Below are 72,089 nucleotides of genomic sequence, written 5' to 3' on the forward strand. Positions count from 1 at the left end.
TGACACAGGCTATAAATTTTTGAAAAAAATTCAATATGTGTGCTGTATAGCACCATTTTCAATTATGAAAATCTTTGTGGTAGTTATTTTTTTAAAATTACAACTAGTTTTGACTTTTGAAGCAAGGATTTCAAAAGATCATTGGTTTTGCAGAGCATATCCCTGTTTCTGAATTCGTCATAACATTTTGTGTTTCATAAGCTCTAATTAAAACATCACCAGAATGCATGTGGCGAAAACAACAGACCAAAGTATGCAAAAAAAGTAAGCCAAAATGTTCTTACCTACTGTTATCCCCAAATTTTATAACATTGTTATCATTAGAAGTCCTCTGAGTTGAAGCTACCATATCAATCAATGATTCATCTATTTCTTTGCCATCTAAAATTATTTTACCCTGGAACATCATTTCAACAATTTTTTAAAAAAATCAGTATGATATAGTAATAATGATATGAACTATGAAGGTGTGGCGGTGCAGTAGCACATCCATTTCATTCTTGCGGCGTCATCCATCCTATCTGAGCCACGCCATCCATTCCATTTCATTAATATTTCATACTATCTAAGCCGCGCAGCGCCGCCGCCGCTTTAACATTTTTCCTTGAAGTTTGTCATTAAAAAATCTTTTGTCTTTTTTTAAAATTGTTAATGGGTATAGTATACTATATCAAGGTGAGCCTTCACAAAGTGCTCAAAAATAGGGTAAAACTAGATATACAAGAAAACATAAAAATTTCTAGTATAATCATCTACCTGTGAGAACCTATTATTAGCTTCTAGTTATTTAATTTTTAAGATTATAATATGTTAATTTAAGCTGTTGGTTTTCCAAATTAAAAACAAAAAACAAATAAAATAAAAATAACATATAAACAGTCTGTAATAAAAATATATTAAAATATTCTGCAAAAATACCTTGAAGAACCAGTGTCTTGAATGTTCACTATTACTTTGAGCAAGATCAAATAATTCTACACTTGTTGGATCCCTTCTTAGCTTATTTACAAACAAATCCATATAAAACTGCATATCCCAGGTGTCAAAAGCCAAACCTGAAATGCAATTAAATAATAATTATTTTAAGTATACCATTTCACTAACTGCTCATGAAGTAGAGGGCAGGTCGTGAGAGTGACAATTGGCGTAAAAACCGGCCAAGTGCGAGTAAGAGAGAGGGTTCCGTGTAAAAATACAGTCGTATTTTATCGACATTTTGCACGATAAATCAAAAACGTATAAAAACGTAAAACACAAAAATAAATAAAAATCTGTTTAAGGATGAATGTATATAGGTATCTTATTTTGAAAATTTAAAATACTAATTATTTGTTCATGAACACATTTTAATTTTTTTTGTGATGTAGCCACAAGCTCACAGTCTAAAATTCAAAAGTTCAAAATTCAAATAATTTATTCAAAATAGGTAATAAATTACTCTTTTTGATAGTCGGTTGTTGGATTTTCAGATTTATTCCTTTACTTGTGCTATAAGACCTATCTACCTACCAAATTTTACGGCTCTAGGTCAACAGGAAGTAAGTACCCGAAAGGTTTTCTTGACAGACAGACTATGGACAGTGATCCTATAAGGGTTCCTTTTTGAGGTATTGAACCCTAAAAATCAAGGCTCTTAATGATACTCTTAATGTTTTTTTTTTGTATTACAAAAAAGGGCAATACGCGCAATTTATAACTTAAGACCACGCGATTCCCTTCGAGAGAAATTTAAGGAAATAGATATCCTTACTGTAGCCTCTCAATATATTTATAATAACATAATTTTTGTAAGACAAAATATTCTTAGTTACAAGAAAATTGGTGATCTACACAATAGGCTAACTAGAAACAGAGACAAACTTGCAGCTCCTGCCTTCCCCCTCAGGAAAGTCCAAAAGTCATTTGTGGGTATGGGTATTACCTTTTATAATAACATCCCGCAAACTATTTTGGACTTACCTTTGCACAAGTTTAAAAAATCTATTAAAAATATGCTCCTGAAAAAAGCATATTACACAATTGAAGATTATCTAAATGATAAAAGAGCGTGGATTTGACCTGCAGCTCGTTCCAGCAACGCACAAGACTGCAAATACTATTTTATACATGGCATAATCTTGTACCTATATCAAATATTTGAAAAGAGCAACCGCCGAGTTTCTTGCTGGTTCTTCTCGGCAGGAAAGGCATTCCGAACCAGTGGTAGATGCATCCGACTATTCGTAAGCACTTGTAAAAGTTTATACGAATAAAAAAGATTTTCATTTTCATTTTCATTTTCATACCATTTCACTAAACAAATCTAATGAAATGACAACAGATTATAAGATTACACTGAACTGATTGTTTATTATAATATGAGGGTGTAGTTTTATGTAACGAGCTTCGTCGGAAGACTCACTTCTGGTTACATGCTTTACAACGACCCTCTAGGGGTAGTACAGGAAAACTTTCAATGAGCTATTACAAAAATGATGTGATTATTTGTTAGTATCTTTATTTCCCCCCTTTGCATGGTGAAAAGATTCTTTGATGAAAAGACAGCATTAGTCCTGTACATAACTTACCTAATTTATTATTGACTCTTTCCATAGCTGCCATGCCTTCTTTTAGTAATGGTACTACAAACCAGGGTTCCAAATCCTTAGGTAAGCCCTCATTGAAGCTCTTTCGTGGCAAATTCTCTGTGGTATAGATACACTGTGTCATCCTATCATGCAATGGTGCAGCCAGGTCTTCAAACATCCTTTTGCTAACACTCTTAGCTTGGTTAAATGTGATGAGGTACCTTGTGGAGACTTCAAGGCGCACCACATCGCGGAGCCCAACACTTTCACAGATTTGGACTGAATTACTTGAATCAGCTGTCGAGAAATTGAATCTGAAAATACAAATTGTGCATACCAAATTACCATAAGGTGTGTGAAATCTGCCAATCTGCATTTTTCTAGCATATGGACTATACCCTTTATATTCTGAGAGGAGACTCGTGCTCAGCAGTGGACCGATAATCGGTTAATGCGTGTGTCAAAGCCAAGTTCGAATAAGACAAAAATTCTAATAAGCAAATACTAATTTAACATTGACAACTAGTTTCAAAATTCATTCATCTTACAGTGAGCTGCCATGGCATATAACTAATTCATCGCTCTGTTTTGCACCTTAACGACATAGGTACTTAATGAAAAGCAACTTACCTTGGACCAATCTCTATTATGATTTGATCGTCACTTATAAATTTGTACATAGATTCATTCCTCAAAGCATGAGGTTGTAGTGGTGAGCTAAGGAGCCACTGCAATATCTTTATCTGATTAATGTTAAGATAATCACAACCTTCAGCTAGCTCGACATGGTAGCATACTTCTGTTGACAACTCTTGCACATCAGAATCAACAAGTTTCAACTTAGCCAGTATTTCATTAGTCCTGTGCGCACTGAATGCCTCACGAGTAAAAAATCTTAAAATGCACATGGTTAAGACCTATTCCAGTTCTAGACTGACAACAGAATGTCCATTTCATTAGTATTGTTTCACAAATTGATATCCCGCATCAAGGTTATAGGTCGAGCCATATCTTAACTTGTTGACTAAAAATAAGTGATGCCCTAATAACAATATCTTACGCAACAATAATAATAGGCAAGATAAATAAACTTATTAAACATAACCACAATCTTGCATAGTAGTCGGCACAGAGTACTTTGTAATATATGTAGTCGGTCTCTACGTCACAGAGTACATTATTGCTCTACGTACTACGCACCGACCTAGTAGTACTTCCAACTTCTTTGGTCTCTACTCTCTCCGGACGGCGGACATTTTTTGCGGTCTCAGAATAAGGACTATTAGAAGTAGCCCTATTGTGACACTTACTGTTAGAGCGAGATAGCTAAATGCATTTAAGCTCTTATTAGAACGTGACAAAATGATTATGTTTTGTCCTTATCACCGTGGCCACTTTTTTTGTTTGCCAAAATGTATTTGTACGTGAGTATTTGGCAAACAACGTGAAGTGTAGAAGGAATGACATTTCACAAGTAAGAAACCGTGTCATATCAGGAAGACAGCATCAAGACCGGGAGCCGCAGCAGAAACAGCTGAAAACGGCAAGCGGCGCAAGTATGCCTCTCTTATAGAGAGTTACATTTTTGTGCCGTTTGCCGTGGAGACCCTGGGGCCATGGAGTCTTAGTGCTAAAAATTTTTTACGAGACATTTCACCGCGATTAATAGCCTCATCTGGTGACAGAAGGGCTGGCTCATTTTTTGCGCAACGGATCAGCCTGGCTGTCCAGCGCGGAAATGCAGCCAGTATTCTTGGCACCATTCCACGCGGTCATGATTTATATAGTAATTAGATAAGGCTAGCTTTAAGTTTTATTGTAATATTAAAAGTAAGAAAATCTGCTTGAGCGAGAGGGACTGAGGGGGCCACGCTAGTTGCAAATCTGGACATATCTGTGGTGGGCCCCTATATTTTCTCTCGCTCAAGCATTAAGCTATCTCGCTCTAAGAGTAGGCTTCTGCTACAGGTATTTATTCTGAGGTAAATCTATTTGATTTGTGGAGTTGTCCTCCCTCTATGGATAGAAGGCTCAAAAGGGTAGAACCGAACCCAGAGCCGTAAAACCAGTTAAAAAAATCTATGGATAGAAAATAGAAATTGTCGTTTTGTGTTTTGAACAAAGTTTATAAAACTACAAAGGACTTGCGTTTTTGGCGGGAAACGCGAAGTGCGCTTTTTAATTGAAAATTGTTAAAAATATAGTTTTTGAGTGTAAATAGTACATTATTTTGTAAATAGTTTTCGTTAAACTGTGGTACAATGCCGTCAGATAGTGACGGCTGTGATTTGGAACCAGCAGCGGGCAAAAAGAGGAAGAAAATGCAAAAGGAGAAACCCTCTGAAAGTGATGGTGCAAAATACAAACCATTTATAAAACCAGGGTATCGCCGGGCGTACGGCGATACTAGTACCAATTCAGAATTCCCTGTATACGTAGAAAGCACAGAAGATATCAAACTAGGAAACAAAAACCCCCTAGTGGTATCCAAATATTTTAAACAAGTAAAAGGTGTAAGTGAAAGTAGGCGCATAAACGCTACTAAAATTATGCTTGTCTTCAAACAAGCGACAGCGGCTAATGACTTTTTGAAGCACGAGTGCCTTTCAGTTTATAAACTTCGAGCGTTCATCCCGGCGTCCTCTGTGGAAAGGGTAGGGGTGGTTAGGTTTATTCCAAAAGAATCTAGCAATCAGGAACTTTTCAATAAACTCTCCTCGGAAAGTGAAGTAATAGGTGTAAAGAGATTTTTGAAAAAAGTGGGAGAGGAGCTAATTCCTCTCTCCACTATCAGTGTAATTTTCAGCGGTACTAGTCTACCGCAGTATATTTATTTGGACAACTGGAGATACAAAGTTTTCACTTATGTTCCTCCTTTGATGCAATGTTTTAAATGTATGAAATTTAACCATTATGGGAAAATTTGTAAAAATCAGCAAATATGCTCACGGTGCGCTGGTGAGCACCATTACAAGGACTGCACGACGGATACACTGAAGTGCAGCAATTGTGGGGGTGCGCATCTTGCAATATCAAAAACGTGTCCTGTAAAGGCAGCGAGAATGGAGAGGAACAAAAAAGAAACCTACTCAAAAGTAGTTCAAATAAGTAGTGCGAGTTTCCCTCCACTCCCAAAGCCTCAGAGCCCTCAGACATATGAAAAAAAACCAAACTACATACTCACAGCCTAAGCAAACTACACAGACAAAGACAGAAATTTCACACAATGATATTGTAAATAACTCTAAGCTTTTAGGAGCCATAGTAAACACTTTGGTTACAATAGGGAACTCTAATAATATTAAGACTACTAATCAAATCAAAGAAACATTTTTAGAACATTTAAGTAAAATATAATGGATTCTCACCTAACTATTGTGCAGCATAATATCCAAAGTATTAACAATAAGAAACCCTTGGTTAAAACATTTTTGGAACAACATAATATTGATATTTTGCTATTAAATGAGACCTGGCAAAAAAATACAAGTAATCCTATTAGATTTTCAGGATATAATTTTGTAGGAAAAAATGCAAATAATGAACATGGTGGAGTAGGCATTTTATTAAAAAATACATTAAAATATAAAATATTGCCAACACAATTTTATCAAGATGTCCAGTCCATAGCAATTTCTCTAGAAACTAATATAGGTTCCGTGTCGATTCTATGTGTTTATTGTCCACCTAAAAATAAAAATAACAATTATTGTAGAATTAATAAACTTAAAAATATTATTGCTAGCTTACCAAAACCTTGTATAGTCTCAGGAGATTTTAACGCGCATCATATTGCTTTTGGGTGCAATTGTACAAATTCAAGAGGCAAAACATTGTTTGAAATTTTTGATGAACATGACCTATGCCTGTTAAACACAGGTGTATCTACTACAGTACAAAGACCTAATGCAAATAGCTCTGCTATTGATGTGACAGGGGTGAGTCCCGTATTAGCACCTCTATGTGAATGGTCAGTAGGTGACGATCCTTTGGGTAGTTACCACTATCCAACTTTTACAAAATTAAGCCTAGTTCCATCTAAATATTCTGTCAATGACAAAGTAGAGAAATTTCTATTTCATAAAGCAGATTGGACCAAATATTATGCAAAATCAGAGGAGTACTTTAAAGGTATATCTTTTGATGAAATAGATCCTTCACAGTCGTATGATAAGTTCTGTGAAGTTTTAAATACTCTTAGAAAAGAATTCGTTCCTTATGTAAAAATTGAAGGTCCTAGACTTTTTAAAACTCCTGCTCCTTGGTGGGATGAAAACTGTGAAGTTGCTGTTAAAAATTCGAGAGAAGCTTTACAGTTATATAAAAGAAATGGGTTGATGGAAAATTACATTAATTATAAACAATTGGATGCACAAAAAAAATTAATAATTAAGGATGCTAAGAAAAATAGTTGGTACAAGTTATGTTCAACATTCAATAGATATACTCCTATTACTCGAGTATGGAATTATATGAAAATGTTTAAACGTATTAAAAACCCACCACAGCATAAAAATGATGTATGGATTCCCGATTTTATTTCAAAATTTAAACATGATAACAATAACACAACGTTAAATACCTCTGTTTTCGAATTTAATAATGATTCTGACAAGCATATGTTACTTTTAAAGCCTTTCACTTTTGCAGAATTTAATATAGCACTTAAATCAAGAAAAAACTCTACACCCGGCTTAGATAACATTCCATATATAATGATTAAAAAATTGCATAAATTAGGTCAATTAGCTTTACTTGATATATTTAATAGGCTATGGGATAATCAATGTGTTCCAGAGAGTTGGAAGATCCAATGTATAGTACCGATTTTAAAACCTGATAAATCTTCATCTGATTGTAATTCATACAGACCAATATCACTAACATCATGCATAGGAAAATTATTTGAACAAATGCTGAAACTGAGATTAGATTATTTTACAGAAAAAAATAAATTATTACCAACATTCCAATACGGTTTCCGAAAAGGAAGAAGTGCTAATGAGAGTTTGACATCATTTGTATCGGATTTAAGAAGCTGTAAGTTATCAAAAGATGCTGCAGTATGTGTATTTTTGGATATAGAAGGTGCTTATGACAATGTTGATTTAAACCAGATTATTACTTCTCTTCATGAAATTGGCATTCCTGGAAAAATGTTAAAATGGCTATCAAATTTTTTAAATAACAGAAAGTTTTATGTTAAGTATAATAATATACTTCATGGACCTAACTCAACAAGTAAAGGCCTTATGCAAGGTGCATCATTATCTCCAATTTTATACAATTTATATACCTCTCAAATTGAGAAATATGTAACAACAAAGGATGTAAAAATTTTACAATTTGCAGATGACTTGTTATTATATAGTGTAAATAAAAATGTAGAAATAGCTGTAAATAATGTTAATTCAGCATTGACTCAGGTGCAAAATTATTACCAAAACACTTTAAAATTAAGTATTAATACCTCTAAAAGTTCATGCATGGTATTTGGTGGACCAGTAGATGTAAACATTAAATATAATAACTTAGATGTTCCAATTGTAAGAAATAAGAAGTTCTTAGGAGTAATTTTTGATACAAAACTAAAATTCGATGCTCACATTAACTACATTTGTAAAAATGCATTAAAAAGCATTAATCTTATTAGATGTTTAGCTGGTACATTTTGGGGTTCAGATCCCAAAGTTTTGACTTTGTTGTACAATAGTATGGTTAGAAGTCATTTTGATTATAGTTGTCTTGCGTATATGCAAACTAATCCATCGTTGTTGAAAAAATTGGATGTCATTCAAAATATAGGTTTGAGAATAATAAGTGGAGCAATGCGGTCTACACCTATTAATTCAATGGAAGTAGAAACATGTATCCCTCCTTTGCCGGTGAGACGTGTTTATTTGGCTGAAAAGTTTTGTTTGAAGCAACTATTCGCTAACTCTAACTTGGTAAACAAATTATTACTTCCACAGGATTTATTAAAAGTTACTGAAGCATCAATTGAAACTCTACAACCTACAGCGGAAGCACTTCTTTCCGGTAAAGGACCTACTATGTCAATGATTATGACTTATATGCATAGTATTGCTAGTAAGATAAATGTGAATGACGTTTGGCCTATGTATGATTGCCACTATGATGTAATAAACCTCGAAAATAGAATACACATCACTGATATTAAATCCAATTTAGACTTCCTATTGTTCATTGAAGAAAATTGTAAAAATCATTATAGGATATATTCGGATGGTTCTAAAAATGAGAACTTTGTAAGTTCTGCTTTTTATGATTCACAGTTAAAAAAATGTAGATCATATAAATTAAACTCTGACTGCAGTGTGTTTACTGCTGAATGCGTTGCCCTGTTCAAGGCATTGGAATATATCAAAGAAGAATTAATGTTTAAAATGAATAACTATGTTTTAATAACAGACTCGAAAAGTGTTCTTTTAGCTATAAATAATTTTAATTTTAGTAATTATAAATTAGTTTATATTATTTTCCAAATTAAAAATGTACTACTTAATTTAAAACAAAGGGGAATTAATATAGAATTTGTTTGGGTACCCTCCCACAGAGGTATAACAGGAAATGAAGTGGTTGATTCTGCTACTAGAAAAAGTAATTTTTATGAAGATTGTTCAAGTAGCATCAAGGTGCCATTTACGGATTTATGCAATACAATTAAAATAAGACAAAAGAAATTGTGGAGTGAAGTGTGGGATGTGACTAATAAAAATAAAGGAAAATGGTATGCGGAAATTCAAAAGGAAATACCAATACAACCATGGTATTTCAAAACGAAGTGTGAATCTAGAAAATTTACATCATTAATGAATAGACTGAGATTTGGTCACTGTCTGGTGCCAACACACCTGAATAAAATAAAAATACTAAACAGTAAAAAATGCAACTATTGTGATTATGAGGAGGCTGATGTTAATCATATGATACTCAAATGTCCAGCTTTTGGCATACAAAGACTTATATTAGCCAGTGATCTAAACACTATAAATATGGAACAAAAACAAAAAATTGATTTTCCCCGCCATGTAAAGGACTTGTTGTGTAAAACGTCATATTTTAAGTCTATTTTTAATTATATAAGTAATACTATAAATAAAGTGTAAAAACGTTAGACTAATTAGTTATAAGCAATTTTGTATTTTTAGAATAATATTTAGTTATAAGCAATTTTGTATTTTAGAATTTGTAAATTTTTGAAAGGCCTTAAAGGAGTGTTATCCAGGGCCGTAAAATAAATTAAAAAAAAAAAAAAAAAAAAAAAAACTACAAAAAAATTTTAGGTTAAAAAGTCGATGATAAAAAGGATAGAAGTTAACTTAGGTACTGATTAGTGATTACCGACAAGTATTTTTATTTTCCAGGCCTGTGGCAACTGTGAAAATCTTGTGAAAAAGGAGACTCAAGTGAACGTTCAGGAATAGCCTGTAATCCTGTAAGCCAATATCAATGGCAGACGAAGAACGACTTCAACGAATTAAAGTTATGTAAAATGATATACTTCATTGTGATCTTCCACCCCATTTGAGATTTACCTTTTGATTTCTATAAAAATTGAAATTTTTATTTCAAAACAACTACCTAATTTGGATTTTTTTATATATATTGCAGCTGGAGCATTTTTTGCTACAATCGCTGGTATATCTGCTTTTGTAGGATTTGGAACGACTTTGGCAGCAGCCAAAAAAAACTGATCCAAAATATTTCAATAAAGGTGAATATAATTGCAATCATGTCTAGCATTTATGCCATTCTCATAATAGTTAAACCACACAGATCTTCCTTATGTACCTACAACCCACCTATAGAACGCGACTGGTCGCGAAGGCTAGGGAACACCCCGCACAGCCCCGAACGTAGCGAACACAACAGTCGGAAACATTTGAGTGCAGAAACCAGTCCAGAGTGAAGAAGAAGCCCCATGCTAACTCAGTGCGGTTGTGCGGGGCCTCCCCCCTGCCTCAAACCCCGATTGCCATTTCAACATATATACCATTTAAGTTATGCTGCACAAAACCATAAACACGTCATGCACATTTGTATATTTTAGATACTAGTAATCATCATCATCACGATCAACCTTCGCTGGCTCACTAGTGAGCACGGGTCTCCTCTCAGAATGAGAAGGTTTAGCCATAGTCTACCACGCTGGCCAAGTATAGATTGGCAAACTTCACACACCTTTGAGACCATTATGGAGAACTCTCAAGTGTGCAGATTTCCTTAGATGTTTTCCTTCACTGTAAAAGCAAGTGATATTTAATTACTTTTAATATCATTTAAGATCTAGTAGGTTATAATATTATAAAATATTTTAATTATTGTGATATATAGGTATAAGTAATATTTGACTTATTACTAACTAGATGATGACAGCGACTCTGTCTGCGTGGATTTAGGTTTCTAAAAAACCAGTTGGAACTCTGATTTTCCAGGATAAAAGTAGCATATGTCCTTTCCCAGGGTGTAAGCTATTCTGTACCAAATTTCATTAAAATCGGTTGAACGGATGGGCCGTGAAAAGCTAGCAGACAGACAGACATATTTTCACATTTATAATATTAGTATGGACTAGAACTATATGATGTCTGCAACTTTGTCCTATTTTGCTGAGAAAAAGCCCAAAATTTGTTAAAACCAGTACGGGCAGGCTTTTAAAAATCCTGTGAGAATTTCTGTACCAAATTTTGACAGACACTTTTGCATTTAAATATCATAGTAATTATTAAAAGTTGCTTACATTATTATCCTTACCTACTGTTTAGTCCCTAGCCGCTAGCTGCTTGACTGCCATGCATGTAATGGTACTAACTAGAAATACAGGGCACCATAATAGTAGTACTGGCCCTGTAATATTAATCAGGTTTCAAGTTTACTTTTGTTCAAGTGTAGCTTTAGTTTTAAGTTTACATAATTAATTATCACTATTAATTACATCATTATCTTACAAATTCCACAATTGACAATCAAACAATAATATATAATCAAATTATAATGATTTGACTTTGATCTCATTAAGGAATACATGGCAGTGTTGAATTAGCGGATGCAGGTGCTCTGCTGGCACTAAGAGCACTGGGTTGGGGGACACTGTATGCAATTGGTGGTACAACATGTTTATGCTATGGCGTATGGAAATTATCAGGTGCTAAAGATGTTAGTATAATAATACTTATTATATATTGTGCTATATTTTTAACTTATTGAGTTACTTAATTTCTTATCATCATCTCAACTTGTCGCAAGTCGTCTCCTCTCAGAATGAGAAGAGTTTATGCCAAAGTCCATCATGCCTAGTCAAGAGTGAATAGACATTGGGGTATGAGGCGGGGCGACGCTCGCACGTCACCCGCACAGAGCGCGTGGCTGTACGAGGCGTTCCCTCCCCAATTGCCATTTCAAACTGCCATGTACTATAGGCAAAGCACGCTCCATTCTCTTAGGCTGCATCATCACTTGCCAGCAAATCTGATTGCAGTCAAGCATCAAGTCTTAATAAATTTAAAAAAAAAAAGATTCCGACGAATTGAGAACCTCCTCCTTTTTTTGAAGTCGGTTAAAAAAGGTGCTGATTGGCAGACTTAACACACCTTTGAGCACATTATGCAGAACTTTCAGGCATACAGGTTTCTTCACTATGTTTTTCTTCACCGTTAAAGCAGTAATATTTAATTAGGTACTTAAAAGGGACATAAATCTAAAAAGTTAGAGGTTATATGCCCAAGATCGAATCCTGGACACTCCCAAATAGGCAGAAATCTTAACAACTGGACTATCACCAGCACCACCATTACCTATTATATTCTAGTCAACGATTAACATGCTATTTTCTGTTTAGCTAAAAGACTTCAGAATCAAAATGGGAAACCTTCTTCCAGTTTTACAAAAAAATAATCCTCCACAATCTAGAACAGAATTCAGCGGAATGAATGATTTAATGAAATATTTGTCAGAAGAATATGGAAACAAAAAAATGCAAGATGTAACAGATGAATAAATATTTGAGGTATAGTCTGTACAAAATTACTCTTCACGCGCCATTTTAACTCTATGGGTCAACTGTCATGTCAAAAGTATGGTTACGGTTCACCTTAAAAATAAGGAAACAAGGAAGAAACCGAAGAAATTTGACACAAAAGTTGAAATGGCGCGTGAAGAGTTAAATTTTACTCATTATAGAATTGTTTTCAGCTTATTTATTAAATTGTTTCATTAATTAAATCTTGTTTGACAATAACCTCTTCTTTATATGCTGGACCAGTATTACAACTAGCTTTGCAAGTGTAAATGGCTAGTACACCCCAATCTATGCTATTCAATTCAATACCAACATTTATAAAGTTCAATAGTTGTGGCATTATCTGAAAAAAAAAAAATAACAGCAATGATATCATAAGGAAATACAGATCAATTTTTGTAATCAACTATACTAATAGGAGATAACAGCAGACGGATAAAACAATATCTGTCTGCTGGTTTAACAGCTCAACAGCTGGATTGATCTTAACGAATTTTGTACATAGATAGCTTGTATCCTGGAGGATGAACATAGGTTTTTCCCCCATAAATCATAATTTTCACAGGATAAAACCTAAATTCATGCAGACAAAGTCACGAGGATCATCTAGTTACACCATAAATGTTTCATTTTTTATTTTTTTTGTTTATTTTTCATTAGTTTCAAACTTACTTGAAATTCAAATTGTCTGTCTCCATTACAGTACTGACATTTGGGTATAGGTATTAAGTTTCCTGAATTTTTTGTAATCCACAGAGGTTCACCTCCTCTATCATATCTTAACACCTGGTTTGGATGTCTCGCTATTCTTTTACGGAACTTATTGTAAACCTTATCTTCTGGTAATGGTTTTACATATTGTTCTAATTCAGTTTCAGGAATGTTGCTCAATGTACCAGCTTTTTTTTCTTGCATCATTTTTCTAAGTTTCTCTATTTCTTGATTTGAGTCTTCAGCAGTGACTTCCTCCTACGAAAATAATATGCAATGAAATCGATTTACAAAATATGAAACAAAAAATTTCAGATTATTTAATAGGGTTAGCTTAGAGATATTATAAATACTATGAGTAAGTAGATTTACAACGGTTACACATTCATCCGATCTGAGTCTGTAAAAATATATTACAAAGTTGTCATAGAACTATTTGTATGGTAGCTTATGAGATGACATATGACGTAGATATTTTTTATATCCGTACTTTCACAGATTTAGATCGGATGAGTGTGTGATCGCTCTTACTAGGTAATTAACATGGCAGAGTTTAATACTATCTATTCTTATAATATTAGTTATAATAAATGTATCTATTATATTATTATTACAGTAATGATCTTATTTTTACCAGACTGGCAAAGCCCAAAGGAAGTTTATGTGTTTGACCTGTATTTTGTATCTATGATATTGAGTTATATAAAAAAGTCATGCAATTGGAACATACCTCATCTTCTTCGTCTACTATTAATTCCCACTCTTTAAATAATAATGATTTTCCTGCTTCAGTCACTATAAAATTACTCGACCATGGCTTGCATAACTGAAAAATAAATCTTTTTCAAGTACAATTATATTCAATTTAGAGAATCAATTTTATATATTAAATAACAAAAAGAAAAAAGTAAATATACCTTTTGCAGGTCAGAGCAAATGCTTTTGTGTCCCTTTTGCCAATCAAGAACTTGGTGTTGGCGACTACAGTAATAAACTTTTTTGCATTTTGAACAGTGAGATGGTGCTCTTATTCCACAAACGTTGCACAACTTTGCCCATTTTTCCATTGGAAAATCCTAAGAGTTATAATAATATTATATTACAAACTTATTTAAAGTCATAATCATCATCTGTACCATTTAGCCCGCCTAGCCAATTTAAATGGTTATACAGCCATTAGTTGGTCGCCAGAGGGGGGTGGGTCATCCAATTCTGCGCTTTCAGGTGTAGGCCCCACATTTAAAGATAGTGAAGTAACACAATTATGTAATTAAGTAAGTCTTGAAATGGGCACAGAGTAATGTGGTTATTCAAGAGGTAGATCAAGCGATTCCTAAAATTAAGTTCATGCAAATCATTAAACATCAAGCCTACTCATTATTTAAAAAAATTAAAATATTCATAATTACACAATAGTAAATATTTATTACAGTTACATGCAAATGTCTGCCTTGCTATTTATAAAAATAAAGCTACAAGATAATAATATTTGCTTTTATCACTATCATAAAGACATCATTCAAGTGAGATATCAGCATCAAGTGATGTTGATGATGAGCAAAATGTGGGATTTTCGGCAAATCACCGTTTGGGTGACCGGGTGATCACCGTTTATACCAATCATCAAGTTTGGGGTGAAATTATAAAAAAAATCTGCTTATTACCTCCTTTTCATTTTCTCCGCATGGTTCAAAAGAGAAATAATCATTCATGCGTGGTAGCTGACAACGTAGTACCACAAAATTTTCTGCAGAATTTGTTTCACAGCAAGAGCCTTTTTTGCAAATAAATATGAAGATTGTTCGATGAAAACAATCATTAATCTCTTCAAATGGAGCATACACCTGTAACAATGTAGGTACATATTATTTTTATTGTAAGAGTAGTCTATACGAATACAGGATCTATTTCATATTTAGTATTCATAAAACTTTGAGCTCACTGTTGTATTTTAGTATTGATTTGAGCACCTATTTGAAAAGTAAATCACACAGACAAGTAAAATAATATTAGGTAATGGTTCCTGCATCTTTTAAATGCAAAGTAAATTGTACTGTATGGCACAACAAAAAGCCACTAAATAAATTACTAACAATACCTAATTATGGTTCTTGGTTAGTAGGTACCGCTTTATTGTCACTGATCTTCATTATGGGTTATTCCCGTTGAGTCACACCCCCGTGTGTTTAATAAAACTCTTTCAATAGTATCGATATTAATATATAATTCTGCACACTTATTATGAACAATAAATACAATTATGAACAACATGTATTGTAGTACTTAGGAGACACTTTTACTAACCTTTCGGTTTGGATGCTCGAACAGGATTAACTTAAAAACTAAAGAGCTGTCCGGACCGAATATCATGTTTTACATTCATTCAACTGAACTAAAAAGAGTATGTGATTGAGCTGAACTGAAACTGAATTGACCAATGAGATTCCACTTAAAATTCCATCCAATGCGATCCTTCTAAAATTCAAGGCCGTTTTAAAAAGGTACGTGATTTGACTCAAACAATAAATTATTTAAGTCAAATCTTGCACCCTTAATTTTTAAACCGTAACAACATGTTGGACTGACCAATGAGATCCTCTCAAGATTCCATCCAATGAGATTCCTTCTAAACTTCAATGTTATTATTAAGAAAGTACGTGATTTGACTCAAACCATAAATTATTTAAGCCAAATCACACACCATCAGTTTTAAAATCATCACAGAATATTAGTATTATTTGGAAATCATGACATGTGTAACACTGTGACACAAGGTGCCAAAAATTTCAAAACATTCAACAAAGAATTTTTTGAACTTGTTGGCACCTTGTGTCACACCTACATAAATACATATTATTACGCGTGTATCAAGTATTAACTGATTGTGCACTTTTCCGGGATGTTATTTATTTATAAATCCAAGATGACGGACATGAATTTTTTTACAGAAAATTTACATGGTTTCAGGGTTTTCGAGGGTGCTGAATTTGGTGATGACATTTAGTACAAAAAATTCCCGTTGAGTAACACTTGTTACACAACGGGAATTTGTTTTGAAATTTTTGGCACCTTGTGTCACAGTGTTACACACGGGGGTGTGACTCAACGGGAATAACTCTTCATTATCTACTACAACTAAGTGTATCACAATACATACCTGACATAATAAAATCAAAGGTTCCTTACACTTTTTGCAGTTTAATTTAGCAGAATCAGGTAAGTTTTTAAGGTCTAACCATGCTGGCTTTCCTCCCACTTTACTTGGAAAAAATCTAGGATGTAACAGCCAGTTACTCTTTTCTTCAAGAAAACCGATATCTACACATTTATTACTCATTTTACTTCACAACGCTCTGTTTATGTGTATAAAAAATTATGAGAAAAGAGAATATATTAGAAGTTAGATTAAAACAATTTTTATCACTTTTAGGTTAATTTTTTTTTATTTATTTAACGGCCCTGGATATCAGTTAGATTAATTCTTGGTCTCGACCAAAGAGTCACTACACTACATGGTCACTAGGTACGTTTTAGTCTCAACCACAGATCACTAAAGTATGCTTTCGACTTAGTAACTCGTAGATAGAGTAATAAAGGTAGATGCAGGAACGTTTGCTTTCTCATTCACACTAAAAAGAGAGCACAGATAGAGTTACTAATGTGATAAACAGAGACGCAGCTAACCTATTTTTTGTCCCTTATCGTGTAACTGGTTTTTTTCAAGAATACATACAAGAAGTTGCAAAACAAACTCATTTAATACAAATATTGTTGTTGTTGTAATATGTTACGACTTTAAGCTTAAAGCGACCAAATGTAATACGCATAGCTACGCGGAATCATTCACTGTAAAAGCAGCTTCGCTGTGGAATGCACTTCCGGTCGAAATAAGACGCTCCAAATCGCTGGCGATCTTTAAAAACCGTGTTAAGAAACACTATCTGTCACTGTAGATTTTCTGCGATAAGAATATGTACAGTTAGCTATGTATTATTGTTTAATTACATTACATTGATTTTATATATTATTTATATATATGCATATATTATATTATATTATATTATACTATATAACATTATATTGTATAGTATGTACCTATTAGAGTGTATGTTTATGTATGCCTATATATATATTTATAACTACATTGCGACTCCCCGTCTTACAGTTCTATAAGTTCTTAAGTATGGGTTGCCTGGAAGAGATCACTTTAGTGATAAGGTCGCCCTTTGTTTTTTAAGTGTATCCTGTATTCTTACTCTCTGTAATTTTAGTAACAATAAAGTTGTTTTAAATTAAATTAAAATTGTTGATCGTTTAATACAAATATTAACTACTAAACAATGGTAATAATTGTCGTGTTATTCATCGTAACGTCGTGCTATCGTTATCTCATACGCGGTTACACAGTACTTACATCTACATAGTAACTATATAGTAGTATATAGTATAGTGATCTGTGTTTGTGACATAACGTTTGCAATTTGCATCATTTGCATTGATCATTACTGGTCTGTGGCAGTGATTTGCATGACGTACTTGTGTCAACTGTCAACATTTGGCAAGGCAAAGTTTTATTTGGTTTTATTTAAATAGGTAGTTTTAAAGTTATTTTACCCTAAATGAAGACGGTAAACAATAAAAATATGAAAACGAAAACTAATATAATAGAACTCTTTGAAGATGCGAAAACCAATCAATCTTATGTTAAAGTTTGTGCGCCCATGGTCAGATATAGTAAAGTGCAGTTTAGAACTTTAGTAAAAAAGTGAGTGCTTTTATGCTTTTAAATCGTAATGATACTTTTTAGGGTTCCGTACCGAAGGGTGTCTACGGGTTTTTTACAGTTTACAGCCTCTGATGTCCGTCTGTCAGCGGCCTGTATCTTGTGAACCGATAAAGGCTTCCGAGATGGTCAAGCATGTAGTTTTGTTTTGCTTGATCAAACTGCTTGACGGTCACATCAAGCAACTTGATGCGCCCGTTAAGCAGCTTGATCAAGCAAATGGCACTTCTCACATCTCAAACACTGTCTGAAGCCCATACTAGGTAGAAAGTTGAAATTTTCACAGAATGTGTATTTCTATTGAAAATTGTTATTTCTTGTGTCGAAATACAGAACCCTTCCTGTGCAAGTCTGACTCACGTTTCGATTCTGACCGATTTTTTGCTGTAGTTATTGTCAACCACTAGAACCTATAGATAATATTTCTTTTGCTTTCAGCTTTGGAGTGGATTTGTGCTTTACACCGATGATACTTGCAGATTCATTTTGTCAAAATGCTAAAGCAAGGTCAAATGAGTTTGTAACAACTATGTATGACTCACCATTGGTTGTGCAGTTTGCAGCTAATAGTGTTGATGATTTCTTAGATGCATCCAAGTTAGTATATCCATATGTCGACGGAGTGGATTTAAACTGTGGATGTCCTCAAAGATGGGCCATGAAGGATGGATATGGATGTGCCTTACTATCTAAGCCTGAGCTAGTACATAATTTATTAAGAACTGTGAGAAACAATTTTCCTCAAAATTTTACAGTTTCTGTGAAAGTAAGAATATTGCAGGAAGTAAAAAAAACAATAACTATGTGCCAGCAGCTTGAAAAATGTGGCATCGATTTTATGACTGTACATGGACGTACACCAGTACAGAAAAGTGGGGAGGCTATAGATGTGGAAACCTTAAAAGAAATATGCGACAAAATTACTCTTCCAATAATTGCTAATGGTGGCATCAAAACTTTAGATGATGCAGATCAATTACAAGAAACATTGAAATGTGGGGGCATAATGGCTGCGAGTGGCATTTTGAATAACCCAGCCCTTTTCAAGGGAAATAATAAAACTCCACTCAGTTGTATTAAACAGTGGATTGACTTGAAGAATAAAAATGAAGATAAAATAACATTCCAATGCTATCACCACCATTTAGTTTTTATGCTTGATAAGATATTGACAAAAAAACAAAAGCAGAAGTTTAATCATTTAAGTACATTTCAAAGTGTTGATCAATTTTTAAATATGCATGTTATAAATGATTACAATTATGTGCCACCAGCTAGTCCAATAATTGATGATTTTGTAACATGTCAATTTGATAAAGAAGTCACTGATAAGCACTCAAGTAAATGTAGAGGATGTAGTAAAAGTATACATTATTGCACTTGTTGTAATCATGATTATGACAATAATAATGGAAGTTTTTTCACATACTATGTTGAAAACACTGATGTTCTAGATTATATGGACAGCAATATGTTTGATGAATGTATTTGACATAAAATAATTCGATTTTTGATTTTCAACTCGATAAAAAATGCAACCATTATAGGATCACATTTCTGCCTGTGGGTATGTCTGTTTGTTGAAATTTTGTTGCATTTAGCAAGACTTTTTCAAAAATGGCTGAAATTTGTACTGGATAAGTAGATACTAAGGTTAAGTCATCGTCATCATATCTTATAGGGCACTTCCTGTTGAACCATGATCTTGAAATATGGCATGGAGAGTGAGTGTCAGGATGGCTGAACTATGAGAAAATTTGGAAGTCTAAGCCATGCCAAGATTTAGTACCTCGATAAATAACCCTAAACACTGAAGTTGTCTATCTGGCCCTCACAATCTCCAGATGCAACCCCGATGAAAACGTTTAGGCGTTGATGAAGCGTTGAAGGGCACATAGTTCTTACAACCAATAGACGTTGGGGTCCCAAGGTGCTAGAATGGCGACCTCACACCGGAAGACGCAGCGTTGGAAGACCCCCCACTAGGTGGACCGACGACATCAGACGAGTCGCAGGGAGCCGCTGGATCCAGGCGGCGCAAGACTGTGGCGTGTGGAAGTCCCTACAAGAGACCTATGTCCAGCAGTGGACGTCTATTGGTTGATGATGATGATGATGCCTCGAAGATGCCAGGCTTGCCAGGTTATGGATAAGGGAGGCGACTGGACGCCTTAATAATAAAGCATCCAAATACATATTATCAACAATTGGGTTAGGTTAGAGTAGATGTAATTATTCATTTTGAAACATTATGATTTCAGTTATAATGTAGTACTCTTGAAATAAAATTTTGAATGTAATGTGTGCTATAAAATTGTTGCTAAATAAAATAGATTTTTTCTGCACAATAAGTTAGGTTAGGTTACGTATTAATTATTTTAATATAATGTGTTTATTGTTATTACCTAATTACTGAAATATTTAATAGTTTAAGTAATATTATTATTACGTTTATCGTACCTTACGGTATGCTTTCAAAGTACGGGTGAGCGAGCCTGACTCGCACTTGGCTGGTTGTATTTTTATTCAATAAACTGTAAAATCACTTTTGTCTTTATTAATTATGACTAGCTGATGCCCGTGGATTTTCATTTTTGAAAATCCCGCGGAAACTCTTTGATTTTCCGGGATAAAAAGTAGCCTATGTGTTAATCCAGGGTATAATCTATCCATTCCAAATTTCAACCAAATCCGTCCAGTAGTTTTTGCGTGATTGAGTAATAAACATCTGTGTATTCTGTGAACCGCATTAAGATTTTACAAAAAAAATTGAAAAAAAAACAATAAATTTTGGGGTTCCCCATACTTAGAATTGAAACGCAAAAATATTTTTTTTCATCAAATAGTTTGCGCCTGTAACTTCTAAAATAAGAGAGTAATAAAACTAAAAAAAATATATGATGTACATTACCATACAAACTTCCACCGACAATTGATTTGAACGAGATCTAGTAGGTCAGTAGTTTTTGATTTATCGTTGCAAAATGTCGATAAAATACGATTGTACTACGGAACCCTCAGTGCGCGAGTCTGATTCGCACTTGGCCGGTTTTTTTAAACTCCCTGGTGTACTAGGTAGGTAGGTACTTATGACTTCTTTCGCGCAAGTCCCAACAACAAATATTAGTTAACGCACAACAGACTGAAACGTTTCAGCTAAAATGTCACGATCGCAATCACCTCTGATTGGTTGACGCTCGCTCACTATTGGCTACAATGCATTGTTGCAACAAGAATAGCACAAATTCAGCCAACCACAATAATTGAGATTGTAATAATGATTGATGCAGGTTTTACGAAATCGCCCTACAGATTATTTAATTTAATTAACTAATTGTTGACTGACAGATAGATTGATAAAATCCTACACATATACCTATCCCTTAACTATACCTAACAATATAATAATGCGTTCAGGATTTTGTTGCGGCAACCTCGGTTCTGTAGTGCATCAGCTATGTTTGCTGAGGCGCGGACTTCGATGCCATCTGGCGCAAGAAAACAGCATCACTATTGTCCAGAGTCCGAGGAAGCAGCAACGGGATCCTGCGCATGATAGCGGACAAAATGGATAGTCCTCTGATGGGGAAACTCGTGCAGAGGACTAAATCCCTTTTAGTTATTAAGTACTAACATAGTGATTAAGTATTTTGTTACTAACTCCTTAGTGTTTAAGTATTAACATAGTTATTAAGTATTTATTGTTACTAACACATAATGGATCAATTGTTGTCCGATTTAATAAATAAATTGAAATTGAAATTAACTGCGGCGAGAGTTAAAAAAAAATGTACTGAATGGCTTTTAACTCTTTCTTACCTACAATGCTTTACGATGAATCAGAGCAACTTATAAAGTTTTGCAAGCAGTAGCTTTTGTAAAGCCAGCTGTTATGGCTGGGGCTAAGACTGGCAAGACGTGATCAGATAGTTGATCAGATGTCGTTCTGGATTTTAGTGTGTCAGGTTAAAACTAGGTGTAATGTAACAAAGGCTTTCAGTTAGAACGAGTTTTTTCTAGTTAAAATTACAACTTTTAACAAAGGCCTTGTGTTGTTTTGCCAAAAGTGTTGAATGACCTAAGTACTTATGTAGCTTAATCAGTGCCGTTATTATAAATGCGAAAGTGTGTTTGTTTGTTGGTTTGTTGTTATATTGGTTTGTTGGTTTGTCCTTTAATCACGTCGCACGGCGCACCGGTGTGCAACGGATTGACGTGATTTGCACGGGTATAGATAAAGACTTGGACAGTGACATAGGCTACCTACTTTTTATCCCGGAAACTCAAAGAGTTTCCACGGGACTTTTAAAAACCTAAATCCACACGTACGAAGTCGCGGGCATCAGTTAGTACCTAAATAAATTAGCTTAGGTCTGCTTACCTGGTAGCTTTAGTGTTGCGGTATAGAATGACGCGTAAAAACCAATTAGCGGTAATTAATTACCTATGAAATTAAAAACTACCAGGGTTGCAACCTTAGATAGGTTGGTCCATACCACGTCCATACCATAATTGAAAACCTCAGACACGGTTTAACATTGTTAGATACCTATGTGACAGCCCTAGGAAAAATAATAGCGCAGCGTTCTACTTCTGCGAGCTCGAACCCTGTCCTTTAAACTAAATACACCTGCGCTGACGTCACCGGCCTGGATTTCAGAAGACAGCTAAGTAGTCTTCCCATAGTATCCCGTGGTCCCTCCTGTAGTCCTTGGAAGTTACCATGGGTACGCATGTTCAACGGTGTTCGATGCGTGTACAACGCGTGTAGTAATTTGTAGTTAAAAAATAATACATGAGTTCGGTGCGCGCGTTGATGTCTTTTGGTAGAAGCCTTTTTGACCGGTTCGCAAGACGCGGCCGGTCTGTTCAAATTCAATCATTCAAAAATAAAAATATTTCTTTACAACTACAACAACTACGTCATGAACGGTAAAGGAAAAGATGTTTAATTGCTTTAAACGCATATACTTAACCTCAAAAAGTAGCGTGCCTGAGATCAAACCGTGGACTCCCCGATCAGGAGGTCGAAGTCTTGTAGGTACTGAAAAGTAGGTAGGGGCTTATGTTTTAAAAATCGAAATCAAAATCAAATGCCGTGGTTCTGGGCTAATAAAACTACGATTGTAATTTTTACTCCTGTTTTTTAATAATTTTGGTGTTGTAAAATAATTGTTGATCAACGTGTACAAAATTACAGGCATTTACAGTGAGTATTGTATTTTCTGGCGTATTAAATATTATAGTAGGTCTTACCTTGTTACAGATTTTTGTGATAAGTTATATAAATGACTTTGCATTTTTTATAAATATTGTAGCAGAAATTATGAAATACACAGGTATATTGCTTACATTGTCATACCTACCGCAATGTTCTTAGGTAAGGTATTGTGCTAAAAGAATGTAAGAACGATCTATCTTTCTTAGAATTTAGGTACAACTTTTTACAAAATTTGTTACAAAGTTTACTTTTGGATAATGACTGCTGAAGTTATTTATAATAAACATTTTAATAAACCGATAAAGGGTATTCAGAGCGTTATTTATATACATTAACTGAAATTGAAGACAAATGTTATCCAAATATTTTTTGTTTAAATTTTTTATTGCTCATACTTTTCGTTTCTACAGAAGAATACTTATACAAGGAACAAGGAAGTCTTAAAAACAATAGTATGTACCTATTGGCCAGATATTGGTGGATGTTTAAAAGTACTTATGTATATTAGATTATGCTTTCAATTTGTATATTTTAGTGCGAAGTTTGTGCGTTTTTTACTCGTATAAATATTCTTCCGCTTACATAGAAATATATTTTTAAACGTCTACTTTAACTGAAGAAATATAGGGTACAAAAATACATAAGTTTCTATAAAATCCAAGTAAAACATGAACAATACAAGGAATGGTGTGAAGATATTAACAAGATCATGCAATAGCAAATACTTTTTATTAATATTTTACTTAGATTGTTACATAATTTACATACCTACCTATTTTAACATATTTATAGGAAGTGCCGTTTTCGTACTAAAAGATTTCGACGTACTAATTTAAAATAGGTATAAGAATACTAAAAATATAAAAGATTTCTTCTAATGTAGGTACCTACCTAAAAAAGGTGTCAGACAAAATACCTAGGTATAGGTACTTCCTTATGGACTGCAACATTACTGAAAGATTGCTATTCGTTCTATTTTTGCATTCTTAAATAATTATGATGGTAGGTACCTAGCACCTAAAATCTTATCGATGTACCTATAGTACGCGACAGGTCGAGATGGCAATCGCGATATGAGGTGAGGTTACGCCCAGCACACCCACACTATCCTGCACCGGGTTAGCACGGGGGCTGTGTGGATGTGCTGGGCACCCTCACCCGATTGCCATCTCGACCTGTCGTGTACTATACTTTCCCATGTTACAACTTTACCTGCTGCCTGCTTTGTAATATACAAACTTTGTATACCAACCTATCCATACCTACCTAAGTAAGCCAAATTCAATTGCAATTTCGTCCATAGGTTATTTTATGACCAAATTACGACTTAAAGCTGCACTTCTGAATTGAATGATGGAACAATGCAATTAATATAAATGAAGATAAAATTCAACCATGATGAAACTGTCTCCCAAATAAGTATATAATATAATATGTATAGGTATAATCATAATATTATAATGTTGTTTCATCAAGATTTACTTTTATTAGAAATCGTACCTATTATGAAAACTCATCAAAATATAAGTTTATAACAAAATTAAATTATTCTCATCCTGATGTATTTTATTATTATTTTACCAATGTTTTTGTACTATTTTATATACTTAGGTAAGGTGGTCATAATTTAAATTACACAACAGAAAAATAACATAGATAAGTAGGTAAACATATGCCAAAATGAATAAATCGTGACGTCGAAATCATTATATTTTAGCTTGATTAAATAATATATTTTGTCTATATATAATAATAATAATTTATATATAGAAAGACAAAATTATTTAACGGCATTCGTTACAAGAAATTTCAGCTCTGCAAGTAAATGCTTGGTATAAAATATAGATACGGGTAATAAATTTATAAGTGATTGTTTGTAAAAATCTTATCTTATGAACATAGAAATATACAAAAAGCTATCGCTCGGTTCTACATCACGTATAAGTTGTACACTATATCATAGTTTTTGATAAAACAGATGATGTACCTGTCTGCTACTTACACGTTAATGTGAACCAGTACAGGACCTATAGTTACATTCGCCAATCGTCTCTTTACACATTTATCTCAGCCTTTTCGAGTAGGAGAATCATAATTATGATAATTATCGAAATTTGGAATATAAAATAGTAACTAGTAAACTCGGTGAATAATAATTACATGTAGTAATGTCGGTCAGTTCGTAGTGACTGACTCGAGCGACTACGTCTCTACGATGTGAAGCACCATTTGTTCTAGCGTAGGGATAATGTACAAAGTTCATCCAATCTAATCTACGTAACGTTAGAATTAAGTTGATGCATATACGCGCGTAATCTCCAATAATTCATTAGGAACAACGTTTTAAAAATACTATGCGATTTTTTTATTAAGTAGGTTAACTTAAAAAGTAATAAAATATTTTTCGCGCTTTTGGCACTTACCACTAATATGAGACAATTTTAATTCCTAAAATTTGTCTTGTGTTATCAAGAAATTACGCAAAATTTGTAGCGCATTGTCGTCATCACGTTTAAGTAATTCTTTGTTCAGTTATACATGATGTAACAATGGATATAAATTCAAATATTATGTATAACAAACAGCTGTCAAGATGTTCTTTGGTGAAATTTAAGCAATTCGTACACACGATGCAGTTAAATAGGAAAAGTACTGAAAATTAAGTAGTACCTACCTGCCTGTTTAAATACCACTTTACAATGATACTGATATTTTTCCTACATAACTATAATGTACCTATTTACACGATATTTACATATAAATGTATAAATAATTAAAAATCTATGTGAAAACATCATTATTTACAATAGAATTAAAAAAACAATCGAGTTGAGCATTAGCGCAAAAGGGAGGATGCCAATCCTAACAATAATTACAACAATGCTTATTAAAATATAGATTCTTATTTACCTAACCGGATGCATTCTGTGTAAGTACTTAGTACTTGTAAACGCATAAAACTCGTTATTTTAAACAACTACAACTTAACGTTCGTATCGTAATCTCATAGCCACTGAATAAGAAAATTTTAAAGAGTTTGTCTCACGATTGTCTTAACACATTTAATAAAATACTTTTATTTGATCACAAGACTGGAATCACAAAATGCGGCGGGAAATTGCGTCCGACAAGTGTGCACTGCGACGACGGCGGCGATGCGGCCCGCCAGCCTCAGGTGCACTCGATGATGAGGGGTTGGTTGGACTCTATGACGCTGGGCCGCGTCTCGCCGCCCGGCGAGCTGTAGTGTGCCTGCTCGTGGTCGGCGGCCGGAGGCAGCAGGCTGCGGTACTGCGGGCATCCCGGGCTAGGCGAAAGCTGCCCGTGCCCGGTCACTAGATGCGGAGTGGTGGTGTGCGCGTGCCCTCCCATCAGAGCTTCGCCGTGCGGCATCGCCACTCGCGCCCCACCGGCTCCCACCAGCCCTCCCTGCGATGCTGAGTGCAGCTCGTACGCCTCGTGCCCCTCTCTTTCGTGGCAGTCTTTGTCGAGAGTACCTGCAAAGTGCACGCGAAAATGAAATCGGTCGCGTTCAGCGAGAGCGCAAGTGAAAGTCGCGGTTCACCTACGGGGAGAAAGTGCATCGCGTTCAATCTCTCTTCAGTGTATATCATTTTTTCGTATAGTTATTAAATACAGTCGTTATTATTCAAATAATAAGTATGTAATACAGTGTAAAGATTATTTAGGTGTAAGGTTATTGAAAATAATATTTAAAAACCTATATTTTCGTATGGAGTACGGAAAATTTAAACTTTCACTTACCGATACATTCAGTATGAGCGGCGTTAGTAATTGCTAAAACTTCTTCGATGTTGTTCGGTTTGCAGCTAGTCGTTTTCCAGTGAGTGCGTAGTCCAGATGCGCTGATATACTTTTTGTCACAGCCTTGACAAACGTATGGCCGATCGTTCGTATGAAGCCTCTTGTGCAGTTTTAGATGAACAAATTGTGTGAATTTTTGCATACATAGATCACAGGCGTAAGGCTTCTGGCCGGAATGTAGTCGTAGATGTGTTTTCAAGTTGGATGTTGAGGAAAACCTTTTCTTGCAGATATCACATTGGTGCGGTTTTTCGCCCGTATGTACTAGATGATGTTTTTGTAGATGAGCTAGTTGTGTAAATGATTTATTGCAAACATTGCATTTGAACGGTCGCTCTCCTGAATGTGTTCTTAAATGAACCTTTAGATTTGAAAGCTGACCGAAGGTTTTACAGCACACATTACATTCATAATGCATTTTTCCGTCTTTTTTCTTTAGCGGGTACGGTAAACTTCTGTAACCGCGAGAGGATTGTGAATTAGGACTCATCGGTCCGACCATGAGACTACATGTGCCATCTGGACTCATACTGTGCTGTGGTACAAGTTGTCCGTTAACATTAGCATTTTGAATTAAACTCAACTGAGAGCAATTTTTAAGAGTTATTACACTGGTTGAAGATGGGAAATGGTGATTACTTTGTCCATTTTGAATTCTTTCATATTGATGAGAAGATGACACTGTTGGCGAATATGTACTCGGTGGAGATCCTAGTTGTGTAATTATTGTAGAATTAGGCGGTGAATATAGACTATACGAATAATTTGGATAGTGGCTTTCATACCGCGTCTCTCTTATTTCCCTTATTTCTCTTATTTCACGTATTTCTGTCGTATGTGGAATAGTATGCGGAGGCGATGAAGAATATACTGATACTGAATTAGGTGCTGGCAACTGTTGTGGTAAGGGCAGCAATGATGGCAATGGTGTCAGGTTTGAACTTGAATCAGGACTGCAAGCGTTACCGTACCTTTGGCTTTTCTTGTAAGAATATGCCATTTCTGTCGGCGATGATGGTGGCGGAGTTGCGTTTGGCTGTCTCCGGTTTGAGTCATTGTTATTGGTGTCGATTCTATTTCCTGTGAGAATGGTTTCTAGTATTCGCGTATCGGGGGGTGTGTAACGCATGAAAGCTGGTTGTGGTGTTGGTGATATAGTTCCATCTTCGTAGTATGGTTTATTTAGAGGAACGACTGTGTTTTGTGACGATTCTAAAACTATTACAGTGGAAGTGGCTGGATCGCGTCGAGGTGGGGACAAATTGTGTGGTGATGTATCAATAACTTCTTCTGCGATTATTAATTCCTTTTCACTTTCGCAATCCATATCCTTATGATTTTGATATTGATAGGCTCTGGGCATTTTTATTTTAACTTTTCTGTACTCATTGCGATGCATATCTTGATCTATTTTTTGAACTATGACAGTTTCCTTGGGCTCATTAGTTTTATTAGAGCAATCTAATACATAATTTTCTATATCTGAATCACTTGAGTCTTCCGGCGGCGTGAATTCATCGTGATAACCATTGCTGTGATAACCCTCGTCTGATCTCACGGAACCATCATTTGGCGTTAGTTGATGTTCATAATGGTTTGGTACACAATGAGTAAAAGTAGGAGATTTACTACCGCCTTTATCTTGATTATTTGTTGCCATAGGAGAAGGCCCGCGAACATCCCTCAAATGTAGATTTTGTGCAGGAGATCTGTTACTGTGCATTCTTGGGTTTTCAAGTTGATGTATTACTACATGCGACGTACTCTCTTTATGTTGAATTATTAAAGTTTGATTGTCTCTATGCTGTAACTTTACTGGTGAAGGTGGTTGCATTAAATTGCTTAGGGACAATGATGTGTGCTCGTTTATAATTGGACTATCGGATTTGGGATGAATGATATTTGAAGAAATGTCCGTTCGCACAATTGCTCTCTCATTTTTATTTATATTTCTGGAGTCATCGCGTGGTAGTAGATTGGGATTTTCATGAAGAGTTTTATCATTAGAATCCCGTTTTCTCCGCCTTGTTGGAATTTCTCCGTCAAGAATCTCTTTAGCATTTGTAAGACTAAGGACATACTTCATGTGGTTAAAGGCGATTTCCGGATGTACTGGTGCTGGTGGCAAGCCGTAAGCTTTTTTAATAGTCTCTTCTTTACCTGCAATCGATGACACTGTTATAATTATTTTGGATGTATGGAATCATTAAAATTTTAAAGATTTATAAAACTAGAAACAAGTTTTTTTACTTACATATAGAGTATGTAGCTCTTTCAGGATCGATATCATAGCCAAGCCTTGTTGCAAAGTCTTTGCAGTACCACACCATGAGTTCTTCGTTAGGCATGATATCCCTAAAAATATTTAATTTCAAATAAATAAATCATTTAAAACCTGCCAGAATTTGAAAGTTCGACAAAAAATCGCATAGTGTGTTGTGCATACCGAATAGTGTAGAAGTATATGTGTTCCTGGTGTTGACACGCGACAAGGTTCATCACGGAGAGGGAGTAAGCTGAAGCGACGTATCGCATCCAGTTTGCTACGCTCGTATCAGATCCATCAAGGTAATAATAATCGCTATCTTTAAATATCTGCAATCAATAATAGGAAACTATTAACAACTCATAAGTAGATATTCATATTGTTACCATTCTTAACTCAAACAAGGAACTGTTGGATGTAAATTATGTAATTTATAACGATTTTAAGCTTGTTGTATGGGACACGTGACACGTATTTAATATTTACAATACGCGTGCAGCTGATAGCAACATGCTTACTATGATTATGGCGAAGTCAAGGACGTCATGCGGTGTCAAAGTAAGTAATGTGAGACGCGGAAGATAAAATGTTGAAACAAAACATTAGAAACTATATTTTTAGTAACTACTTACTCAAAATTACTTAAAATTTTGTTCTAGGTTGATAGATTTAAATTATATCTATAAAGCAGTAAAGCCCATCACCACATAAAAGATAAGCCCAAGTCTCACCTTAATGTTTCCATAAGTATGATGCCTGACAGTTTCTTGTACCTGGCCCAAAATAGAGAGGAATAGGTTAGTTAGAGATAGTAGTGAAGAGTATAATTTAGACAAATTAGGCTTAAATTAATGGCGGTAAGGGTGGATTCCTGATTGTGCTCGATAGTATGGGTGTAAACTATTTTAGCCTGCTTTAGGATAGCATAGTATGAAAAACCACAACCAAAAGACCTAGTACCTAATAAGCAGTTTGGGTATTGATTTACAGTTTTAATTACTAATTATTATGAAGGGATTTTTTGGTTATTTCACTTACCCTCCAGTAATAACGCCAGGAAACTTTGTCGTTTGGTTTGTTAGGTGTACGAGTGCCTTCGAACGGACCAAACCTCGTACCGCGTGGAATAACTCCTGTACTCCATACGCCTTCAGTCTGTAAATAACAGTATACACTCTTGTAAGTTAAGGAAATAGGTAAATAACGTATCATAATATAATTATATAGGTATAGTACGTGACCCGCTAACGGGTGACGAGCGGGTGTGCGGGGCGTCCCTCCGCCTCATACCCCGATTGCCATCTCAACCTGTGGTGTACTTAAAATATCATATTTGTTAAAGGCCATTCCTTTGCTACCTACCACTTTTTTACACATTTTGGTAAGTTGTAGTAATTATGCAATTTATGAAATATATCGTCCGTTTCAGATGCTTTTGTTGCGTATCAACTATATAATATTACTTAAGTAATAATATTTTAAATGTTTCAATGAATATTTATTTTAAGTATCTAACCACAAATACCAATAAAATTCGTGGTCAAATAATCAGTCGTGTTTTGAGTTATGCTACGTGAGGAGTTCTTCGATACCTACAAAATCATGTACGACTAGGTGGAATGTAGCCCATAACAAAATCTGAACAACCCGACTCCATGCTTCCTTGTCTCTCCTGCTTTCAGTACGCTTAGTATAAGATTTTACGTCTCACCAAACGTTTCTATAATTCGAGAGTCGAAACACAATACCTACTAGTCCAGTCATTAAAGCCAAAACCCGAAAGTAATTAGTAACTTGATGAAATTGTAGGGGGTTTTTAAAGAAGGTGAAATAACTTACCGTGTGATTTTGCAGCGTTCTGGGGTGTACGGAAAGGGTTGAAAAGGGGTGAAACGGGTTTTTTGTGAATAACATTGCCAAAAAAATTAGTAACACGCTGCAAATGTATAATAAGGTTGTTCTTACCGTTTTGTAACCTTTATTAAATTTGCAGCGTTTTGCAACATACGGAACATTGTTTATTATTAAAAACAATAAAATTTGTTATTAATTATTTAAAGTTTGTTAAGGCATTCCGAACCAGTGGTAGATGCATCTGACTATTCGTAAGTACTTGTAAAAGTTTATTCGAATAAAAAAGATTTTAACATGGGTAAAAAAATAGTAACACACTGCAAATTTGGAATTAGGTTGTTCTTACCGTTTTGTAACGTGTATTAAATTTGCAGCGTTTTGCAAGATACGCAACATTGTTTATTATTAAAAAACAATGAAATTTGTTAATAACAGGGGTAAAAAAAATTAGTAACACGGTGTAAATTTATAATGACGTTGTTCTTACCGTTTTCAAACGTTTATTAAATTTGCAGCGTTTTGCAACATACGGAACATTGTTAATCACTATATAAAAAATATTTCATTTAGTATCAATGGTAAAAAAGTTAGTGAAGAGTTGCAATCTAAAAAGAATACTATCAACGTTGGTGAGACATAAAATCTCATACTACGCTTAGTATGAGATTGTTTGTACAGAGTGTTTTTAGGCGCAAGGCCAGAAGCTTATATGAAGGTTCTGCGTGAAACGAGCCTACAAGGTTGAGAGGCTAGTAAAGGAGGAAGGTGGTGAGAGAAGCGAGCCGCATTCGAGTTGTTGAAGTTGAAGGATGATATAAAAAACTTTAGACCCTTGGTACCACTTCATATACCTACTTAACAGGTTTTATGAATGAATGGTGATAAATGAATGATAAAATAAGACCTTTGCTCCACCGTCGCGTCCACCTGCGATAATGTAGGTACATTTTTACCAAAAGAAAATTTAGGAGAAAAAAAAACTACGCATCTTCAGCAAGCGGGGAACAACAAGGTAGAGGAGATAGGATTTAAAACTCGTACCTACTTCATTCGTAGGTAGCTAATAATGTATCTAAGTCCAATATTATTGAAATTGAACATACCGGTGTATTTGGGGTGGATAGTACTGCCGATGGTCTGAGCGCCAGGCTGCGTGGGAGAGTTCTTTCGGCTCTGTTCGGTACGCCACGTTCGCAAGGCACGTCGGGTACTATGTACACAGTGAGCCTCTCGAACTCTTCCTCGCGCATGCGCGTCACGTCATATGAGTCTGGTGCGGCCACAGCGCCCGCGCCGGGACTTGCTGTACGGCCCACCGTTGTTGTAGGGATTTCTTCACTTGTTGACTGTGAAAATCAAATTGAATCAAAATATAGTTCTAGCTAAATCGTCACAATATGGCGGACACGTTTTCTCTTTTTTAGTTTGGAGCGTTATATGAATGTTTTAAAATGGGGATTAATTACGTAGTTTATTTTTGAAAGCAAATACAAATCCAAATATGACGTAATCTAGAAAAATGAGATAGAAAGAGTTTTAACTTCATTAGATCAGGTAGAGCTAGCTATATTAGAATTAACTCATTAGTTATATGATTTATGAATATACATACGTGGAACAATATTATATAGGTATAATAAACCGTTGAGGCCTTCGATATTTTAAATGGTTTACAATTTTACTTTTATTTCATCTTGTACAAAACCTACCACTGATAATAATATACACTGAAATAACTAGCTTAAAAAATAATAATTTATCTATAAAATTGTCAAAGAAGTATCACAGCTCGAAAAATCTATGTAAATAATAATTAACTGGTTGTGTTGAATGGCGATTGCGCTGCTATCAATCAAAAATATGCAAAAGGGACGCATTCCACCCTTTTCATCCGTATGCATAATTCGGTGTGCAAACTTATTATGGATCTTGTCTTCCTATTTTGAGAGTTTATTTCTGCAACGTGTGGAGATAACGACGTCGGTGGTGTTCGATAAAGGGGCGGTGCTACTACTGACCTAGTTTTCCTACAAATGCGCACTTTCCACCGCGCACCGACACTTCCCATTTCTCTATATACATTTTCCACAAATTTAAGTTATCCCGACACTGATAACACTAGCATATTACAATTTAGAGCGAAACAAAGACAGTAGGCAGTTTAAATTATTATATTTATTCAAATAGGTAATATGTTTTCTACTCACCAGCCTCATTTTGATGATTAAATGTCGTCTATTTGTTAAGAAATTTTGTACCTGAAACAATAATGGAAATATATGATAATATATAAACTAATTTTTTAACTTAAGCCTATGTGTTGCAATAAATCTAGAACGTAATGTAGAATCTGCATTCCGAACCGGCGCGGCGCGGCGGGTAGTCAAAGACGTAGCATCTGCCGCATTTGGACAGCGTGGTAGACTATGGCCAAACCCTCATTTTGAAAGGAGACCTGTGCTCAGTAGTGAGCCAGCGATGGGTAGTTTATGATGAGGATGATAATGATGCCTGATGTATGATTTATTTTAATTTCAATGCCTGTCTTTTGTTTGAAAGACTCGCGCGCCCATTCGGTGCTGATACTATGTTAGAAACCTTCAAGAAAGTGCTAACAACAACTGTGCAAAGTCAATAGAATAAACGATGTGCGAACAATTTATACATAAGACGACTAATTTATAATTACCAAAAAAACTTAAGCACACAGGTGCATTGTTATATATGTGCAATCCGAAAATAATCCGATTGGAAAAGGTTATAAAGTTGGCAATGCCGCGTAATTCTGATTGAGAAGGTTTTTTATGGCAGATAGGGGCATCATAGATAAAAAGAGATTTGTAAAATTAAGTATACTTGCTAAAAGTGTAAAAGCAAATATATCAGTGTAATTTATAACTAATACACAGATCGGTAAAGACTAAATAAATAATGTTGGTATATCTACGTATAAGAACATTTTTAAAATACACGCTCTTTTTATCATTTGGCGTTATAAGCGTAAAATAAATTTCTTTAAACAGGTCAAATAAGGGTTTTTACTCCCCAATCAGATTCTAATTTGGAAATCGATTTTATGTCTAGCTTAGTAACTTTTAGTCTATAATACTCAAGGATAATGCAGCTATCGATCAGTGGAAGAATTTTAGAATTATGACTTCCGGAGATTACTCTCCATATACAAACTCACAAATTAAAAAAAAACCACCATTTTATAATACCTACTGGTATCCGATGACAACCATTTATCTAAATATATAAAAGAAAAAGGTGACTGACTGACTGACTGACTGACTGACTGACTGACTGATCTATCAACGCACAGCTCAAACTACTGGACGGATCGTGCTGAAATTTGGCATGCAGATAGCTATTATGACGCAGGCATCCACTAAGAAGGGATTTTTGAAAATTCAACTCTGGAAGGGGTGAAATAGGGGTTCGAAATTTTGTGTAGCCCACGCGGACGAAGTCGCGGGCATTAGCTAGTACTAATATATACCAGTAGGCTTCGCCACCTGCTGAGCTATGTTGGTTACTCTGCTTCTCCTACGGATCTCCTCATTTCTAAATTTCGGCAGACTGTCTTTCTGTAATTCGATGTTGTCTCGGCATACTTAAGGCGAGTGCGTACGATCCCAAAATTAATGTTTACATATCGTTACTCCAGTGTGAAACAACCTTTAAATATTTACCGTTTATGGTTAAGCAATAGTAAAGTTCAACATTTCATTGCATTATTTCTCTCGGAAGCATGTATGAGGACGTCGTCAAAACTTCTGTGTTTAAACAATTTTTTTTCCCCAAACCGGGTCTATTTGATAGTCAAATCGTTGTGTAAGCATCATTAAAACATTTTAGTGTAAACATGGTTGAATATATTATATGTGTTGAAATGTAAGTTTAAAACGACCATACAGCGGACATTTGTATAAATTCTGACTAGTTTTACTAGTGACTATACACGCGTAGAGGTTGGCGTAGAGTAACTGCTACGTTCCGTAGCATAGTGTTGTAAAATAATTATTACAGTTACAATTTTTTCTTCCACTTGCTCGTAATTTGCTACTTTACTGAAGAAAGAATTTCACTACAGAGGACTGCTATCGGGTCTTTACTGGCCGCACGCCAACAATTTCCAAGAGGACTGTAATGGAAATTGCTGGACAGTTCCATACTGATGACGAGGTTCTTTATGGTCTAGACTAAAATAAATTGAGTTTGTTTAGGTACATGATTTTATTAATTTCTGACTTATATGAATAAAATCGTATAAATTGTATATAACTATTTTTTAATTTTAATTTCTTTTATCTTTTTTTAAATATTTTTTTTAATACTTTTATTTATTTAATTAGGTATTATATCTTTTTTATCATTATTGTTTCTTTTTCATTTTTTTATCTTTCTAATACAATTTTTTTGCCATTATTTTTTTAAATGATTTTAGTGCTTTCTTTTAATTATTTGTATCTTATTTTTTTCTTATAAAATTTTTGTAATGATTTTTTTAATTCTTTTTTTCATCATTTTGCATCTCGATAAATCTTGAAAATATCATCCATATCAATTAACGTAACATAACAACACAAGCTGCTAGTGGGCATAGTGACAGTACACGCGTTCCATATGAGTGCGGACTGACTGTGACTTGTAGAACAACAGTGACTGTGTCTTCTTTATTCTTATGAATCCCTGGTACTTTTTAGGCGACTTTTCATACAAACAAGTACCAAAAAGTTTCCAGATGGATGTCCTTTATCTATTTTGCAAATTGTTAGTCGGCCAATTTGAGTTTTTTTTTAACTGGCACATAAACAATATATATCTTCATATGAAGAAAAGTACTATACAATTCTGAGCCAAAATTCTCGGCGCCTTGACCTTCTGATAATACTCGGCCAGTAATCGCTTTATTTCAAGCCTGGAATGTATTACCAAACCTATCAAAAAGTGAAACGTCAGGAGTATGGGTGCGATGAAATGCACGTCGCTGTTTTCTGGGCAGCGCGTCTATACTCTATATGAGTGATGACTGATGAGCATATGGATGTAGGAAATAAAAAATACAAAAGGTGTGATTTTTTGTCAATTGAAAAGTTATAATTTTTACATGATTTTAACTTTTTTATGAATTTAATCTATTTTATTAATTTATGTAAATAATAACAAATTAAATAAATGAGTATGTGAGGGTTCATTACGTCACGCTTTCTACTATCTTTTATTATGTCGGTGTCGTGGACGCGAAGGATGGTGGGAGGGGAGAACTGCACGTGAGCGGACACGAGTTTTGCAACGCGTTCGCGCAATGTTAGCACTCACGCGACTTGGTCTTTGCTCTTACGTCTCTTATCTTCGCCAGCGCTCGAGTTTCCCTTTTTGAACGGGAGGCAGAGTTGTTGTTGAAGTTTTATACGCTATTTAAAGTGTATTGTAAATTGCAGTCACATACTGCAATTTACGAGGACATACGTGAGCTATATCGGTTACTCTGGGTCTAGAGAAACTCCAAGCACACCTCCATCGCCCACTAAGCGACTCTGAGTTACAAGCAGGATACATAGTTCGGAAAGCCAATAGACGTTGGGGTTCCAAGAATGGTGACCTCGAACCGTAAAACGCAGCGTTGGAAGACTCCTCACTAGGTGGACAGACGACATCAAAGTAGTCGCAGGGAGGCTGCTGGATTCAGGCAGCGCAAGACCGTGGCTTGTGGAAATTTTAACATTGTAGTATAATAGGTCAATCTCACTAACATTTAGCGTAATTATCGACCAAAATCAATCTAGTCAAAATGTAACTAAAATTCAATGCTAAATAGTACCTATCGTAGGTGGGGGTATATTTTACAATCATAACTTTTTTTTCTTTAAAATTTTTACTTTGCGTGTGCCTACAAGTACGAGTATTTCTCTATCCACTTCTTATTTTTTTTTTACTATTGGTGGTACGAATAAAATAAAATTGTGACGGGCTAAATAGTCAGTGTTAAAATATATTACTTATCTATGAAAAACAAGCCTAGGATTCATTGCATCTCCACACATACGACAATGTAATAAGTATTAACAGCAGCAAGTTAAAGAATAGACCCGTTCGCGTTACGCCGTGCGCGGGCGCAGATATCTCGCGCACTAGGAAGCAACCTTGGCGCGCCGCACTTGAACTTGCCCTTTAGCGCTAGTCGCGTGTATGAGTATGCTCTACATTATCATATACTCTTATCATTAAAATAATAATTTGCTAATGGAATCTATTCCACTTATCAGTATATTATAAATGCGAAAGTGTGTTTGTTTGTTGGTTTATTGGTTTGTCCTTCAATCACGTCGCAACGGTGCAACGGATTGACGTGATTTTTTGCATGGGTATAGATAAAGGTCTGGAGAGTGATATAGGCTTTTTACCCCGGAAAATCAAAGAGTTCCCACAGGATTTTTGGAAAACTAATTCCACGCAGACGAAATCGCGGGCATAAGCTGGTATGAAATATTGAACAAATTAAAGAGTTACTATCGTGTACTGTAATATGTGCATTATCCACATAAACTCAACAGGTTTTCAGGATGTGAAGATACAAAACGTATGATTTATTTTCCTGTCAAATCCTAATTTTAATCCTAATCCTACTAATATTATACATGTGAAAGTGTGGATGTTTGGACGTTTGGATGTTTGGATGTCTGTTACTCAATCACGCAAAAACTACTGGACGGATTTGACTGAAATTTGGAATGGAGATAGATTATAATCTATTATGCCACTATGCATTATTATGCCTATGTTTTAATCCAGGGTATACCCTGGATTAAAACATAGGCTACTTTTCATCCCGGAAAATCAAAGAGTTCCCGCGGGATTTTGAAAAATGTACATCAGCTAGAAAAGAATAAATAAAAAATAAAAATAATTAAATCACTTATAAAATAAGTACCACGTATTAAACTTTGCAATAATATAGCTGTGTAAAATTAAAGTTTTTTATTAAATAATTAAAATAAATGATAAATATAAGTATATAACTACTTACTTGTTGATATTCTGTTTTTGGTTAAAATAATATTAATTGGAGTTAGATAGGTACATATTTTAGTTTTATAGATGTGACCTATGATGTTTTTACACAAAAGAAAGCAGAGCAAGAATCTATGTAAAATCTTGGGTGTAGGAAGTTATATGGCCGTGATATTGCAAACATTATTACATATGTGAATGCAACGGGAAACTAACCTTGCAGTCTAATAATAATTTCATACGTAGATGTTTCCACTGCAAATAAATATATATAACAATATATCGATAACATCGGATAGATAAAGATTGAATGTTACGTGAATAGGAATTGAGCTGTATGATGTCAATGTTGTATTGATCATGGGCTGTATTATTAAATCACTGTAACTAACTTTTCCAAGATAGTGTTTCATGGATTTTAATAATTAATTAATTTATCACATATAATATATAACATCTACTAACCTACACGTCATGTATGTAGTATGTACAGATGTTTAGAATTAAAGAAAATGTTTAAAAAATGCTGATACTCTGTAACCCCTTACTAAGTAATATTATAAATGCGAAAGTGTCTGTCTATCTCTTATCTTTTCATAGCCCACCTGTTACTTTTTGATGAAATTTGGTACCAAGATAGCTTGCATCCCGGACACTGACATGGGCTACTTTTTATCCCGGAAAATCAAAGATTACCCACGGGTTTTTTAGCAAATCACACACAATTCACAGGCATCATCTAGTTCCAAATACGTTCATTATTAATTATTATAATCATTATTCGAAATATTATTGGGGATTGTAAAGATTGAGTAAGAAGCGCCGACGGGTTCATAGGGACTGGCTTTTTCTTTTGCTCATTATAAATACTATCTACCTACCCACTTTTTATACACATTACATATTATGTTGAGATTAAACTTTGAGCAATATAATATAAGCATATTTCTATACTAATCCATACTAATATTATAAAAGCGAAAGTGTGTTTGTCTGTCTGTATATCTGCTAGCTTTTCACGGCCCATCCGTTCAACCGATTTAATGAAATTTGGTACCAAGATAGCTTGCATCCCGGGAAAAGACCTATGCTACTTTGTAGCCGGAAAATCAAAGATTTCCCACGGGATGAAGTCGCGGGCATTATCTAGTATAAATGCAAAAGTGTCTATCCGTCTGTCTGTCTGTTACTTTCTCATAGCCCATGCTTAATCCATTCTTACAAAATTGGGTATAGCTAGCTTGCATCCCCGAGAAGGACATAAGTTATTTTTTATCCCTGGGAATTAAACTGTTTCCACGGGATTTAAAAAAATTAAATACACGCGCACGAAGGTGCGGGCATCTTTTAGCTGTTTAATAAAAAAGTATTTTTAATAGAGCATTTAGCTTCACATAGCTTTGTTTTGAATTTTTTTTTAACATTTCCAAAAAAATTGAATAAGCAAGAGTAATAGAGCATTATAGATATATTAATACTTACACTTAAGCATCCTTTAATGTCTTCTCTTAACTATAACTTGATAATTTTCCGTAAAAAAGTTAATTGTCTTTGGTATGAAATGACTTAGGAGTGGAGCGAATGGCAAGTGGTCTAGGCGAGAGCGAAGTCGAGCGACTTGAGGTACTCCAGCAGGATGCGGAGCGTCAGCAGGGGGACGAGGGGCCGCAGCCGGCGCGCCGCTCTCATGGCGGCCTTGCTCAGGCGGGCGGGCTGGGCGCGAGCGGACACCGGCGGCGTGCTCGCTGGCGATGCTCGCTGCACATTATGCAACGACTCGCCGACCTGCCCCACGTCTAGCCACGGAGCGCGTCGCACTAAGCCGACGCTGCTCCGCCGACCGACCTAGATGCACTTTTACAACGCCGAGAATGCAATCGACACACATATTCGCGTCTCGTTCCGATAAACGCATCGACGACGAAAGCGGCCCGTGATGGAGAATGCGGACGAATTTGACAGCGAGTGCAGTGAGTACGTCACGTTCGCGCCTAGTGTTCTCCAATTAGACGAGAGAGGGACGGAGCGGTGCAGTGCGACCGAGCGCTGCATTCAAGTTCATTACTTCCGTAGTGTGGCGGCCGCGGCGCGCCCTGACCGTGCTCCCGATCCGCGCTTGCACTTTACTGATGATGCCATTTGAACCACCGAAATACCTCCTCCTTAGCATGCACCTTACTATTATGTATCCAATGCGGCTATCAATTTAGATATTTCTGAAATCACCGAAGTTCTAAAACGGAAAAATAGCAAAGTGGCAATAGTACTCCTAGTTTATTAAATAACGAGTTTTTTGTAGCAAAGATTCGTTTATTTAATAGAAAGAATGACTTATTATTTGGAAAAACGTAATCAAACAAGTTAAAAACATAGTGCGAAAGGGTAGCGTGAGAACGGTAGCGAAAGCCATGGCAGGGCGGGCGGGCGCGCGCCTGTGCCTCCCCGGAACGAGCTTTCACTCTCGCGGGTCGACGACACAGCCTTCACATACCCTACTACAGGTTCTCGAATCTTCAGGTATTTGAAATTTTTCACAATTTCTGTCCTTCTCTATACTTGCGGAAATGAACACGTTTATTTTATTGCGAGAAAATTAAAAGAGTAAACATAGTAGGGGTGATGCGTTTTACCTCATCCGGCGGCATTGCCACGCCGCTCCCTGCCACCTAATCATTATCCAATATTGATTTCACTATTTACAGCCTGAAATCTGTTAACATCCTTAAACTGTTCGAACTCTGAATAATAAACCTAGCGGCTGCAAGGGGTTATTATTGTATACATAATATAGCGGATATTATCTATCATTAATAAATTACTTATTTCCGTGACTTTGTCCGCGTGGACTACATAAATTTTAAATCCTTATTTTACCCCCTTAGATTATATCCCCTTGATACCATAAATGTTAAAGTGAATCTGTCTGCAAGCTTTCACGGTCGATTTTGACAAAATTTGGTACAAGATAGCCTGCATCCCAAGGGTGGACACAGGCTTCTTTTTGTCCCGAAAAATAACAGGATTATCACGGGATTTTTCAAACTGTAAATCGACGCGGACGATGTCGCGGGCATCATCTAGTAGAATATGTAATAATACGTTCATATAGAGATATGTCTCTATATATAAAAATGAATCACTGAATTTGTTGCTGATCGCAAATCTCAAGAACAGCTAGACCGATTTCGCTAATTCTTTTTTATAATATTACTTGAAGTACGAGGATGGTTCTTACGGAGAGAAAAATTTAAAAAAAATCCTGAAAAAGAATCGATTGTAAGGCGGTACGAAGTTCGCCGGGACAGTTAGTAATAAATAGTATTTTTGGTTTTAACAATAATATATGAATTAGGTATAATAGGCATAACAGTGGTAGATTTCAAATGTGTACCCACCGCATCGCCGGATTTAAAAAACTACAACGAATTATGTCTTTTGTCAATATTTTTCTTGGACAGGTTCAATACAAACTAAGTTTATTCATTTACATAAAATTAGGTGCATTTCCCATCCCCCTGCACCTCGCCTATTACATCATTAACTATACTGTATCCACCCCACTACACGACCTATCCTAACGTCTGGGCTTCTGTCTGGGCCCCGTCACTATATCGATCTCAGCAGCTGTTTTCTTACTGGGATGATAAATAGTATTAGGACTATACTTTCGTAATACTGGACTTAAATTCGACACATATTTTTTAAAAATTTAAATTTCATCGGGGGTGTACAGAAGAGAAATGATAAACGTATGTGCAAAAACGCCTATGTATGTTCGTAATACTATACTTTTAACTTGTGAATTTTTCATAATTTAAAGAAAATTGTATGATTAATTGTGAATTTAAAAAATTCACTCATTTATTTTGGAGACCATCAAATAAACCCCTATTTTTTAATTATTTCTGGAGTGGTAAGTCACTCAAGTTTTTTTTCAAGTCTTGAAGTTTTGTAACTGCTGCGCTCGAACAATAATTTTAAACTTTCGATAAAATTTAAGTCATGTTCTATAATGCATAACGTAAACCATAATTTTTAAGGCAATAGTTGAGTTCATGTTTACTAATTACTACATAAAATGTCCAAAAACGTTCTACAGTAAGAGAAAAAAAAACCACTGACGGTAGAAATTATGAAAAAATCATTAAAAAATTCATATCGCCTAAACTACTAAAAATCGTTAGATGAATGAGTGCAATTCAGTACAGCTTTCAATATCATTTTTTTTTCCTTATTGTTGAGTGCCAATTAGCTAGGTACTCAATTATATTACGATCTAGCCTAATGTATGACTAATAAGTAATTTTATTTTAACCTAAACTTATAAATTATCTTATATACTAAGAAATTGTCCACTGACGCATCTTAGTCTTTCTTGATTTGAGATATGACACTTTGTTCACGTGTTCATTCAGCACTTACACTATGTACACTATCACTAATCACTATACACTAACACAAAAGGTTTGGTCCTTTTTAGTCTTCTCACCGTCTCCGTTACGTCAAGCAGCTGGATTGCTTCAACATTAACGTGGTGGTGAAGCCTATAGTCGTGGGCTTTGGCAGATTTGGTGATAACTTTATGGACGTATTCAATTTGAAGGTCCCTATGAATATCATCATTTCTGATGTACCAGGGTGCATTTACAATATTCCTGAGTACTTTGTTTTGGAACCGTTGGATGATTTGGATGTTACTTTTTTTGGTACAGCCCCACAGCTGTATGCCATAAGTCCAAATGGGCATCAGGACTTGTCTGTACAAAAGAATCTTGTTGTGTATTGACAGCGAGGAATATCTACCAAGTAGCCAATACATCTGTTTATACTTTATATAAAGTTCTTTCCTTTTTTTCTTGACCTGAGCTTTCCAGCGCAACTTCACATCAAGTGTCATACCAAGGTATTTAGCTGTATCCACGTAGGAGATTTTTTGGTCGTTTATGAAGACAGCGTGATACTTTTTTGTTTTATTTGTGAAATCTTCTTCTTTATTCTCCACTTTTTAGTCCATTTATAGACTTTATTTAGCACTATTTGTACGTTACCCACTGCCTCTTCATGTGTGCCTCAATATCATTAACATTATATAAGTGTTCTTATAGCAAAAATGTCTGAAACTGGTAAGCGGCCTAAGTATGCCTCTCTTATCGAGAGTTACATTTTTGTTCGCTTTGCCGTGGAGACCCTGGGGCCATGGAGTCTTAGTGCTAAATTTTTTTACGAGACATTTTCACAGTAGTTAATAGTCTCATCTGGTGACAGAAGGGCTGGCTCATTTTTTGCGCAAAGGCAGTCTGGCTATCCAGCGCGGAAATGCAGCCAGTGTTCTTGGCACCATTCCACGCGGGCATGATTTGTAAAGTAATTAGATAAGGCTAGCTTTAAATGTTATCAAAATATTTTCAATAGGAAAAAAATATCTAATTTCTAACATTATATTTGTCAATGAAATTTGTCAATGGATAGGCCCACCGTGCAAAGCCAGAGGTCAAAACGGGTCAACTAACTTCTTAAGTGTGGATGTTTTGGAAATTCAGCTAGGGTCAAATTAGAAAAAATATGTTTAGAAACAAATTGGAATTTTTTCATTAAACTACTGAAAAAGTGAGCTATGTAAGTCATTAAACTTTTAATGATAATTCTTAGATTAAACCACTTAATATTTTTGATACATCCCAAAAGGACACAAGCTATACGTATGTCTACGTTTGTTAGACATGTCTGGGTCCTCATCCTCTTTTATTGATTGCAGCAGTTTTTCCTATGCTGTACCTATATCAACTTGTAAGATTTTATGATCAGCCGAATGCTTTCGAGTAGTAAAAAATCCCATACGTAGGTATAATTTCTTGTAAGATTTGTTAAATCTTGTATCCACAACTGATATTAGATTCAATCGGATTGGGAAATATGCATCTACCTATTCCATTAAGAATTTACAGATAAAATAATATTATATTTTTTCTAACTCAAGGCAAAAACTCTTTTTACCCGACTAAGGCCAAGCTAAAAGGAAGGGGTTATAAAAGAAGGGAAAATTCTAAGCTCAAAAGTGTAAAAATCTGAACCGATTAAAATACTCCAAGCGACAAAAAAACGATTTCACTCTATTTCAGCGTAAATCATGAGGAGTAGACGGGTTTTAGTTACTTTAGAACTTTATTTTGTTAATTGAAACATAACTAGATTTATAGTTTAACGCCATAGTTTGACGCTAATTAAAACCATACAACAGGCACTTGTGTTTAAAGAACCATAGAAACACTCAAAAATATAAAATCGTTTAATAGACGGTCAATTAGAGCGTGAAAAGTGAAGCGTATCAAAGAAAATGCAGTTTTCCATCGTCGGAGGCTTGAGCGGTATCAAAACACTGAATCTTCCGGGGTGAACGGCCTCAGCTGCGTCGCCCCACTGCGCTAGCCCCCGCCGCCCGGCGCCGCGTGGCGTCTCACTCGTCCGCGCGAATAAATCGCTACCACGCGCATGTGTGCGGCGAAATGCGTTTACTGTATAAGTATTGGGCACAGCGGTCGTTGACATCACACAAATTTTCTTTGGGCTTGCAATTTAAAGTTTTTGAAGCCTACAAAAGTTCATCTTTGTCGTATTTGAATAAGGATTTCATCTTATGAGCTCAGGGCTGTTTTTTGGATGGTGGTGATCTTTTTATAAATTGATGACGCATTTTCTCACCTAAGTACAGTAGGTATTTACCACCCACTATAAATCGTTACCCATAATATGGCATAATTGCAAAAGTGTGTTTGTTTTTATCGCTTATTCGTTTGTTGGTTTGTCCTTCAATCATGTTGCAACGAGGCAACGGATTGACGTGATTTGCATGAATAGGTATATGTAGTTAAAAACCTGGGAAGTGACATAGGCCACTTTTTATCCTGGAAATCTAAGTGGTTCTACATGATTTAAAAAAAAAACTGAATCCACAAGGATGAAAACGCAGTCATCAGCTAATCATACCTACATAATATTATTAGTTTCATTTTCAAGACAAAAATTACAAATCAAGTTATTGTCACCATTATAGGGTACCCACCTGCGCCTACCTTGACGACGCCGCTGGGTTCTAGTGCTTATTCTGGCAAAAATAGTGATTTCCACATACCCTGCATGTGTTATTTCTTCCAAGGCTGGATGCTTAGGTATTATTAGGAATTGAAGACTGGATGTGTAAATTCATTTAAGTGCGAGGAAAAGGGGTAATTACTAATTACCTGTCTTAGATAATAATTGTTTCCGGGTAGGTGCAGAATATAAAGGTGTAACTAGGCATATCAAGATCTATTACTTTATCAAATACATTTTACTTGTAAAATATCTTTGTACTTTATCTTGCTTTCTTTAATTTCAGCAATTCACATGAATTGTGTTCGTTGACCACTCTGAATGTACCTATGTAATAATTTTATTTTGTGACTTTAGTATTATGATCTAATATCTTAGGTATAATTTTTAAGTATACAACTTATACGTACATATTAATGTACAATACTTGTTATAAAAAAATTGCATACTTGCTTTATAAGCTAAAAAACCATTGCAGAAGTTATTAAGATCCTTCACTTAAAAAAATAACTTAAAAAAATATTATGTACCTGTGGCTGTAACTCTTATAAGTTTGCGAGTTTTATTAGAAATTATATAACTTCTAGTAAAAACTATCAAGATTAAATAAGAGTTACCCCACAGTCACACATAATATTGTTATATTGGAAGGATTTTAAGCTCTTCACGTGTTCCTTTCTCTTTTACTTGTTCTAGTAATAGGTACTACTCAAAACATGTTCTTTAAAGATTCATCTGTAACTCGTACTCATCGAAGGCAATGGCTTATAATAAGGCTTTATTGATCTCACAGTACTGTATGGTGTAGGGTCTGCGTATATCTGTAGATGTGGTGCCCACAGCCCACTGTACAAACTCGATTTCCCCCTTCTTGGGGTAGGCTTCAATACTCATTCATACCTTTTTCCTGCTCTAGCCGGGTGCAAGCGCATAATGCGCTCCCTCTCAGAACATTTCCGTGTTGTCGCCGGTACATACGCGCATGCACTAGACCTAGCCCAATGCAGCGAATTTTGCGTAGGGTCGTTGTCCTCGTCTGCCTATATCCGCACTAAACTTAAGTACTAGCAGAGAATTCGCAAATCTGATGAAACGCATTCTTCTGTTAAATCATTATTCAGATATTGCGTCGGTTATCTAATTGATTTTATGATAGGTACTTGTTCCGTTCAAATGTGCAATTTCGACTGACGGCCATTCCTTGTTATCCAACGGAATAATAGAGTCGGATAGAACAAAAGGTTTCCTAAACAACGGTCCTTTTAGTTTATGGATGTTGCCTATAAATAGTGTAATACTAAAAAATGCCATTTGCACAACTGCATTTTTTGCAAAGCAAATTCTAAAGCTTTTTACCGTCAAGGGAAAAATAAAGAATGTAATTGAATAAGTGTACAAGGTCTTTTCGAGGCAATTTGTAAGAAAACATTAAGGGCCATACTGAAAAGATAATGTTTTTACTCAGTTACTAGAATTTGCTTTGGGGTTGTAATGTACACTTACCTAATGATGCAATAAATATTCAGATAGGTAAGTACCTACTTGTGGTAACTTTATTGCGTTAGACCTGCGTTAGACCGAAATCTCTTCTTGTCATGCTTATTTCTAAAAGACAAAATCTAAAACTTTTGACTAGGTATCAATAATAATAATTTTGCCTCTTTAAATGAAAACCTTATTCTTTTCGTAAAAAATAACTTAGCGTTTTATTTTCTAATTTGTTTACTTACTTTAATAAATTGAACATAGTAAACAAATCTAGTACATATCACAAAATAAGAATCGCTAACATCCTCATGGACTAAGAGCCAGCGCGTGCCAGACCTTCGTCATTTTATAAAAAGCTAAAAATATATCTGCGTATTGCCCCCAACACATCAGGCAGCAACGATCAGCGAAGTTATGAAGTTTGAATAATGGTGGGGTAATAAAGGTGTAAAAAATCTTACGTCAAATTACTTATAAAGTAATTTTCTTCAAAATTATAGTAAGTATTAGAAATCACGTCATGCATTGCCAGATACTTAGTATCTGGCAAGTAACCCAGACCCATGCCAGACCCCACTTAAGCTTTCGTAACTAAGTATCTGGCAATGCATGACGTGATTTCTTACTACTATTCCGAAGAAAATGTAAAAAATTACTTTATAATTTGACGTAAGATTTTTTACACCTTTATTACCTTTCTGTTATCTCCTAAAGCCACCATGATCCAAACTTCATAGTCGCTGATCTTTCCTCCCCGTATTGAGCGCGAGTGACGTGCGGGTGTGCGGAGCGTCCCCGAGCTTCATACCCCGATTGCCATCTCAACCTGTCGCAGACTATAGATAGAAAAGCATAGAGTAATCTATCATTGTAGTGTGTATATAGGCTTTAAATCGAGTGGATAGAAGTGCGAAGTACCAGTCTAGAATGTTGCTAGGGTCAAAAGCCGCGCAGTATGTCAGCGCTTAGTATTCCGCGAGCCGGGCGCAGGCCGGCTAACGGGACCCGTCTACACCGGCCTTTACTTTCATCGATCCGACTGACGGTTAACTTTCCTTTGTTACTTACTTTGAAACATATTTTGATCTATTTCTTTACTTTTCATTCGTAGGTGTTGAAACCCTGATGCTTTATCGTAGCAAGTTTAGTTTCTTTGGTATTTCTTACGAGTTTCTATAAAGAGATCAACCGCTGTTTGTATAATTTTAGAATATTTTCGAGCCATATCATCAATCATCAATTATTATTATTATTATTATTATTACTTATAATAAAACTGTAACCGGTCCAATTCTGTACATTGAAGATATTTTGAAAATTTTTTTTCGAGGGCACTCTGTAATCGATACTGAACCCAAAACTGTAATTTTTTTCATTTTTGTCTTTCTGTCTGTCGGTCTGTCTGTCTGTCTGTCTGTCTGTCTGTATCACGGCCGCGCATCATGCTGAATCTACTGAATGGATTCCAATGAAACTTGGTACGATTTGAGGTCATACTATGAGGAAGAACATAGGACACTTTTTATCCCGAAATTCAACATAGTTCCCTTAGGAGAGGGGATGAAAGTTAAAATGTATACTGATTTGTAATTCATTAATGCGTAGTCCGATTTCATTCATTCTTTTTTTGTTAGAAAGGGGATATTTTAAAGATTGTTCCGTAAATATTTCAAGGTCATCGGTTTTTAACCGACTGTCAAAAAGGAGGTGGTTCTTTTTTCTACATCGATTTTTTCGAGGTTTCTGGACCGATTTGCAATTTTTTTTTTAAATTAGCAGAAGAAGTTTTCGTGGTGGTTCCATAAAAAATTCTGGATCCAACTCCTTAATCCTGATGCTGCAGGGTTACTGCCCGCCTAAGTTATCAAGATTCAGGAAGTGTTCATAGTGAATTCACATTGTAGGTACCAAGCAACGACTTTATTCTCAGACTTCAAGTCCCAGCTCCTCAACCCTGACGATGTAGGGTACAGCACTCCTAAACTATGATGATTCAGGAACTGCGGATGGTGCAAAATTATTTTAGGTACCAAGCATAGGCTACATAATTAAACTTCGGATTCCAACTCCTCAATCCTGATGCTGCAAGGTACTGAACTCCTAAATCGTGGGGATTTGAGAATTTCTGATAGTGAATTGATATTTAAAAAAAATTAAAAAATTTGAATCGACTGTTAGGCGGAACGAAGTTCGCCGGGTCAGCTAGTAACTAATAATTTCATAAGATATCAAGTGCATTTTTCTGACATTAACTAGCTTATGCTCGCGACTTCGCCCGCGCGGACTACACAAATTTCATTTTACCCCCTTAGGGGTTGAATTTAAAAAAAAATTTGTAGCGGATGCCTACGTTATAATAGCTATTTGCATGCGAAATTTTAGCCCGATCTGCCCAGTAGTTTGAGCTGTGTGTTGATAGATCAGTCAGTCAGTCAGTCAGTCACCTTTTCCTTTTATATATTTATTGATAATATCCATACTACAAACGTATAGGACGTTTCAATTTATGACCTGCATAGTTATAAATAATAAATATCTACCGCTGTGACAAAGCAGATTCATAATTATCCATGGTTAGCAAAAAATAACAAAAGTAGCGTCGCAAGTGTATGCTCAAAACGCAGGTAGAGGATTAAGCCCAGAAAATAACAACGGAGCTTTTGTTAAGGACGTACCGTTAGATTTATTTGAGACGACTGATTTGAATCAACAAAGAAATATGGTCGCGTTTTCAGAATAATCATCATTAACGTCTGATAGACGACCACTGCTGGACATAGGTCTCTTGTAGGGACTTCCACACCTTCACGTATAAAACCCCAAAAATATAGGTACTTTTATGGGTAACGTGAGTGCCAACATAACAATGGATGAGATAATACTTACTATAAAGTCTGCTTTGTGCGACATAGAGCAATAATTTATTCATAGCGAACGATTCCTAGATTCTAACTGTTTAGTCTCTTCCCTGAATCTTGACTCATTATAATTATAAATACCCGGTTCAATTATGTTTATTGCTATGCGGTTGCCATACATTTATTGTTTTCTTCACACAATATTATGTGTGCGAACTAACAAATAATATTTGTCGGTGTGGATTTAGATTTTTTTTTAAATTTCGTGCGAGTTTCCGGTATGCAAACTCATGGTTATTCTTACACAATTGGGGGGCGTATCCGCTTCTTAGCGTCTATGTCTACGACTTTAGCTATTTTTAAAAATATACGCCTAAGGAGGTGAAATAGAGGGTTTAAATTTGTGTAGTCCACGTGGACGAAAATCGCGGAAATAAGCTATTATAATTATTATATAATAGTATGTGAGTAGGTTTTAAATAATATTTAGATATATTTTCGAGAATTTAACCATTTAAAGAGTGGATTACAAATCTGCTGCCATAAGATAGATTAAAATATAATAGTATGGTATGGATTCATGTATAGTATCTACCCGTATTTGCAAGTATAATCGAATGACGTTAATCATTTCCCAAGCTTTTAACGCCACGAACAGGTAGATCCGATTGTATAATGTTACACATGAACTCGCTTAAAGATTTTCATACGGTACCTACGGGGCTCGGCTACCGTTAGGTCGGTGGCGATAAAAAATAAAAATAGGAGGGTGAAATCGGAACGCCGCATGCAGCTTCTATTGAGATTTATCATCCATATATTTACGAGTAGATTCTTATTTATAAAATGTACTTCGTCATAACATGATCATAACCTACCAATCTTTGGTAGAACATTGATATAGAGTCGTTTGCGATTGTATATAATAATAATAATAATAATAATAATACGACCGGGCACAGTCGAGGGTGTTTTTGGTGGACATCACCATTCCGTATGACGAGAACCTCGTGAGAGCTGAGACGGAGAAAAAGCGCAAGTATCTCGATCTGGCTCACGAGGTTTCCGACATGTGGCATGTGGAGTCCACTGAAATCATCCCAATCGTCATATCTGCGAATGGGTTGATGCCAGTCAGCCTCGCTCACCATCTGAGGCGACTGGGGTTCCGTGGCAGTTCGCTCGCAGCCAGGATGCAAAAAGCGGTCTTGCTGGACTCGGCTAGGATAGTCCGCCGATTTCTTCACCTGTCGCCCTGACCCCCGGCCGTTTGGTCTCCCCTGCCGGGGTGTAATCTTCCGCCCGGTACAAAGATGTATGTATGTAATGTTTATGTAGGTTTCTTTATTTTTATGTATGTAAGTATATTATAACGCTTTTGGCTTTTATATGTATCTATTTTGTACACGGGCGTGAGAGCAATTAATATATAATAATAATAATAATAAAGTTTTTTATTAAAGGCAAAGAACCCATTATACATATTATTCATAAAATAAAATATACCATTATATAAATTAAAATAAAATAAAGTAAAATGAACTACATGTACATACAAACTTATAAACTAACTGTGAATGTTAAAAATCTCTTCACAGGCGTCCTTGTCAACAAATCTATTTCTATTTCTTATTACTATTACGATGCACAGATAGGCAATATGTATATGAAATAAACTTTTTTACCTATAATTTTCTGTCTACTTACCTATACTTACCTAGGTATATTGTACTATAATTTAGTAATTATACTTACTTGTTTGTTCATCTCTTATCTTGTTTGTTTATATCTTATTGTGTATTTTTTATGTATTCATAATATTTTATATTATCTTAGCGAACCTTGGTCGCGACGATGATGATTATAATATGTAGATGTGTAGTGCGTGGTACCTAACTATCATCATCATAAGCATCATCAACCCATTGCATATCGAGCACATGTCTCCTTCAGAATGAGAAGGGGTTAGTTAGGCCATAGTCCACCACTCTGGCCAAGTGCCGATCGACATACTTTACACTTCTTGAGAACATTAAGTATGGTGGACTCTCAGGCATGCAAGTATTTCCTCATTATGTTTTCCTTCACCATTAAAGCAAATCAATTGATATTTAATTATTTAAAACACATGTGTTTCTGAAGAGTCAGAGGTGCATGTTTGCGAACTTAGCCATGACCCTCTAAATAGAAGGCCGCAGTTTTAACCACTATAGGCTATCACCATATATGCACCTGGTCATAAAAGCAGAATCGATCAGAAAGAAACATCGATACTATTATAAAGTTGATTTCAATATAAAACATTACAATACAATGTGATAAGGGTGTGAGGTTGAGCACGTGTACTCATTCATTGATTAAATGTCAAGCAAAGTCAATGTACTGACTTGACACGGTCCGAAGGCTTCGCGTGTAGTGCCCTCTTAAGTATTTCCCTATTGCATAATGTGATAATTATCTGTATAAAATGTGAATATGTGCATTCAACAAAGACGTGGTGACGATCGAATGAACGGTATTTTATGTGGTGTGCTGTATGGCGTGGCTATGGTGTGGTAACCGCTATTACGGCCACCGGAAACCACGCTTCATGTCAACTGTTTTATTCGAATTATATGTAGGTGGGACGTTTATTGGAATATCAAAATGAAACTTCCTTTTTTTTTCGCACATGCCTACACATTATGTATATGAGGAAAACATATTAAAGTTAATGATATACCTAGGTGTACGTATTATATACTAAAATCTTCTTGTAAGAATGTAAATTACTACATAATAGTGAAAAAAATCGGTTCATTGGTCTTTGAGATAATGTGGAGATAGGAGTACATACATCCATATATACGGGATGAACAGGTAATATGAAACTTCCTTTTTTTGAAGTCGGCTAAAAATAAAGTTCTAATTAGTTTTGCTTACTAAGCATTATCTCTTCGCGGGGAAAAGAAGGTTGCCTTATTTTTTACATGTTGTTTTACGGGTGTAAAGAATTAGCTCAAAGATTCTTCGTGGAAATGCAGCGAGCCTATCTAAACTGGCAACTGGCATTCATCTGGCAGTCACCGATCTTGAGTTTTGGCACAGAGATAACTTCAGATAACTTAAATCCCGCAGCCGTACGGACCTAGGATACTTTTGAACCGGAAAATACTTTAGTTCTAAGGGAAAACCAAACTAGGTGCATATGCGGTCATGTGCAAACAACTAGTTGCTTATAATTTTATTTGTGACAAAACTTTGCTTGTTTTCAACAAAACGAAAAGGTCAAAAGGGATATAAGGTAAAGCCTATTGGAGCGTAAAAATGGATGTTACATAATAGGTGCGTTTGCGCCCGGGGCATACCAAGATACCGTTGTTCGAACAGGTTCCCCATCACCCCTCCCGTACCGTTGGATGCTTACCGAGCCTTTACTTTCTACCCATGAAGGACCTTCCTACCACTCCCACGTAAGCGTAAGTGAACTCGTTGGACAGCCTACATTTTTAGATTTATTTTTACTATACAACGTACAATCTTGAAAATCTAGTTCTCATTGTCACCTGTATGCGGTTGACTTGCGCAGGTACCTTTTGTAGTAATCCTGGGCCACTAAATTAACAACAAAGGTCTGATGAAGAATAAACAAGTTTGTCTTTGGCCTGATGAAAATAAAATTTTGTGTCAGAAGTGGGATTATCAATAAGTTGTCTACAGTTTACAGACAGATGTTATAACCATTCTTTTTTAGGGCTCCGTACCTCAAAAACGGAAAACGGAACCCTTATAGGATCACTTTGTTGTCTGTCTGTCTGTCTGTCTGTCTGTTGGTCGGTCGGTCTGTCAAGAAACCTATAGGGTACTTCCCGTTGCCCTAGAATCATGAAATTTGGCAGGTAAGTAAGTTTTATAGCAGACATTCGGGGAAAAATCTGGAATCCGTGAATTTGTGGTTACATCACACAAAAAAAATTAAACTGTGGTCATGAAATAATAATTAGTTTATTTCAATTTTCATATAAAATTCATCATCATATAAAAGGTCTTCACCTGTGCATTCTAAAACAGTTTTTTATTTATTTTTATGTATCATAGTTTTTGAATTATCGTGCAAAATGTCGTGAAAAAATACGACTGTAGTACGGAACCCTCGTTGCGCGAGCCTGTCTCCCACTTTTTAGTTTGATACAAGTTAGCCCTTGAGTAGGTACGAATCGATCTCACCTGGTGTAAAATGATGATTCAGTAAGATGAAGCTGGCTAACTTAGAAGGGGTAGCGGTTCCTCTGGTGCTGGGTTGCCTTAATATTATACTAAATAATTTTATTACTAATCACTAACTAACGTCAGGTGACCCGACCAGGCTGCCTTTAAGTATTTCTAATTACTTCTTAAGAGATTATCAGTTTTAAATGTTAAAGATATAATATTATATGCGTCATAGGTGTTCAAGCATTTAAAACTGTATAAATATATTATTGAAATTACGTGAGACTGAAAGTCTACTCTATGATGACTGGTGTAAAGTACAAAATCATGCGAGGGAAAGCGAAGAAGGCGGCCGCGGACGCGCGCTCTGCTCGCGGTTCAATGACCGACTTTTCACGGGTTTGTCAGCCTTCTGTTATATCATCGGCCGAAGTCAGTGTCATTGCCGAAATTGCGACCGACGCGTGTGCTAATTTGAATCTTTTCCCTTTTTACTTTGAGATCACTTTTGCTTGCACGTCCGGAAGTTTTTTGGCTTTATGTACCATACTCGCGGTCCGTTTATGTATTGGTCTTGTAATTTTTATGTATATAATTTCAAGATGTTTGTGTTCGTGAATACAAATATGTATAATCACGTACAGCTCTATAGGAACCTTCAAAATTGTAAGTTAAAGCAAAACAAGTATTATAAGTTGCTCGATTGAAGTCAACAAATGCTGAAATGAGCATACCTATGTACGTCGAATGTATAAATAATAATAAAGGTTACGTTAGGAAATTAGCTAAGCAATGAAAACAAAGAATAGGCAAATGGGTAGGTACATTGAAAAAGTATACATACTTATGTAATTCTAAAACATCCCATGGGAACTCTTTGATTTACCGGGACCAAAGGTAGCCTAAGTTCTTCCTCAGGATTCAAGCTATCTCTGTTTCCTTTGACCTTTCGTCAAAACAGACCGACCGACACACTTTCGCATTTATTTATTTTAGTAGGTATGGATGATTCAGACGATTCAGATATTATGTTAATCATTTTGCACATAGTTGTACAGATGAAAAAGATTCTTACAAAGTATTATCCGAGTGAATAAATGGCCTTAATTTGTGTAGTAAATAAACGATAATAAGTAATTATAGTTTGTTTACACCCGCACGCACATGTCATTATGTGTGGGTGGGGTGAGTTACGTAAGCCAGCTCACGTGCGAACAGTCGCCTTGAAATTGAACTCGCAAGGTTCAAGGTTCGCTTTTTGCAGCGATCAACAATAGTGTATGTGTGTATGTGCGTACATGGGTGAGTTTGCACGCATGTGCTAGGACTTGTTTATTATGATAATTATAGCCTAAAACCCACCCAGGGTGATCGCTCTCGATGATTATAGTTATATTTTAATGATTCCTAGATTTGCAAACTAACTAATTGGTTCAAAGGCTCAAGCTTAGCTGTAATGGCTTTTGTGATCGCTAGTACAGGTTTTCAAAAAAGAGCTTTTATTTTAAGTGATCGTACTCGATGATTATAGTTAGATTTTAATGACTTCTGGACTTGCAAACTGAAACTTGAATTGGGATTATCTGGTGCTATAAAATAACTACATAGGTCTTCAAAGAAAGGCTTTTATTTCAAGTCGTAAAAATTCTTCTATTTAGTGGTGGTTTTATTATATCTTTATTCTACAGCTAGGTAAGTACGTTATTAAAGCGTTCAGTATATTCAGTTTTCGAAAAAGACGAAATTATAATACCTAATGTGAAAATGATATCTATGCATGCATATTAGGTACGCATTTTTGTTAGTTATTATGACAAGCTTTTAGTTAAAACAATTGGCTTTTGTGCCTACTAAATAATCATATCAATATTATTGTTAATTGGTACTTTTATACAATTACCTAATAAATTAATGAAAGCTATAAAATTGTAATTAAAATAAAGTGTGAGTCTAATATAATCTATTTAATTACAAAATAACAAGCGGGAAGAGTAAGTGAAGCAGCGAGTTGCAGCGTTTTGCTAAGATCGCGTTGATGTCTTTTAAACGCAGTGTTTGTTATAAGCGTTAAATATTAAGAAAAATATACTTAAGTACATTCAAAACATATAATTTTTTTTAAATTAATGCATTTTATATTTATGTAACAACTTACCACAGCTGCATAATAATCCAGTTAATACGACCAAGGACATCCAGTGCGAAAATAATCCGATATATTCACTAAACTTAAAACTAGACACTGCACGTCACTTAAAAATATAAGTCTTGTATGAGATCTACGTTGCTTTCAGTCTGAAACACGTTAGAGGGTCATGTCGGAGCGGAGGCGGGTTAGCGCACCGATAGCTCCGAATAACTGATAAAGTGTGGCTGGTTCATGGTCGGAGACGTCCTTCCCGCCGCTGCCTACAGCCCGCACCGCCGCCTGCGCTTCTTCCGCACTGGAGCCCGCGCCGGGTGAATGAACTGCTGGTGCGAGCGAGATAGCCGCCAATGCCACGGTCGCACGACCACTTCTATCTCGGCAAGGCAATCTAGTACAAGTGTCAATTTTGTTTCCCATTTCTCTAATATTATATTTATATGGGATAGATAGTCTATTTTATTACTGGATACAATATACCTACTAAAACGGAAAGTGTGTTTGCTAGCTTTTCACAGCCCATCAGCTTAACCGATTAATTAAAGATACATAGACGGCTTGCATCCTGGAAATGGACATTTATTTTTTTGTCCCGGAAAATCAAAGTCCCTACGGGATTCTTAAAAACCTAAATTCATGCGGATAAAGTCGTGGGCATCATATATTTGTTACGAGACAGCTTGCACCCTGGAGACGAACAAAGGATAATTTTTATCCCGGAAAATCAAAGAGTTCCTACAGGGTTTTCATGAACCTAAATCCAATTCCACGCGGACAAAGACGCGAGCTACATCTAGTATAAAATATAATATTGATTAAGCAATTATAATTTAAAATATCAATTATAATTGATTCAAGCGAGGAGAGCTGAAAGATAAACCATCCATTATTATTATATCTACTCTCTGTTAGATAAGTAAACTATTCCAAGAGAAAGTTAAAAAATTTATAGGTACGTGCCAACCATTCATATACATGTATGTATTTTACAGAAAAAACTGTACGACTATGTAAGTAGCTAACAAACAGAAAAAAAGAAAAAAATTGGAATTGCGCTGTAGACCTGCATGTCCAGAATAAATTTTTAAATAAAGGTTATTCGAAGATTTAAAAAATCTGTTTTAAATAAAATCTCATAACCATGTACGCCAGGTGTTTTTACCCAAATGTTTATCATACCACAGAATTAATATCTTCAGATGCAAAAATCAAATATATTCACGCGGAGGCTTCTTTTTGTTTTTCGGGATAAAAGTAGTCCATATTACTTTCCAAGTCTTTAAAATATCTTTGTGTCTTTGTATGCGAAAAATTATGTGATCAAATCAAATCAAAAAGATCAAATCTGTTGATTGTTTGCTGCTTCATTGAACTACAAGCGTGAAAAATGGTATGGCATCCCTGAGGAATCTTTAGTTTTTCCGGAATAAAAAGTAGCCTATGTCTCTCTTCAGGTTTTAACTATAATCATGTGAAACACCACGTCAATCAATTGCTCTGTTGCGACATGATTGAAAAAAAAACCTAAAAATCAACAAACAGACACAGTAATGCATAATTTATAGATTAAAGTTTAAATTTGAGTGACAAGAGTTCAATAGGCAGGTGGTATTTTGTTGGCTCGTGGTATGCTCTACCATACTGCTGCTTATAACATAATACGCCACGATGCAAGATACCAGATAAGAAAGAAAGGTTTACAGTTAAACAGCTAAATTGTCGTGCATATGGAAACGACAAAGAAACATTATGTAACTTCGATCGAAGCCTTAATCACAGCCCGCGATTAGATTGCTTTACCTGCGGGACCCTCGCGTTTTTTGCTATTAAAGGGTGGCCATTATGTTACTATATATAAAAAATATAACGGTTCTTCATCCCTACACACATTGCGATGACAAAAACACAATGACATTGAAACTACGAGTATGTATTACGTTTCCTGGGACAGAACTAGGACAGAAAATGTGTCTATTTGAGGTTTGATAGCTAAAGTTATGTTCATTGCAAAATTATGCCTTTTTTACTCTCTCATAGATATAATACAGTCCTTAATAGAAGTTATAGATTAACAAAGCATAATATTATAATAGTTGCCGATGACCTACTAATAAATTAATTGTCATAAACATAAACATTTCAAACTCCGATGTAAAATAAAGCTCATTTCACACTAAGGGATATTAATTATATTATAGTCTAGCCAAAATAGACATTCAAGGATGCAATAATTCACATAGGCTATGTCTATGCCTGGTGTCTTACAAGATTCTTCACATATTATTATCCATACTAATATTATAAATGCGAAAGTGTGTCTGTCTGTCTGTCTGTCTGCTAGCTTTTCAAGGCCCATCCGTTCAACCGATTTTGACGAAATTTGATACAGCGATAGCTTGCATCCCGGGGAAGGACATAGGCTACTTTTATCCCGGAAAATCAAAGAATTCCCACGCGATTTTCAAAAACCAATTCCACACGGACGAAGTCGCGGGCATCATCTAGTCTAAAATAATTACGGTTTAACTGTTCACCAGTAGGAAGAAGCACAAAAGAGTTTTATCACGCAGTAGCTAAAATAAGTAAGTAAAGGGTACACTCAGTTTAAAAGCCTTTTGTCGTTGACTAGGCATATCAAAACCATGCTTAGGAGAGTTAGTCATTTTGCTTGGATCATTGTTTGATTTATGATGCTGTGCAAAAGTAGCTTATGCAGATTTAATAAGTATTAAGGCAACGACAACTGAGCAGTGGTTAATACTTATATATTCTTGCTTAGTCATTAGTTTGGTAAAATAATAGAGCGTTTACAACCGAAAAAAATTGGTCAAGTACAAGTCGAACTCGCACACGAAGGGTCGTACAAGAAATACTTAACATCTTATAATTTTTTTTTTAATTTCATGGCGGCCATTTTGAATTTACTTGTATATGTTGTTATAGTGGTTATAGAAATACACATTCTGTGAATATTTCAACTCTCTAGTTACTATGTTTCACGAGATACAGCCCTCTGCCAGACAGATGGATGGACGGACGGGCGGATAGCAGTCTCTTTGATTTTCGGGGATAAAAGTAGCCTAAGTCCGTCTCCAGAATGCAAGCTATCTCTGTAATGCTCTGTACCAAATCAACGATGGCCGCAACTTTGTCCACGTGGATTTTTAAAATCCCGTGGGCACTCTTTGATTTCACGGGACCCAAAGTAGCCTATGTCTTTCCCTGAGATGCGAGCTATCAAGAATAAAGAAAGGAAGAAAGAAAAATGTTTATTCTGTATTTCTGTATCGTTCGTCAAAGACGGTTAAACGGATGGGTCGCGAAAAGATAGCAGACAGACACACGTTCGTTTTATAATATTATTAGTATGGGTACTGTAGGTTCTGTTTGTATTAGTTTTCAGGTGATTTTTTTATTACTGACTAATCTATTTATGTGTGGGTAGACGGGATACAAAATATATTGAGTTGTTTGAAAAAAAGAAGCGTCCAAACTTCGTTTCGGGCCGGCAGGACCTCAGCGATTTGGGAGCAACGTCCTCGACCTTGAAGCTAGATGAACTTACGTAACCGGCCACGTAGCCACCACCGAAATATTTCTTAAGTTTTTGCAACTCCCACCTCCATAATTGATGCCTTGTGTCAATAGGTATGTGTATAGGAGGTAGGTACATTTTTCAACATAAGATGTGGACGTAATAGATCCATGTATATTTTTTGCATCGATGGTGTTTGGAAACTTTTGAAGGTTTGATTATATGTATGTACAACGACGAATACACGACGGGATTCATTTCAAAAACATCTTGTTAACCGTGGTATGTACCCGTTATTTACATTATAATATGTCGTTAAACCACGAAAAAAGCCTAAAATCATTCGTATATAAATGGTCATCTATCTATAAATTTACGGTTTAAGGCTAAAAAGACTGATTGGGATGCTAACTATACTCGTAGTTTACTTGTAAGTATCTCTTTATTACTAATATAATAAGAAAAGGAATAAGAAAGAAATTTTACTTTAGAACTGATGCTGTTGTAAGATAACTTGTCACTCTCTATTTGCATGCGGTGTTTACCTACCATGTGTTTACCTATAATTACTTAGTTTATCATTTTGTCATCATCAGTATTTTGTACATTTGAAATTGTATTTGATGAACATGGATGTTGTAAGCTGTTGCTAAACGTTGTTGAAAAAAGGGTGTCTTGTCTGTCTTGACTCTTGGATGACATTGTGTGTACTTAGATGAATTATTCTAACTTTTTGTATTTTTGTATTTGTGTTTGGTTGTGTACTTACCTACTAAAATATTAAGCTGTTAACTTTATTAATTTATTATCTTTTTAATTTTATTAAAAAAGAAAAATAAACAGATACTACAAAAGTGTAGAAAAAGAGATCATGCAGAATCTACGTCATACGAAGGTAAAATTTATTTCTCAATTATAATAATCATTTTAAATTATGAACTCAGTTATTATTTGGTCAAAATTGGTATGAATCCATGAGTTAAATCTTATAAAGCTAGGGTATTTTTTTAAATATTACAAGCAAGTCTCAATCCTGATTTACTTAAAAGGAACTAAGATTTGTTGCGACGCAATCCACAAGGAATCTAGCCTTTAAATTGCAGGATAAACAGCGTTGTTAGCATAATAAGATAGTGATATGATCACCCTGGGTACATACGCCAATTTATGATATAAACTCGAGGTGATGTCATAACCAAAACCGAGGTATACAAAAAGCGCTATTGTGTAAAGAGTCGTGAGGCTAGAGCTCTGACGAGCGTTGAACTCTTTTGAGTGCTACGAAGCCATTAGCCAATTAGAGGTTGGAGTTCTTTTTTTTTGAATTTCATATACGTGTATATTATGGTTCATATAGGTGGTGTAGTTATACCAACGGATAGTATAATAATGATGATGTTTCCTGAAATTAAAGTTTTCGAAATTTTTATTGTTGTTTACTTATTGGTCAAAAACTGAAACTATAACTAGCTATCGAACCTACACAGCATGGTTGCTTTTTAAAAGGCCTTGATACAATAAAGGTGAACGAGGGCAAGGCTATATGGCCTTAACCCTTCTCATTCTGAAAGAAAACCCGTGCTCAGTAGTGGGCCAGCCATGGGTTGATCATGATGATGATGATGATGAATATAAGTATTATTGAAGACAACATTTTTATAATAGATACCTACCTACGTTGATTTTTTGTTAAAAAATAATAATTGCAAGTACTACCTAGTAGGTAGTAACACTAGTAACTAGAGGAAGCGAGTATTTTCTATATAAGTTTTTTGTTTAATCAGAGGTCATTATGACGATGTTATCGCTTATGTAGCTAGGCGGTTGTGTTATATGTAACTGCGAGCCCGCATGGAGACGAGGTTTTTGACATTTGCTACGTACGTAGTTTTACAAAAAGGTTCGCGCACATTTAAGTTTCATAAAATTATTGCAGGCATCTAAAAACCACTCAAGTGCGAGTCGAACTCACTCACAAAGGGTTCTGAACCATCGTGCAAGAAATAAAACTTTTTTTTTGTGATTTTTAACCATAATTTCAGAGTTTTCGGATTTTCCCCTTTACTCGTGTTATAAGACATTGCTACCTGCCAAATTTTATGATTTTAGGTGAATAGGAAGTACCCTATCCCTATCGATTTTGATTCCTTTGACGGGTCTTGACAGACACGACAGAGAGACAGACAGACAACGAAGCGATCCTGTAAGAGTTTCCTTTTACTTCTGCAGATAAGGGACCTTACAAAACTACAGCATTGTATTGCGTCAACCGAGGATGGGTAGGTATATCGTTCTGTCTGTCTGTCTGTCTGTCTGTCTGTCTGTCTGTCTGTCTGTCCGTCCGTCCTTCCATCCGTTTTAAGTTCTTTGTGCTTAAATACTGATAAGGTGTCACCTGCTGTCAGAAATACATCTACCAAAATATCTTAGAATATAAATAATTTTATAGTATTTTTCGTTTAATTCTTCTAATTATGAGGTAGGTAGGTATTATATTGCCCTATGCTAATTATACAACTTGACTCTAATAAAAATTAGCACTTTAAAACATCATATTTTACAAACGGATCTATAAATCGAAAAATGATGTTCCCATACCCACAGTATTTTTAAAAGTCCTATTTAACGATACTTTGGGGTAGACGAGAAAAAAAAATCATCTCCACTTTACATGTAGGGGAGCTACCCTAAAAAAAATATTTATCACAATTTTATTTCACCACTTTGTCGGCGTGATTAATATTTATACCCATGCCAAATCACAGATTTCTAGCACTAATAGTCTCTGAGATAGTGTTAATAGGATAGAGCCATAAGGAAAGATTATGATTTTAGAAGTCTTTGTAAGTTTGTATTTGTGTGTGTTCAACCGTAGCGCCTAAACTACTGAGATGATTGTGATGAATGAGGTGTCAATCGATTCGTTATTATGGTCCGGGTAGGTGATATAGGCTACATAATTAACGAACAAAATCAACAAGACGGATGTGGCACCCAAAAATTGGGAGTATCTGAAAAAAATATTTTGCTATTGTATCGAGGGGGGGTTCAAATGAAAGAGGAGAAAGTTTTGAGTTCATGTATATAAATATACTACAACATTAAAATATACCAAGCGCCAGAAAAACAATTTTACATACTATAATATTTCAGCATTTATTTAAACATGTTTGTTTAATACTACTTATAGTACCTAAGAAAGAAAATTATGGTCATATTCCATTTGCATATAGACACACGTATGCAAATGTCTTAAGGCTACTCTCGTTATCTCTATGATAACCATGAAGATCTAAGAAACAATATAGACTAACGATAATACTCAATTTTATTAAAGAGCATTAAGTTAAATTTTCGACGAGCTGATACCCCGCAACTTCTGTGTGGATTTAGGATTTTAAAAATTCTGTGGGAGTTGATTGATTTTCCGGGATAAAAAGTCACTCTCTAGGTCTTTAAATATTATATCCATGCAAAAAATCACGTCGATTCGTTGCTTCGTTGTGACGTGATTGAAGGACAAAACAAACAAACAAACATTCGGGTTTATATTAAGAGTAGTGATTTTTAGGAACCATTTAGAAACTAGGTCATTTTCCCCTCGTACCTAAATATAATATAGTGAATTATATAATTATTATCCCCTTTTAATAAACATTTGGTTATTATAATAATTATGAATAATTATTTTTTATACAATATATAATATTACATAGTATCTATTATGTTCTTTTCATGAGTATTTCTATCTTCTTGTAAGTACCTATTCTACTCCCTTTACAACCTCTCGCACTGCCAAGGGTCACTGGTAGAGATCTCTCATAGAGATAAGTGCTTTCCTGTCCACTTTTGCTCTGTTTTTCTCTTTACTGCAAATGTTTTTGGTACAAAAATAAATAATAATAATTTCTATATTATGATGGTAATAACTAAGTCACTGTTTTTAATCCGTTTATTTCGTGTGTTCTCTGCTAAACAGTCCAAGCACTAGCAATATTTAGGTACTTACTAAAATAGATCAGTGACTAATGTTAAACATAGTCGAATACTTATGTTTTAAATGGTTAAAACGTATCTATAAGTACATTTTTACCACTTTGTGTTTAAAAGTAAAGAATATTTTGACTTACGTTTGAACTCTTGACTGATGTCTGCAACCGCATTAAAGTGCTAAGATTCTATTTCTAAGCTCGTTTCGCAATAAGCGTTGGCAATAGCTCCTCGGTGAGGCAGCCCGAGTTCGATCACCCGCAGATCAATACAAAAAAACTTGTTTGATTTGTGTACACCCAGCATTTGCTAGTTGACATTCAAAGTTGATCGTCTATATGCGTAAAAAAGGTACATAGCCTAGGTTATTGTCTGTGCAATGTTTAGTCTTTTATTATTTTTATTAGAACTTGGCGCATTTTTTTGCTGCTTATAATGGAGGAAGCTTTACTTTTTGGTCTTTTGTACAAAGTTTTGACGTGTGATTATATTTAAATATTGATTCTCTGGGATTATGATTTTGGGAATTTTTCTCTTTCATATTTTATTTTAATATATAACAAGAAAAACTGACTGATCTTAACGCCAAGCACAAACCATTGGACTTAGAAAGTTTAAATTTTGCACAGAGGTTCTATATAATGTACGCAGGGAAAAATGCCGAATTCTTCGAAAATCCTAGGGGCTTAAGCCGTAGATGATCACTAGTTATGAATATTTTAATCTCCTACATTTATTTTGAAGAAAGCAAAATATCTTTTATATAGTTCAATTTAAGTTGGCGCTATTGGCGCCTTAAGTGCAGATAAGGGGTAGTGTAATGCAGATCGGCGTACTTTTTTCTTTCTAAAAAGATGACTTAGAACACACAAGATATACCAAGTAGTACAAAGACTAATAAATAATAGAAATATAACGACAGTCTAAATATTTATTTAGCTTGAATTATGTACTAAATAAAATCATTAGTAGTACAGCTGTAGTATAGTCAATAAATGTAATGTGTGTATTTAACGTCACAGAAAAAATTAATAGTATATTTTATAATCAAGTAACATTTATGTTATTCATAAATATGTTATAATTTGCTATAGTAATTTCAAGCACGCACTGCAGAAGTTGTTACAGTGCAGTTTGGTCTCCACAAATAAAATTATTTGTGAAATGCGCAGCCTAAGCGGCAAGTCATGACTTAAACAGTTATAATCTCATTTATCTTTGAATATATCTGTATTATGATTCTTATTCGATAACCCATAGCTATTGTGCTAAATATACTTGCTTCTTATTTAAACATTCGTCTCAGTCTTTAGAATTGAGATATGCAAAGATTGTAACACTTCTTTTAATAAATCTAGTTAACATATCGCATTTTTGTATTTGGCGCCTTTTGGAATGGAAGTCATGTGATCTGTTATGACTTGAATCGATTGGTATAAATGCGGGTGTTTGGTAATTCTTAAGGCAGTCTTGTTCCGATTCAAGACTCGAACGACTATTAAATGCTTTTGCGTTTAGGTCGCTATTTTTGATTGAGTGGTTTCAGTAGCAATTGTGCCCTAATCAAGTTAATATTGCAGTAAGGTTATTATGAAAGGCAAAACTCTCGATAAGCCGCTGTGTGTCGTGGTTAATATTTAACTTCACTTCTGGTTTGTTTATACATGTGATTCATATTTAAGAGAAGTTTTCCTAGCGCGTTCACTACATACTTTCCATACAAACGTAGTTTGGTTCTCATTTGAATATTAACAAAATATGTAACTCAATGAAGACACTTTCTTAAAGAAGTGGAAAAGAGATGACAGCCTATACTAGTAGTTCAGACGTCGCGCGTCGGCCTCCTATTCAGGAGATCTAATTTTTCTGACGGGTTTATGTTTTAAATAATTAAAAATTACTTGCGTGATGTAAATCATCGTGGGAAAACCTCCAACAACCACTTGGAGTTTTCCCATTAATATTCTCAAAGGTATGTGAAGTCAATCCGCACTCGGTCATCGTTGCGCAGATGTATTTATTTTCATTTTTATAAGATTTTCAAACAATTAATAAAGGTAAGGGTATCAAAGAGCGTTTCGGTACAACTCCGAATAAAGTGATCCCATTTAACAAATACTGACGGCCCGTTCCGACTTGTCGTTTGTCGGGAGCGGATTTTAATCGGATGTCCCAGTGACAGAACATTTTATATGAAGTTATTCACAATTGTCTGAAACCGATTTTGTGTCTAAATGAATCTAAATGTTCACTGGAACATCTGATTAAAATCCGGGCCCGACAGCCGACAAGTGGAAATGGGCTGTAATGTAAGTCGTATGTGTTATTGTTGCTTTACTGAATTGCAACCGGATTGGTGATTTTAGTTTTCAAACTTGTGGCCTTTGGTAGTAGGTATATTTTTTCTGACTTTTTCTAGTTTGAGGTCAAACATACGATATTGTCCAGAAAATTTAGCACCACTAAATTATCTTCGACATAATGTCGTATCAGCATAAAAATATTGTGAGAAAATACTTACTTTTACATGGTGTTGCCTAGTTTTCTATGCGATGTTAGAGCGCACGACGGCCGCTCTCAGTGCGTCAAGTCAAGGTAAGTGTGCCGATGGCCGGGTGTGACCCAGTGTAGCTCCCCCACCCTGCGTTCTGCACTCGCGAAAGTTCAACGAACCTCCAGCAGAATTCTTACAGGCATACGCGACTGTTACATTACCGGAAAGCTGCTGCAATCATCTACATACTCGCCGCGACCCAGGCTGGTGACGTCGATACAATAATTTCACGTTACCTTTTGTTGCATAGTTTCATCATACAACACGCGCAAGATTTTATTTGTATCCAGTTAATTGCAGGCTTACAAATATACTCCTACCTAAAATAATTATTATGTAGATATTTTAACCTTATCGAAAACACTTTAATGCGAATTCATTCACTATAATATTATTACATAGGTTTAAAAATTATATGGGCACGAACGAAATCTACAGAGTCCATAGCATAGGTTTTCAAAGCTTTTGTTCAGGCTTTAAAATTCAACTTTTTCTTTGATATTAGTAAACGAACGTGTGTCTACACTTTATATTATAAAGAGAGTTTGTAAGTTTCGATGTACGGGGTAATCTCCGAAACTGAAAATTACTTTCTAGATATGTAGCTACATTAGCCCCAAGTGCTAATATATGTATCGCGGATGAAATTTCGGACAAAAGCTAGTGTTCAATAATGTATTGACTCTAAATACTTAGTTACACCTAATTCCATACATAAAATCGCTACATAAAATTATGTACTAGTACATAAATAATTTTATGTAGCGAATAACCAAGTGAACCGTTTTGTATGCCAACCTCGTACATGCCAAGTAGACTCCAATACTCCAAGAAAACAGTTTTCCTTCCTGAACTTACAGTTTTTGGATTTGCCGGTGACTCGCGCTGCAGAAGCATGAGTAAGTTAAATGGAAAGAGTTAATATGAACGGCGAAATCATGTTAATTTAGTTTATTATGTCACAGAGTGGACGATTCGTGAATCATGGCCGACCGCCTTCCTGCGCTTGCGCATACGTATTTTGCTTGCACCGTTATTACTTTCTACGAAAGTAAGTTGGGTTCTAGTGTTTTGGCCTCTCTTGGAAAATTATCCTGCAATAAAGGTGTAAAAAATAATAAAATATGGTTCTATTTATTATTGGTGGTAACGAACTCGCGAGCATTACCTAGTAGGTTGTAATTTTAAAGATATATCATCACTTTTATGAAAAAAAAGGACTTTTCCACTATTAGAAATATCAGAAAGTTACTGTTTGGCGTCTAATAAGGAGAGCATAATATTTAAGGAGAGCGATAATTATTAGTCGGATAGAGTGAAAAATGTTCTCTTCTTCACCAAGTGTTAAAATTAGAATAAAGAACCAAAGAAAAATAATACAAAAATGTTTTTAAAAATGTATGGATTTACAGTTTTAATTTAAAGATGGTAGGTACTACCTACATACAAGTTTGTCAAATATGACTGAGCTAGGCTATAAAAATATTGGAATAGGTGACCGTTGATGTCAGCAAATTAGTAGCAATCAGAAGAATGTCCTAGAAAAGCCGAACATGGTCATACGATCATAAATCTACAACGACACTTCACAACACATTTTTTTCTCACTCTGGAAATAAAGCAATAAATTAAACAGGCTTTACAAAATACAGCTAGATACTTACTTATAAGTATTGTATTGTATAAATAACTAGCTGCCCCGGCGAACTTCGTACCGCCTAACAGTCGATTCTTTTTCAGGTTTTTTTTAAAAAAAATCGCACCGTAAGAACCATCCTCGTACTTCAAGGAATATTATAAAAAAGAATTAGTGAAATCGGTTCTGCTGTTCTCGAGATTTGCAATCAGCAACACATTCAGCGATTCATTTTTATATATATAGAGATACTAATAAATAAGTTAACTGTATGCGTATTTGCAACTAAATTAGAATAGTTATAAAAAACTAGTTTGTGACTAAATGTGAGACTTGAATAAGCCTCGTGTAAACAGTTCCAAAAACGGAAAATGAAAGGCTGCGGATTTGGGGTTAACGACCTACTACAAGATGCCAAAAACTCGTTGCAAACGTCATTATCGCCGATTACTTAACAGTAGAATATACTAGCTAAAATATATTTATCCTATTTTATTAGTTTTTCCACAAAGTGCGTCTTATGCTTTTGAAAGAGTAATCTTGTTTTAGTAGATCTTGTTCTTAATAATTATAATTCAATTTGCTTTCTTAACTTTTTTAACAAAGTAATCAATAAATTATAGTAAGTAGTAATCTCTAAAACATGAAATAATTTGTCGGAACATCAATGAGCATTAAAATGCTTTTAATAACGGTTTATACAATTTGTTAGGAATTAGAGAGATGTCTAATATCCTTCTCGGTCTATAAATTTTATCTTTTAGTCGACCAATAAATTAATGCATAAAATCTATTTATTGATATAAAACATAAACACGAATTAAACTTAATAGAGTAAGTTTTAGTTAATTTAATTAAAAAAGACTTTTTTAACTCCAAGCTGATCGTAGGGAGGTACTCAATTTTCTTCTTCTTCTTCTTGAAATGCCGTCTCCTATCGGAGGTTGTCCAATTATTAGGGCTATCTGCAAAGTACTCCAACTTCCGGACTTACTATGCAGCTAAGTCTTAAGTACTCAATTAAATCTTTAGCTAATTAGCAATAAATTGTAAAATAGGTAAATTAATTAGGTTTGTACCTACATGTACCATTTTGTACCTACAACATTTTTGTTTCAAAATGCGTTGTTTTCTCACGCGTTTGACGGTAGTTGTAGCCCGTGTCTGTATCTGTAGCAAACAATGTTTTATAGAATATTTCACTTGAAACCAACGGCAGCAGTCGGCGTGCACTACATACAGGAAAATATTTAACCCCACGTAGGAATTTATTTTTATAACTTAACTTAAATAACTAGGTCTAGACAACGTGACATTTTGCATATGTAGGTTTTCTTTAACCACCAATAAGAATGGATTTTGAGAAAATTCACCCGAACGAAGCTTGGGCGAGGCAGTTAGTGACTACTATTGATTTGTTATTGAATTTCTACGTGATTTTTTGCTCCAGACTACATTTAATTTCAGAAAATCGAAGAGTTTCCGCGGGATTTTTAAAAACCTAAATCCACGCGGCTGAAGTTGCGGCTATCAGCTAGTACACAAAATTAGGACAGACAGATTGACTGACATATTTTGCTCCGTTGCGACGTGATTGGAGGACAAACCAACAAATAAACAAACCAACTAACCAATAAACCAACTAACCAACAAACTAACAAACCAACAAACCAACAAACCAACCAACCAACAAACCAACAAACCAAAAAACCAATAAACTAACAAACCAACAAACCCACAAACAAACACACTTTGGCACACACACACGGCGGTTGATGGAGCGGTGGCGATGCCGGTGTGAGCAGGCAGCGCAGGCGCAGGCGTAACGGCGCTATTGGGGCCGTTGAACGCGGGTGGCCTTATTGCCTCGAACTATCGCAAGCGAGAAACGCGTACTTTCATTATCGCCTCACGATGCACTGACACTCTTGCTGTACGAGTATTACTACTTAATGTAGTACATAATAATATAACAATCTATTGAAGATGGTGTGTTAGCTATAGTATAAGCTAACCTAACTATAGCAGTTGATAGCAGTGAATATCAGCCGATTTGCACTTGTTAAGCAACGTTGAACCAAAATCCATTTTTTTTCCTAATTATGATTCGAAAATTAAATCTTTTGCATAGGCATCTTTCTTTTACGCAGTTGTGACTTTCTTAGTTCTTACGGCTTCAACCTGGTTCAATTTTTGGCAGTTTAGTTTTAAAATAAGTCAATTTAAAAAGTTTAATAGCAAGTAGTTTTCATACATAGAATGAAATCGGATGGGTTTTGTACGAGGAAAAATGAATGGATCCGTACTTGTCTTGCCACGACACTAAATTTCTGGCAATGCATGACGTGATTTCTAATACTATTTCGAAGAAAATATAAAAAAATTAGACTTAACACTTAACACTTTGAGATCTTGTACACCTTTATCACCTGTTATCTCTCAAAGCCACTATGATCCATACTTCATAGTCGCTGATTGTTTCTTCCTGTGTTGGGGAAAACACGCAGATAAACTTTCTGCTTTTATAAAATAACGAAGGTTTGGCCCTCACAGACTCTCTCTATAATAACAACTTGAGTACTGAGGTTTGGCAGGTTATGTATCCAAAAGTAATGCTAACAATAATTTCAACACAATATTTGAGGCACAATGTGCACCATCTGTCATGGCTACGCGAGCCTTGATGGCGATAATGCATTGCTACGGTGCTACGTCGTACGTCAGTCGTTGACCTCCGTAGTGTAAAGTGCACTACGCGCTGCATTTCAGCCATTACATTACATCATGTTGCATAATTTGTGTAATGTAATCCATACTTTCATTACTAGTATTATAAATGCGAAAGTGTGTCTGTCTGTCCGTCCGCCTGTCTGTCTGCATGTCTGTCTCCTAGCCTTTCACGGCCCATCAGTTCAACCGATTTTGACGAAATTTGGTACAGCGATAGCTTGTATCCCGGGGGAGAACATAGACTTTAGACATAGACTTACTTTTTGTCCCAGAAAACCCACAGGATTTAAAAAAATGTATCGCATGCATGCTTTTAACTAGTTTTGACGAAATTTTGTATAGCGATAGCTTGCATCCCGGACATAAAACAATGTTTTTTATCCCGGAAACTAAAAGAGTTAATCCTAAAATAAATAATTAAATTAAATTTTGTATACTTTTCAATAGTTTATAATTATTTTTTTCTAATTTGTGATTTTATAATTCACCAAACAAAAAGTCATAAAGTAAAATTAAGGACTATTTATTAATTTACGCTGTGGTTTCAGAAATCAAATTTCTCAACCTCTAATATCAGTTTCAGTTTTGATCGTATCGACCGCTCTCGAAATAAGTAAATAAACTTGAATTATTTTTAGATACATATGTATTAGTTGATATACTTTAATGGGTTCGATAAAATCAAAACCTCTCTTTTCTCTTAGTTCGTGTTTGTAAGTGAAAACCACATCGTTGTGCGGACGTCATTCCACTTTTCTCAGGCGTCAGTGGTTTATAATGCGTCCATTAGATTCTGAGCTGTGCAGTTCTTGCGAGTCTATGACATTGTGTTAGACTAGGAGGGTGCGGGAGGTCCGACAAAGTTGGATTTGTTGTGACGACGCGCCGCCGATGCATTTTCGCTTACAGTGTGTAGTAGGTAAGTATGTCAATGCACTCTAATCCCCCCCTGTCTTCGCAATCACTTATGACAAGTTTAACTTGTCTAGTTTCTGGAAATCGTATGTAGCACATTTCTGCAAGATCTAACCAGAGCGTAATATAAAATAGGTAGTACATAGGTACTTACAGTACGCGGCAGAAAATATTGTATATCGACCTTTAGAAAGAGATAGCGGTTTTGTACAGCATTGTCTCTATCGTTGTCAACGCTCTACAAAGTCAAAATCTCATTTTAAAGGTTGATGTACATTATTATCTGCCGCGTAATGTATATTATTTCATCTCTGTAAAATGTCTCTGTGAATCCATATTATTCTAAAAATAAACGCACAGCCGTCGATCATGCGCCTGATCTCTCTTCGGTTGTATCAGATTGCCCCATCCATTTTCCCCGCAAAATCTGTGAACTATAGTACTATATGGAAGCACGCGCACTGCGGAATAATGCCGCACCGGATTTTGATATATTTAAATTCATTTTTACGGATTCTATAACGCACTGCAACTCGCCGCACCGTGGTGCGCGCTAGCTTTAGGAATAGGTTATTACATTTGTGCGCCATAATATCTCCAGCTTAGTTGGCTAGTATACGTTGAGAGTAGCTGAAATTCGGTCAGCGTGAACATTACCCATTTTGTTATTA

General features: G+C 35.3%; 4 protein-coding genes and 1 long non-coding RNA gene across 10 annotated transcripts in view; 2 read left to right on the forward strand and 3 right to left on the reverse strand.

The window, feature by feature from the left end:
* Pfas (phosphoribosylformylglycinamidine synthase) overlaps positions 1-3,707 on the reverse strand; it is a 17,709-nt gene extending 14,002 nt beyond the window's left edge. The window contains exons 1-4 of the mRNA XM_034968547.2: positions 3,198-3,707; positions 2,568-2,881; positions 919-1,055; positions 285-397 (exon numbers count right to left, since the gene is read on the reverse strand). Of these exons, the coding sequence (XP_034824438.1) occupies positions 285-397; positions 919-1,055; positions 2,568-2,881; positions 3,198-3,475 (842 nt within the window). The 5' untranslated portion in view covers positions 3,476-3,707. The remainder of the gene's footprint in view (positions 1-284; positions 398-918; positions 1,056-2,567; positions 2,882-3,197) is intronic.
* A 6,151-nt stretch (positions 3,708-9,858) lies between these two features.
* On the forward strand, positions 9,859-11,747 carry LOC117982267 (uncharacterized). Its single transcript, XR_011236795.1, has 3 exons — positions 9,859-10,073; positions 10,203-10,305; positions 11,611-11,747. It is a non-coding gene; the product is annotated as an uncharacterized lncRNA (long non-coding RNA).
* A 760-nt stretch (positions 11,748-12,507) lies between these two features.
* On the reverse strand, positions 12,508-16,813 carry Zfrp8 (Zinc finger protein RP-8). 2 transcript variants are annotated; one of them, XM_034968568.2, is made up of 6 exons: positions 16,478-16,813; positions 14,985-15,164; positions 14,238-14,396; positions 14,051-14,146; positions 13,282-13,578; positions 12,508-12,952 (listed from the first exon to the last, which is right to left on the reverse strand). In XM_034968568.2, exons 1-6 carry the CDS (start codon positions 16,655-16,657, stop codon positions 12,791-12,793), a joined length of 1,074 nt encoding a protein of 357 aa, XP_034824459.1. In that variant the 5' UTR covers positions 16,658-16,813; the 3' UTR covers positions 12,508-12,790. The 2 variants fall into 2 exon arrangements, with proteins under 2 accessions (XP_034824459.1, XP_069355023.1); XM_069498922.1 differs by lacking the exon at positions 16,478-16,813 and adding an exon at positions 15,625-15,981.
* Positions 16,814-17,855: 1,042 nt separating this feature from the next.
* Dus4 (Dihydrouridine synthase 4) lies at positions 17,856-20,649 on the forward strand. Its single transcript, XM_034968562.2, has 2 exons — positions 17,856-18,085; positions 18,542-20,649. The coding sequence occupies exons 1-2, from the start codon at positions 17,940-17,942 to the stop codon at positions 19,593-19,595; spliced, it is 1,200 nt and encodes a 399-aa protein (XP_034824453.1). The 5' UTR covers positions 17,856-17,939; the 3' UTR covers positions 19,596-20,649.
* A 2,578-nt stretch (positions 20,650-23,227) lies between these two features.
* On the reverse strand, positions 23,228-56,242 carry Blimp-1 (PR domain zinc finger protein 1). Of its 5 annotated transcripts, none has more exons than XM_069498915.1 (9): positions 56,068-56,242; positions 33,477-33,527; positions 32,373-32,615; positions 30,454-30,570; positions 30,147-30,188; positions 29,596-29,744; positions 29,404-29,504; positions 27,090-29,324; positions 23,228-26,821 (listed from the first exon to the last, which is right to left on the reverse strand). In XM_069498915.1, exons 2-9 carry the CDS (start codon positions 33,483-33,485, stop codon positions 26,496-26,498), a joined length of 3,222 nt encoding a protein of 1,073 aa, XP_069355016.1. In that variant the 5' UTR covers positions 33,486-33,527; positions 56,068-56,242; the 3' UTR covers positions 23,228-26,495. The 5 variants fall into 5 exon arrangements, with proteins under 5 accessions (XP_069355016.1, XP_034824439.1, XP_034824440.1 ...); XM_034968548.2 differs by lacking the exon at positions 56,068-56,242 and adding an exon at positions 39,769-40,180; XM_034968549.2 differs by lacking the exon at positions 56,068-56,242 and adding an exon at positions 39,769-40,179 and having other exon boundaries at positions 27,090-29,309.
* Between the last annotated feature and the right edge of the window lie 15,847 nt (positions 56,243-72,089).

The sequence above is a fragment of the Maniola hyperantus genome, chromosome 5, assembly GCF_902806685.2.
Source record: "Maniola hyperantus chromosome 5, iAphHyp1.2, whole genome shotgun sequence".
Classification (NCBI taxonomy): Eukaryota; Metazoa; Arthropoda; class Insecta; order Lepidoptera; family Nymphalidae; genus Maniola; species Maniola hyperantus.

Coding starts and splice junctions, on each gene's coding strand:
- Zfrp8 (XM_034968568.2), bottom strand. CDS start 16,657: ATGAGTAATAAATGTGTAGATATCGGTTTTCTTGAAGAAAAGAGTAAC. Junction 15,165..16,477: donor CTTTGATTTTATTATGTCAG/GTATGTATTGTG, acceptor ACATTGTTACAG/GTGTATGCTCCATTTGAAGA. Junction 13,579..14,050: donor TAGTAGACGAAGAAGATGAG/GTATGTTCCAAT, acceptor TTATTTTCGTAG/GAGGAAGTCACTGCTGAAGA.
- Blimp-1 (XM_069498915.1), bottom strand. Junction 29,505..29,595: donor ATATACTTCTACACTATTCG/GTATGCACAACA, acceptor AAATATTTTTAG/GGATATCATGCCTAACGAAG. Junction 26,822..27,089: donor CGCTCATACTGAATGTATCG/GTAAGTGAAAGT, acceptor TGCACTTTGCAG/GTACTCTCGACAAAGACTGC.
- Dus4 (XM_034968562.2), top strand. CDS start 17,940: ATGAAGACGGTAAACAATAAAAATATGAAAACGAAAACTAATATAATA. Junction 18,086..18,541: donor TTTAGAACTTTAGTAAAAAA/GTGAGTGCTTTT, acceptor TTTTGCTTTCAG/CTTTGGAGTGGATTTGTGCT.